The sequence below is a fragment of the Camellia sinensis genome, chromosome 10, assembly GCF_055761805.1.
Source record: "Camellia sinensis isolate YWXY chromosome 10, ASM5576180v1, whole genome shotgun sequence".
NCBI classification, from domain to species: Eukaryota; Viridiplantae; Streptophyta; class Magnoliopsida; order Ericales; family Theaceae; genus Camellia; species Camellia sinensis.
The window spans coordinates 78,072,164-78,144,252 of NC_138970.1; the positions used below are offsets into that span (position 1 = coordinate 78,072,164).

Below are 72,089 nucleotides of genomic sequence, written 5' to 3' on the forward strand. Positions count from 1 at the left end.
GTTTTTAAAAAGAAAATCAATTAAAAAAAATAGTAAAACCCAAAAACTTAATTAGTGTGTTTGATTTCAGTTTTTTGAATTTAGTTTTTTGAAAATTGAGTTTTTATTTTTTGAGTTTTTTTAGTAAATATTTTTAAAATTTTAATCATTTTTTTAAAACTTTTTTAGATGCACCTTACTTAGATGTAACTAAAAGGTAAAATATTTGTAAAAAAAATATTTTAAAAAATTAATAAATACACAAAAATATGAAAAATATACTGAATTTCTTTATTTATTTTTTTTTTTGTATTTTTGGTATTTAGTGAATTTTTTAAATATGTTTTTCACGAAAATTATACTTTTAAGAGTATTTATGTTAGGTATATTTAAAAATTAAAAAAATTACTTAAAATATTTTAAAAATTTAGTAAAAACAAAAAATATGAAAAATAAGAAAGTAATATTTTCTGAAAAATATTTTTAAAAAACCCAAATCAAGCAAAGTGAATAGAATTTGAGGACGGTGCTGTAACAATGCTATGCTGTGATAGCAAAATAGTGCCGTTCAATTCAAATCCCAGTTTCCAAAGATATAAGAGGACATGAACCCAAACAAATGTACACATAAAAATTAAACGAAAATGAGAAAGTTCGAACCATCAAATACCGTTTCAATAAAATCCCGAAAACAACGATTACAAGTGGAGTTTTAGTTGCAAAAAAAAAAAAAAAAAAAAAACCACTTGAATAAGTTTTTGTATCATTTTTGTTTATAATAGATGGTGCAACCGTAATGATAATCACACAGTATATTTATTTATTATTATTTAAGATATTCAAACATCTTATTGCTACAAGTGATCAATTATGAATATAATCTTTTCATGCTTGACATTAACTGTCCACAATCACCCGCATAGTCGATATTTTTGTCTTTCCAAATATCATACAGTCTCCCAATTTTTTAGATATTTAATTTATTTAAATTTGGAAAAAAGGAAAGTGTCAATAAATTTTATTCTAATGCCTTTTCTTAGATATATATATATATATATATACATTTAAAAAAATTTCAGTTAATCCAACAGTGCACACTTCTATGGAAGTTTCGTCATGTTTGGACGATGATAATTAAAATAAAATAAAAAATAGTAATTGACACCCAAAAAAATAAAATAAATAAAAATAAACTTTTTTGAAGTGAATTGACATTTGAACAACATGGAACAATTGCCTTATCATTATTGTAATTTTTGACTTTTCAAAAGTATTGGGACTAGACCAAATTATTGTTCACTCATTTTAATGATTTTGGAATTTGAATTTTGAATGTCTTGGTATGTGAAAGAATTGGATTTAGAACGATATTGGACATTGAATTTGCATAATTTGGTTGGTTCACAGTTCCCCTTCAATTTTATTTATGTATAATTTGTTTGCTGTAGTTACATATATCTACTATCTACTACTATTATAAAAGTGTGAAAAATTTATCATATTTTCTACTTTTTTAGGTTTTATTTTTATCTTTTCTTCCACCTTCAGAAGAATAAAGCATAGGCATTTCTCCCTATGGTTAGAAGTTTTTGAACGGTAACTATCTTGGTTTCTGAAAAAGACCTTCCTTCATAAGAAAGAAAAGGTATGCTATCTTTGGGATTTGATGCTACACCACTGCTCAATACCTTAGTGCATCGACTCTATTACATAAGGTGATTCCTAACTTTCCTTAGTGCTTTCCAAGACAGAACTTTTACTTGTTCAAATAGCAATTAAGGTGAAGCAGGAAAAGGAGGGAAAGGGATACTCAATTTAAAGAGAGTAAATAGAATTTCATACTTGGTCTCATAAAGACATATAGAATTTTGTGGAAAGCTGTATTCGATGAAAGTCGTATGTACGGCTTTGAGGGAGATCTTTCATATCTTTCGAGATCCACCCTACAATATGGGGTAAAAAAGCCAAAATAAGTGATTTTAGCCCTTATAAAAAGAAAACGGATTCTTGAATGTCTTCCACGCTCATGTCACGTCGAGGTACTGCACAAGAAAAAACTGCAAAATCTGATCCAATTTATTGCAATTGATTAGTTAATATGTTGGTTAACCGTATTCTGAAACACAAAAAAAAAAATAAAAAATAAAACATTGGCTTATCAAATTATCTATTGAGCCATGAAAATGATTCAAAAAAAGACAAACAAATCCACTATCTATTTTACATCAAGCAATACATGGAGTAACTCCTGACATAGTAGTAAAAGCAAGACGTGTAGGTGGATCGACTCATCAAGTTCCCACTGAAATAGGATCCACACAAGGAAAAGCACTTGCCATTTGTTGGTTATTAGTGGCATCCCGAAAACTTCCAGATTGAAATATGGTTTTCAAATTAAGTTCCGAATTAGTGGATGCTACCAAAGGAAGTGGCGAGGTCATACGCAAAAAGGAAGAGATTCATAAAAGATCAAACAATTCCATTGAATTGAGTATGATTGTATGTGTGATAGCATCTACTATACCAGGAATATCAATGAACCTGATTATTGCAATTGCTCAGGATATCCTTTTTTAGCTTCTAGGGTCTATTTCTTAGTTCAAGATCTCTCTTACTATCTGGAATCAAAGAATTAATGGATTTGTTCCATCCAAAATGGCAATGGGTATCCGTTTTTTGCATGACAAAACTTTTACTTGTTCAAATAACAATTAAGGTGAAGTAGGGTCAAGAACAATGAATCTCGTTATGATAAGCAAATCCATTTTGCAAGTTCGTTATTACGAGTAATTCCTACAAAGGATCGGACTAATGACATATTGAATTCTCGATGTAGATGCTACATAGTTGGTTATCATCCTTTAGAGACTACGAGTATAATAGGAGCATCCATTAACAAAAGGATCACCGAAATTTGATCATCTCATGGCTATTAAGAACGAATCAAATCAGATAGTTCTATTTTCTCAATCTCTCTGACTTGCTCCTACGGAACCAAGGTCGAAAAGAAAGAGTCTTACACCACTCAATGGTATTACCTAAACAGTACAAACCCACAATCAATTTGAGTGGGTGATTATGTTAAAACCACTAATAGTGGATTGAGTATCCTCAATTCGTCTCTTTTTTTTTCTTTTTCTTTTTTTTTTCTTTTTTTTTTGAGTTGATTCATTATTCTGAATTATCATAACATCTTAATTCTTTGTTATCCACTTTGTTTCGAATTTCATAATCAAACAGGCGATCACATAGTTTTTTAGTCAACTATGTTTGGCAACCTAATGGTTTTACAAACAGAGAAAAACATAACAGTCCACTCTATTTCGTAGACAAACTATCCACTTTCTAGGTTAGGCTTTATACAAGTAGCAGCCTTTTTGTTTTGTTTTGTATATATATATATTTTTTTTTTCTATTCTTTGTTCATATATGCATAAAGAAAACAAAATAAATCTATTTATGATAAACAGATCCATTTTACCATTCGAAAAGACGAAAAAAATAGAGTCTTTGTCTAAAGAAATGCGTTGAGAAAGGGCAGACGTATAGAACCTTTCAACGAGATAGTGCCTTTTCAACTCTCTCAAAATGGAATCTATTCCAAACATATATGCCATTGTTCCTTACTTTGACAGGGTACAAATATCTAAATTTGATATTTTTAGATATTTTTTCAGACTTATTGCTGATACTAATTCGTTTGGGATTTCTTGGAAAAAATCGTCGTGTCTTCCTCCGATTTCTTATAAAAGATATTCAGTCCCTCAAAATAGAATTTAAAGAGGGTATTTATGCTCGTCGTGTTCTTTTTATAGAAATCTGAGACTAGGGGGCCATTCCCTTGACTCATACTGATGAGAATTTTACTGTAAGGGAAATTCAACCTTCAAACAATTTTTAGTTTATCAAAACATTAGGCAGTAAGTACAACATTAAAAAACTTTTATCTCAAATCTATTATATTTTCTAAAAGATATGAAGAGTCCTATATAAACTAATTATCTCTTTATTTTTAGAGTTGAACACTCAAAAATAATATATCTACTTCCAAGAGTCCTATATATATATATATATACAAACAAACCATCTCCCTTCTAATAAAAAAAAATAAAAAAATTGTCTCTGTATTTTTTACACTGATGATGATTGAAGAATAAAAAATAATTACTCATTTTTATTTTCTGTGTCGGTTTCTATATTTATATAGATAATATTTACAGTTGTCCATCATGGATCATATTATTATGAATAATTTTGGTTGAATTTTAAAATTATACGCATTTGTTCAAATCTAGATAGAGGAAAGCACATGTGTTTTTAAAATAGAGATTTGTGTTGCATCTCGAAAATTAGCAAGTTACCATCATATACATTTGTTTGTTTTGTTTTGTTTTTAATTTTTTTAATCATATTTTATGAACTATAATATTTTACCTGATACTTCAATAACTAAGGTATGATATCAAAACTCTAAAGAATAATCACTTTCGTTAGTTTTATTTTTAAAATCTGTTTTTTAATTTTTAATTTTTCATATTTTTCTCAATTTTGTGATTAAAAATACTGAAATTTCTTCATATTTTAATTTGAATTATGCTTTTACATGAAAATCTAATATCTAATAATCTAAATAGAATTAAAAAGTAAAATATTGGTAAAATTTTTTATAAATTCAAACATGTACTATTTATTATTATTATTATTATTATTATTATTATTATTATTATTATTATTATTATTATTATTATTATTATTATTATTATTATTAAATCTAAAAGTAAAATTAAAAAATAAAAAGTATTAAATTAAGTAAATCTAAAAAGAAAATAGAAAAATTATAAAAAAAAAGTGTCAAATACAAAAAACATGAAAACCAAAAAATTCAAAATAAAAGTTTGAAAAAACAAATCAAACCAAACAAAACACTATAAACTTCTCTTTTGTTAAAATCTTTCCCCACTAATCTCTAATTTTATACAAATCATTCACAAATTTCTTTCAATTTTATGTGAATTTAATAATCTAATTAAAAAATGGTGCATACACACAAAAAATGTAACACTAAATATCTACATTATAACCAACTATTTAATTATGAATAATTAACTTATCATTATTACCTATTTTGTATTATTGCAACATATTACTTTTGTGATATCTTATATATGTCAATGTCAACATATATATATATATATATACACATGTAAATTTATATATGTTATTGCATTTATATATTGTCAATCTGTAATTACCATTGAATACTTTAATTTTTTAACATGTATCGCTTTAGTAATATAGTTATTTTTGCCAGGAACAAATTATGCAATTGTGTATTGTTCTCTTCTCAACTTATGTTCAATACATATATACATATATATCATACAAACAAATGTTCACAACAAACACTTTCAATAACAAACCAAGATCGTGCAAAACACTTATGTCACAACAATAATTATACTTTTTATTTTTATTTTTTTCGACAATTGTATAGCAATTGAATACTAATGACTAATATTATATTTTTCAACATGCAAGATATTTGTAGCATATGAAACGAGACTCAACAACTCCTGATGTATACAAATATTAGCGTATGTCCGTGCCTAAAGGCACGGCGTAAATAATGTTAGGATTAAAATGTAGTTATAATTTCTACGTATAATGTCAATTAATTAATTAATTTAATGCATCCTCAACATTTAATTAATCATGGGGAACATGAATATATTAGAAACACTGCCACCACACATAAACCAATTTTGTTTGAATAATTGCAGGTATCATTAAAATTTAGGAAAAATTAACCACAAAAAAAAAAACCTAAAATTTAATACTTGTAACAAAATAAACTATTGAGTTTTTAATTTTATAAATTTAAATATTAAATTTCTGATTTATTTTCAATCTAAACTATTTGCATGTTTTCAATCTAAACAATATGAGATCTTTTACGTATTTTACTAAATAATAAATAAATACCATTAACAATTCAAGCAATTTGTCGGTAGGAAGAAGTAGCCATCAGTCCTTTGCGGGGTCTGTCTTTCACATATTTTTTTTGCATTCTTATTGAAAATAATAATAATATATCAACACATTTTGCATTCCTATTGAAAAAAAAATAATAATATATCAACACAATTTGCATAGCACATAAAATAAATAAAGATATGATAGTTGCCAAGCATTTGAATGCGCAACACAATTAAGAAAACCGACCATTATCTCTTTTCTTACTCTGTTTCTTTTCAATTTCTTCACCATGTCTTCAACAGGGATGAAGAAATAGTGCATGAATTATGAGTGAAAATTTAAATTGGGTTATAGAAATAAAATAAAATGAAACAAAAATAATGACCCATGAGAGACATGCGGGTTGAAGACCAAAAAATAAAAAAGAAAATGTTGAGACCCAAACCAATGTCAACAGCCCCCACAAACCAATGTCAAGACCCTCACCTGACAACACAAAAAAGAAAAACAAATATATATCAATTTAAGGTTTAGAAACACCAACCCAAATACATAACTTAACACCAACCCATATAAATTGAAAGATGCATAAATAAAAAAATGAAAAAAGAAACAGAACACAAAAAAAGAAAGAGAAATCCAAATACATATCAGTTTAAGATTTAAAAACACAAATCTAACACAAACACATCAGTTTAAGGTTTAGAAAAATAAATACAAATCCAAATCTTAGAAACACAAACCCAAATTGATGGGTCTCTTTTGCTTTGATTGAAAAGAAACATAATGATTTTCAATGCTCTGTTCCAATGCTTTGTGTCTCTTAAGCTTTGTTTTCAACTTTTTCTGTGGTTCCATTGAATGCATACCTAATCACACAAAACCAAACAGAAATTTTAAAAACACAAACACAAATCGAAACCAAAATCTTAGAAAACACAACCTAATCAACAAAAATATATATAAAATAATAATAATAATAATAATAATAATAATAATAATAATAATAATAATAATAATAATAATAATAACACAAATCCAACACAATGAAACATTGAAAACCATTTGAAAACCATTTCATGAGGATGAATTATTATTTCAAACCCAAGGATTAGTTTGTATACCATACTACAAAATGAGTCCAAAAAAAAAAAAAAAAAAAAAAAAAGATAATTTGTCCTCTTAATTTCTAAAAGTACACAACTGATACACTAATATGGAACCAATTAAGGCCATAAATAAGTTGCCCACAGCAGAAGTTACTAAATGGGAAGACTTGCAACTTATTATGATTATACCACATGTAAACAGATACATATAATTGTTTTACATATTTGATAATACATTCCGATATGTATTAAAACTTCATAAAATGGATGCTTAAATCTATTCATTAACAGGCTCAGATTTAGTGTACATTCATACACATTTATCAAAAAAAACACCACAAAAAAAATGTCAATTCTGTCCATTTTCTCAAATAACCTATACCCCCCAATAAAAAAAAAAAAGGCTTAGGAATGTGGCAAAGCAGTTTTAAAGATTCAAATGACATAGAAATTGCATGTTAGAGCAACTCTAATGGTGTGCTTTCCCTTCATGCGAAAGACAAAATTTGGCAAAAACACTTCCAATTCATGTGCTATTTTTTGGTGCCAAATTATAACAATGCCAAAATTTGGCAAGAGCTCATCTCTCTATTCTCTAATGACAGAACCCTATTTGTCAACAAAGCCATTGTGATATAAGCTAATTGTTATTGTTGTTGTAGTTCTTTTTCAAAGCTAATGTTGAAGTGTAAGGAAAATTCACCTAAATACAACTGAACAAACATTAATTAACATGAATTTCAACAAACACCACATTTTCAACTCAAATTAGAAAGTAAAATAATTAAGTGAGAGAAAACAGTGTACATGGCAATTTATCAGTTGAAGAATTTTGATGGGTGTTTCCATCTTTGGGTTTGAAGAACCCTCCCAAATCCATCTTCCCCAACAATTTTTAGAGAGAGAGAGAGAGAAGAGAGAAGAAAATACCTAAATTTAAAGGGCAACCAACGCCGATACATAATCATACATATATATACATCAATCTCTGAAATTATATACAAACATCCATATATAATACACACAATCGTATCTAATACACACAAATTAAAGTCAGTACACCTTGTTCAAAAAAAAAAAAAAAAGTCAGTACACAAATTAGGACAAATTGTTTTAAACTAAGATCAGAAGAAAAAAATTGTCTTAAAATGGCTTATTCACACAAATTATCTTAATAAAACATCAAAAAAAATAATAACAAATGCGAGCTAGAACCAATATTGTCTAAAACAGAATATAAATACAGACGAAGCCCATTACTTCTGCTATTTCAAAGAATCTGAATTTATAAACTCCAAACTGTCAAAACTAAGTTAAAAAACTGACACTATGAAAATCATATTCTTAATTCAATCCAAATCTCCATACCAACTGTCAGAAATATATGTTTTCTTCTAACTGGGCTTAACAAAACTAACAAAATCATGTAAATTAATGATACAGAAAGAAGGAAGAAAAAAAAAAAAGCTGTTCACGATTTAAAGAAACAAAAGAAACCATAATCAACAATATGACATGGTAATCTATAGCGACCCCGGTCTTTTTCCATTTGATTATTGTATCCGGACTTCGGTTCCATTTATTCTGTCATTGTATAATTGTTGTTGTCGTCCTCTATTTTCTCATTTGGAGTTATAGGATGTGTTGGGCAGGTTTGTTTCAGGTTGGTTGGGTTCGTAAACCAAGTGTTGCTGTCCAGTTTTTGGGTTGGTCGCTCGAGCCAGGGCTTGGTCGCTCGAGCGAGGGTTGTATTTTGTGTCTTCTGGCTCGATCCAGCTTTGCTTCGCTCGAGCGAGCGACTGCGTCTGGTATAGACCTGAGGGCAGGGCTTATTCGCTCGAGCGAGATTTTCTTCGCTCGAGCGAGCGAGGTGTATGTTTTCGAGTTCCTTGCTCGAGCGAGCATTCTGTCGCTCGAGCGTGCTCCAGGGTTGCAGACCTGAAGCATTGCATTCTTGGCTCGAGCGAGCTTTTCTTCGCTCGAGTGAGGTTTTCGTGTGTCTGGTCGCTCGAGCGATCAAGTCTTCGCTCGAGCGAGCCTGTTCAGTTTATATACGCAGCAGCGGGTTTTGATCAGTCTTTTTCATCTTCTTTTTGATTCCAAACCCTAGGTCCGACTTCTCTCTCTCCCTACTCACCTTCTCTCTTAGGTTTGATCTATTTAGAGTGTGTTTCTACCCTAGTTGCTTTATTAAAAAGATAGAGTGAGTCGAGGGCTTCCATTTAATCTGAACATTTGGCGATTTGGAACACATTGGTTTTTGGGTATTCATCTCTGTCTTCTCCATTTGGGTTATTTTCTTCGAGGTAGGGATTTCCTACTCCATCTTATAAGTTTTGTTCTAAGTTTTGGTATTTTGATATGTTGGGGGTACTTTGGTAATTTTGGGAAAAACCCTAGTTGTATTAATAAATTAATTTGTATAATTAATTTAAGGGAATTGGGGAATTTGGTTAAATTCATGAAATTGAGAAATTCATTGATGAAATGGTGTAGTTGGATAATTTAAATCACTCACCTATTGAATTGTTGATATATTTATTTCCAGTCTAGAAATAAACTGTTTTGGGCTATCGGTGGAGGATAGTCGTGATTGTTGTAGACATTGCATATGGATTAGGAATAACTGAAACTAATCACATTGGTTAAGTCATTAATTTTGACTATTGAAATAATACTGAAAATACGTGTATTGATTGAGCATTGCATTTGCATATTGTGTGGGAGGAGATAGGGGATGTACTCCACGGTTTAGGGGAAGATAGGGGATGGACCTCTAAACTGGATTTTTGTTTGGGAGGAGATAGGGGATGGACTCCATTAGCATCACTTTTATGTGTGCTTATTTATATTGAAGTGTTTTTATTGATACAGCACTAAAATGTGTATCAAACTGGAAGTATGAAGTGTTTTGATTTGAGCCTGAGTCTCATCTGTTTGTTGACATTGGAAGAATGTGAATATGATATATATAGTTCTCTGTTGTAATTTTGGCCAGGTTCTGAGCCATATTGATAAAGTTGGAAAGTAAAACGTGTCTTAGGCAATAGTGTCATGAGACTGTAAAATGATGTAATTGATTATCTTGGTTAACCATCTATTGAGTGCTATTTCTTTAATCAATGCTTATATTTGGTTTAGTATATTACTACTAGGCTGTGGCTCACCCTTTATGGGAACATCATTTTCAAGTCCAGGTGATAAGCTACCTCCAAGGACTTAGCTTGGAAGGACTCGGATTTTGAAGATTATATTTCAGTTATTTGTTTTTCATTGTTAGTACATGTAAACACTCAAGCCTAGGGCTTTATTTGTATTTGAGTTAGAACTCATACTATTGTGTCCAAGTGTTGGCTTGGAAAGATGTAAGCCTGTAGGGCATTTAATTTGATGTTACATGTAATGTTTTTATTTGGCAAAACTCTGATGAATGAATTAATAAAGTGTCTTCTTTAAATAATGCATGTCAATGATATATATAATGGGTTTATTTTGAGGGCGTGACAACTTGGTATCAGAGCGTACCGGGTTTGAATACTTTGGGTACATGGGAAGTGATTAGTATCACATTGGGTTCGTCTCGTTTGATAGAGACTTAGTGTAATGTTATATGCTTATGTGATAACATGTTTATGTGATTATGTGGGTATGGAATGTAGTTTCTAGGATGTTGATTGGACCCTTGAGTTTCTAGTAGTCTTGTTGGAAAGGCACTTGATCACTGTTGCTTCCAACCGGAACTATAGTAACGCATTGGGACTATCATTATCCGGGAATGAAATTCGTAGGTGCTTATGTGATTATGTGCTTATGTGGAATGAATTATTGTTGTCCAATGCATTAGGACGCGAGTGTTTAGCTTCGGCACATTTATTAATGTGCTAACGTCTTTGTTTCCTTTATTAGGATGTCAGGACGAGAACGAGGACGCGGTAGGCGTGGTACGCCGGGTAGGCAGGAGGTGCCTGTGCCAGAGGAGATTCTAGCAGTTCAGGAGGGAATTGGCCAGGCCAATGTGGCCGAGCCAGTAGGCCAGCAGGCTATGGGCGCTCTAGCCCGAGAGATAGCAGGGGCATTCAGGGAGTCTGTAGGCATTCTCAGAGCTGAGAATCAAGCTCGGGATGTTGCTGCAGATGCAGGACCTTCCTTTCTGAAGAGGGAGTTCTTCCGGTCTAATCCAGATGAATTTGTGGGTGATCCTAAAGAGCCGCTTAAGGCAGATGATTGGCTCGAACAGACAACGAAGACGTTTGAGATGCTTGGCATCGAAGACGAGGGGTTTAAAGTGACCTTGGCATCTTTTCAGTTGAAGGGGGATGCGGGTCAGTGGTGGAAGTTCACTAAGGGTCATATAGGAGGTACATGGGAGGCTTTTGTGAATGCTTTCCAGGAAAAGTTCTTATCTCCAGCAGTTAGGGAGAAGCTGAGAGACCAGTTTTGTCAGCTTAAGCAGTCGAGTTCTTCTGTGGCCGAGTTTGAGGCTGCATTTACTAGCTTGTCCAGGTTTGCACCTGAGTTGGTGGCGTCTGAGGAACGCCGTTGTATCGAGTTTGAGAAGAAGTTGAGGCGTGGCCTCAAGCTGAGAGTTGGGGGAACTATGATTCGGGATTATGGGCGTATGGTTGATGCTGCAGCCCACATGGAAATCATGATGCAGGAGGAGGAGGAAGGACAGAAGGGCTCCAAGAGGAGTCAGGATGGTCAGAGTGATGGTAGGAGACAGAAGGGTTTTAATCCTCAGCAGTCTCAGGGTAGCTTTTCTAGATCGACTTTTCCTGTGCCGAGTGCTAGTTCGGGGAAAGGCAGTCAAGGAGACATTACCTGTTTCAAGTGTGGCCAGCTGGGTCACAAGTCTCCAATTTGTCCTCAGAGGGGAGGAGTGCAGAGAGCAGCATCATCTTCGGCTCGATCTCAGAGCCAGAGTCAGGGTAGAGGCCAGCCACTCTCGTGTTATCAGTGTGGTCAACCAGGGCATATGAAGAGGTATTGCCCGCAGTTGGGTGGCACATCTGGTGTATCTGGTTTGAGGCCGATTCAGGTTCAACAGCCAGCTCAGTCGGGTCAGGCCTCGAGGGCCAATCAGGGGGCTTCATCGTCCCAGTCGGTGCAGCAATCTTATGCTCCTAGGGGTGAGCAGGTTGATCAAAGGTCGTCTGGGCGCGTGTACGCTGTTACCGCGCAGGATCTTGTGCCGGCACCATTAGTTGTGAGAGGTACCTTTTTGTTTTGCAACTCGGTTGCTAGTGTTTTGATTGATACGGGTGCATCTCATTCCTTTGTGTCTGCTGCATTTGAATCTGTTTTGGAGTTGGAGTTAGCACAGTTAGCATCTCCTATTTGTGTAGTGTCACCTCTTGGGGGTGAATTGATTTTGAAACAAGGTGTTAGGGGTTGTGATATAGAGGTTGATTATCATAGAATCTCATTTTCCTTTGTAGTTATGCCTGTGAGGGGTTTCGATGTTATTTTGGGTATGGACTGGTTATCGTCATACCGGGCAGTTATTGATTTCTACCGCCAGAGAGTCACTTGTTGTACCGTGAGCGGGGAGTGTTTCCATTTTCTGGGGGACCGAGTTGGTAGTGTTTTGCCACCGGGGTATGATTCGCGAGGGCGGAGTGAGCTTAGTGGTCTACTTCCTAGCTTTTTGAGTAGTGAGTGTGATGAGACCCAGATTGTGTTACCACGGGTGGTTTGTGAGTTCTCGGACGTCTTTCTCGAGGATCTTGTAGGTTTGCCACCGCATCGGAAGATTGAGTTCTCTATTGACCTAGTGCCCGGCACGGCGCCGATTTCTATGGCACCTTATCGTTTTGCCCCAGCCGAGTTACTTGAGTTGAAGATTCAGCTCCAGGAGTTGCTAGATAAGGGTTTTATACGTCCTAGTGTTTCGCCATGGGGAGCACCGGCCCTCTTTGTTAAAAAGAAAGGTGGTGCTTTGAGACTTTGTATAGATTACCGGAAATTGAATCGGGCTACGGTTAAGAATAAGTACCCTATGCCTCGTATAGATGATCTGTTCGATCAGTTGAAGGGTTCCCGTTGTTTCTCGAAGATAGACTTGAGATCGGGTTATCATCAGTTAAGAGTCAGGGAGGAGGATATTCCGAAGACGACATTCCGTACGCGGTATGGCCACTATGAGTTTCTGGTGATGCCATTTGGGCTCACCAATGCACCGGCAGTTTTTATGGATTTGATGAACCGGATATTCCGGGAATTTTTAGATCGTTTTGTAGTCGTCTTCGTGGACAACATTCTTATCTATTCACCTTCTGAGGAGAAGCACAAGGAACACTTGAGAGTGGGGCTTGAGTTACTTAGAGCCCATAAGCTTTATGCTAAGTTTGGGAAGTGTGAGTTCTGGCTAGAAGAGGTCAAGTTCTTAGGCCATGTAGTTTATGGGGAAGGAGTGTCTGTTGATACATCCAAGACTGAGGCGGTGCAAGATTGGGCACAACCTAAGAGTGTGTTTGAGATCCGCAGTTTTCTGGGGTTAGCTGGGTATTATCGTCGGTTTGTGAAAGATTTCTCCAGATTAGCTTCGCCTTTGACTAGATTGACTCGGAAGGGAGTCAAATTTGTATGGAGTGAGACTTGTGAAAAGTCGTTCCAGGAATTGAAAGTTAGACTGACCACCGCTCCGGTATTGATTATTCCAGAGAGAGGGTTGGGTTATGCAGTCTATTGTGACGCCTCACGAGAGGGTCTGGGTTGTGTGTTAATGCAAGAAGGGAAAGTAGTTTCTTATGGCTCACGTCAGTTGAAAATTCACGAGCAGAATTACCCTACGCATGATCTAGAGTTAGCAGCTGTGATATTTGCCTTGAAGATTTGGAGGCATTATCTTTATGGTGAGAGATTCGAGATATTCTCGGATCATAAGAGTCTGAAATATTTGTTTACACAGAAAGACTTGAACTTGAGGCAGAGGAGGTGGATGGAGTTCATAGAGGATTATGACTTTGAGTTGCAGTATCATCCGGGAAAGGCCAATGTGGTGGCCGATGCCCTTAGCAGGAAACCTGTTGGTGACATAGCTAGTATAGCCATTCGAGAATGGGAGATGTTGGGTGCACTTGGGGAGTTTAATTTACTTCTGGGCGAATCCGTTGAGGCTGCGGCCTTGTTTTCTGTTGTTATACAGCCTACACTCGTGACTCGAGTGTTAGAGGCTCAGAGGGGTGACTTTGAGGTAGAAACCCTCCGTGAGAAGATTTCCGGTGGGAAGGTTGAGAAGGGTTTGACGGTGTATCCCGACCTGAGTGTGAGATACCGAGACCGTCTGTTTGTGCCGGAGTCTTGTCGAGAGGAGGTACTCCGAGAGTTTCATCATTCACGCCTTGCGGTGCATCCGGGAGGCACTAAGATGTATCGGGATTTGGGTCGCCAGTTCTGGTGGCGGGGTATGAAGAGAGATGTGGCAACTTTCGTATCTAAGTGCCTTACTTGTCAGCAAGTGAAGGCCGAACATCAGAGGCCAGCGGGTTTGTTGCAACCCTTGCCTATTGCCGAGTGGAAGTGGGAACACGTCACTATGGACTTCGTTGTGGGTCTTCCGAGGACTCAGCGGGGTAGTGATGCTATTTGGGTGGTTGTAGACCGATTGACTAAGTCGGCGCACTTCATTCCTATGCACGTGAGAGATTTGGTAGATCATCTTGCCGACTTGTACATTCGGGACATAGTGAGGTTGCACGGGGTCCCAGTGACTATAGTCTCAGATAGAGATCCTCGTTTTACTGCCAGGTTGTGGCAGAGTTTGCAGAGTGCCTTAGGCACTAAGTTGACCTTTAGCACGGCTTATCATCCACAGACTGACGGGCAGTCCGAGCGTACTATTCAGATCCTTGAGGATATGCTTCGGGGTTGTGTTCTAGACTTTAGTGGGTCGTGGGAGAGGGACTTTCCGTTGGTGGAGTTTGCCTACAACAACAGTTTCCAGTCTAGTATCGGTATGGCACCGTTTGAGGCCTTGTATGGCCGACCGTGTAGATCTCCTATTTGTTGGGCCGAGGTGGGTGATGCACCTCTGTTGGGTCCGGAGTTGGTGAGGGAAACGACGGAGAAAGTTGAGCTTATCCGTAAGAGACTTGTTACAGCACAGAGTCGTCAGAAATCTTATGCCGACCGTAGGAGGAGACCTTTGGTGTTTGAGGTGGGTGATCATGTCTTTCTGAAGATATCACCTAGACGTGGTTTGATGAGGTTTGGGAAGAGCGGGAAGTTGTCCCCTCGGTTCATTGGTCCGTTTGAGATCCTTGAGAGGATTGGCGAGGCTGCTTATCGTTTAGCTTTGCCGCCGCAGTTGTCCGGAGTACATGGCGTGTTTCATGTGAGTATGCTTCGGAAGTATGAGCCGGATCCATCACATGTGTTGGATTGGACTGATTTAGTGGTTGACGAGGATGTCTCGTATGAGGAGAGACCGGTTCGGGTCTTGGATAGGCGGGATCAAGTGTTGCGAGGCAAAACCATCCCTTTGGTCAAAGTTTTGTGGAAACATCACGGAGTGGAGGAAGCCACTTGGGAACATGAGTTGGAAGTCCGCGAAAAATACCCGGACATGTTTATCGATTTGTAATCTTGTATTTAGATTTTGTAATATTATTGAACTTAAGAGCTTTACATATGTCTTAAGTTGTAAAACATTGAGTATGTTTTGGTAAATGGGTGTATCTTGAAACTTGTTTCATTATAGAAGCTTAGTGTAACATTGCATATGTTGATTACATTGTTGAATGTGTTGTATATATCATGCAAATGAATCTGATATGGAATTGCTAACATTGAAAGGAATAATGCATAATAGTGATGCAGGCTAAAATATATGTTGTTTTATATATATTGTGAGATGCCTCTTGATAAAGAGATGAGGTGACCAGTATTGGGTCAAGTTGTTTATTATTGTTATATAATATATTTGGGAATTGAGAAAAACTTGTTTCTTTTTATAAACTTATGCTTAATTTCGGGGACGAAATTCTTTTAAGGGGGGGAGGTTATAGCGACCCCGGTCTTTTTCCATTTGATTATTGTATCCGGACTTAGGTTCCGTTTATTCTGTCATTGTATAATTGTTGTTGTCGTCCTCTATTTTCTCATTTGGAGTTATAGGATGTGTTGGGCAGGTTTGTTTCAGGTTGGTTGGGTTCGTAAACCAAGTGTTGCTCTCCAGTTTTTGGGTTGGTCGCTCGAGCTAGGGCTTGGTCGCTCGAGTGAGGGTTGTATTTTGTGTCTTCTGGCTCGATCCAGCTTTGCTTCGCTCGAGCGAGCGACTGCGTCTGGTATAGACCTGAGGGCAAGGCTTATTCGCTCGAGCGAGATTTTCTTCGCTCGAGCGAGCGAGGTGTATGTTTTCGAGTTCCTTGCTCGAGCAAGCATTCTGTCGCTCGAGCGTGCTCCAGGGTTGCAGACTTGAAGCATTGCATTCTTGGCTCGAGCGAGCTTTTCTTCGCTTGAGCGAGGTTTTCGTGTGTCTGGTCGCTCGAGCGATCAAGTCTTCGCTCGAGCGAGCCTGTTCAGTTTATATACGCAGCAGCGGGTTTTGATCAGTCTTTTTCATCTTCTTTTTGATTCCAAACCCTAGGTCCGACTTCTCTCTCTCCCTACTCACCTTCTCTCTTAGGTTTGATCTATTTAGAGTGTGTTTCTACCCTAGTTGCTTTATTAAAAAGATAGAGTGAGTCGAGGGCTTCCATTTAATCTGAACATTTGGCGATTTGGAGCACATTGGTTTTTGGGTATTCATCTCTGTCTTCTCCATTTGGGTTATTTTCTTCGAGGTAGGGATTTCCTACTCCATCTTATAAGTTTTGTTCTAAGTTTTGGTATTTTGATATGTTGGGGGTACTTTGGTAATTTTGGGAAAAACCCTAGTTGTATTAATAAATTAATTTGTATAATTAATTTAAGGGAATTGGGGAATTTGGTTAAATTCATGAAATTGAGAAATTCATTGATTAAATGGTGTAGTTGGATAATTTAAATCACTCACCTATTGAATTGTTGATATATTTATTTCCAGTCTAGAAATAACTGTTTTGGGCTATCGGTGGAGGATAGTCGTGATTGTTGTAGACATTGCATATGGATTAGGAATAACTGAAACTAATCACATTGGTTAAGTCATTAATTTTGACTATTGAAATAATACTGAAAATACGTGTATTGATTGAGCATTGCATTTGTATATTGTGTGGGAGGAGATAGAGGATGTACTCCACGGTTTAGGGGAAGATAAGGGATGGACCTCTAAACCGAATTTTTGTTTGGGAGGAGATAGGGGATGGACTCCATTAGCATCACTTTTATGTGTGCTTATTTATATTGAAGTGTTTTTATTGATACAGCACTAAAATGTGTATCAAACTGAACGTATGAAGTGTTTTGATTTGAGCCTGAGTCATATTGATAAAGTTGGAAAGTAAAACGTGTCTTAGACAATAATGTCATGAGACTGTAAAATGATGTAATTGATTATCTTGGTTAACCATCTATTGAGTGCTATTTCTTTAATCAATGCTTATATTTGGTTTAGTATATTACTACTGGGCTGTGGCTTACCCTTTATGGGAACATCATTTTCAGGTCCAGGTGATAAGCTACCTCCAAGGACTTAGCTTGGAAGGACTCGGATTTTGAAGATTATATTTCAGTTATTTGTTTTTCATTGTTAGTACATGTAAACACTCAAGCCTAGGGCTTTATTTGTATTTGAGTTAGAACTCATACTATTGTGTCCAAGTGTTGGCTTGGAAAGATGTAAGCCTGTAGGGCATTTAGTTTGATGTTACATGTAATGTTTTTATTTGGCAAAACTTTGATGAATGAATTAATAAAGTGTCTTCTTTAAATAATGCATGTCAATGATATATATATAATGGGTTTATTTTGAGGGCGTGACATAATCTATATAACAAAAGAAACAAAATCTGATTCAAACATAAATTCAAATAAAGAGATAATTAATTTACATGCTTGATTTTGGTGTAGTTCAGAATGTTGTGTGATTACTATATACAGCATGCAATTATTGTCTCTACAATATGCCTGTCATGTATGTTTTTATCTGTTTGAGCAACAAATTTTAAAATTATGCATGCCTGCATTTTGTATCTTCCCAAAACCATAAACTCACATTATTTGTATCTACAATTATTGTCTCTACAATATGGTGTCATGTTTTTATCTGGGTCATTAGCATAGAAAGATGTTAAATTCTTTTTTCCTATTCCCTGATTGCTCTATTTGTATCTTCTGAATGCTCTATTTGTCTCTACAATAATTAGTGAACTCACATTATTTATTCTGCACCATCAGCACATAATGATGTTAAAGTATAGCGACCCTGGTCTTGTCTCATTTGATTATTGTATCCGGACTTAGGTTCTGTAGCTACTGCTATTGTATTATGATTGTTACCATCCTTTAATTTCCTATTTCTGAGTTAGGGGATGCATTGGGCAGGTTTGTAGCAGGTTGGTTGAGCTTGGGAGCAAAGGGTTGCTGCCCAGAATTTTGATCCTTCGCTCGAGCGAGCAGTTCTTCGCTCGATCGAGCTCTTTGTTTTAGTCCGTCGCTCGAGCCAGGGTTTATTCGCTCGAGCGAGGATGGCGTTTTGTAGTAAGACCTGTGAGCAGGGGTTTTTGGCTCGAGCGAGATTTTATTCGCTCGAACGAGCAAGTTTGTTCTTCGCTCGAGCGAGAGTTCCTTCGCTCGAGCGTGTGTCTGGTTACAGACCTAAGGGTTTGAGTTCTTCGATCGAGCGAGATTTCCTTCGCTCGAGCGAGCTTCTGGGTTGTTGGCTCGAGCAAGGCTTCTTTGGCTCGAGCGTATCTTTTCTGTGTCTTGTCGCTCGAGCGACCAAGTCTTCGCTCGAGCGAGCCTGTCCAGTTTATATACGCAGCAGCGGGTTTTGATCAGTCTTTTTGATATTCTTTTGATTCCAAACCCTAGGTCCGACTTCTCTCTCTCCCTACTCACCTTCTCTCTTAGATTTGATCCACTTAGGGTGTGTTTCTATCCTAGATCCTTCATTAAAAAGAGTGTGTGAGTCAAGGGCTTCGTTTTAATCTGAATTATTGGTAGTTTGGAGCACTTTGAAGTTTGGGTCTTCATCTCCATCTTCTCTTTTGGGGCTATTTCTTCGAGGTAGGGATTTCCTACTCCATTCTATAAGTTTTGTTCTAAGTTTTGGTATTTTGATATGTTGGGGATACTTTGGTAATTTTGGGAAAAACCCTAGTGGTATTAATAAGTTAATTTGTATAATTAATTAAAGGAAATTGGGGAAATATGGTTAAATTCATGGAATTGAGAAATTCATTGATTAAGAGGTGTAGTTGGATAATTTGAATCACTCACCCATTGAATTGTTGATACATTTATTTTCAGTCTAGAAATAACTGTTTTGGGCTGTCGGTGGAGGATAGCTGTGATTGTTGTAGACACTGCATGTGGATTAGGGATAACTGAAACTAATCATTGATTAAGTCATCAATTTTGACTGTTAAATTAATACAGACTTTATGTGTATTGATTGCGTGTTGTATATGTTATGTGTTTACATACATTGTTTTGTGTGGGAGGAGATAGGGGATGTACTCCACGGTTTAGGGGAAGATAGGGGATGGACCTCTAAACCGGATTTTGTTTGGGAGGAGATAGGGGATGGACTCCATTAGCATCACTTTTATGTGTGCTTATTTATATAGAAGTGTTTTTATTGATACAGCACTAAAATGTGTATCAATCTGGAAGTATGAAGTGTTTTGATTTGAGCTTGAGTCTCATTTGTTTGTTGATATTGGAAGAATGTGAATATGATATATATATATATATATATATATAATTCACTGTTGTAAGTTTGGCCAGGTTCTGAGCCATATTGATAAAGTTGGCCAGTAAAACGTGTCTTAGACAATAGAGTCATGAGACTGTAAAATGAAGTAATTGATTATCTTGGTTAACCATCTATTGAATGCTATTGCTTTATTCAATGCTTATATTTGGTTTAGTATATTTCTGCTGGGCTGTGGCTCACCCTTTATGGGAACATCACTTTCAGGTTCAGGTGATAAGCTACCTCCAAGGACTTAGCTTGGAAGGACTTGGATTCTGAAGACTATTTTTAGTTGTTTTGCTTTTATTTGTTAGTACATGTAAACACTCAAGCCTAGGGCTTTATTTGTAATTGAGTTAGAACTCATAATTTTGTGTCCAAGTGTTGGCTTGGAAAGATGTAAGCCTGTAGGGCATTTAATTTGATGTTACATGTAATGCTTTTGTTTAATAAGACTCTGATGAATATTATAATGAATTATTAAAGTATTTTTCTTAAAATAATGCATGTCAATGATATATGTGATGGGTTAATTTTTAGGGCGTTACAACTTGGTATCAGAGCGTACCAGGTTTGAATATTTTGGGTACGTGGGAAGTGATTAGTATCACAATGGGTTCGTCTCGTTTGATAGAGACTTAGTGTAATGTTATATGCTTATGTGATAACATGTTTATGTGATTATGTGGGTATGGAATGTAGTTTCTGGGATGTTGATTGGACCCTTGAGTTTCTTGTAGTCTTGTTGGAAAGGCACTTGATCACTGCTGCTTCCAACCGGAACTATACTAATGCATTGGGACTATCATTATCCGGGAATGAAATTCGTAGGTGCTTATGTGATTATGTGCTTACGTGGAATGAATTATTGTTGTCCAATGCATTAGGACGCGAGTGTTTAGCTTCGGCACATTTATTAATGTGCTAACGTTTTTGTTTCCTTTATTAGGATGTCAGGACGAGGACGAGGACGAGGACGCGGTAGGCGTGGTAGGCCGGGTAGGCAGGAGGTGCCTGTGCCAGAGGAGCTTCCGGCAGTACAGGAGGGAATTGGCCAGGCCAATGTGGCCGAGCCAGTAGGCCAGCAGGCTATGGGCGCTCTAGCCCGAGAGATAGCAGGGGCATTCAGGGGGTCAGTAGGCATTCTCAGAGCTGAGAACCAAGCTCGGGATGTTGCTGCAGATGCAGGACCTTCCTTTCTAAGAAGGGAGTTCTTCCGGTCTAATCCGGATGAATTTATGGGTGATCCTAAAGAGCCGCTTAAGGCAGATGAATGGCTCGAACAGACAACGAAGACGTTTGAGATGCATGGCATCGAAGACGAGGGGTTGAAAGTGACCTTGGCATCTTTCCAGCTGAAGGGGGATGCGGGTCAGTGGTGGAAGTTCACTAAGGGTCGTATAGGAGGTACATGGGAGGCATTTGTGAATGCTTTCCAGGAGAAGTTCTTATCTCCCGTAGTCAGGGAGAAGCTGAGAGACCAGTTTTGTCAGCTTAAGCAGGCGAGTTCTTCTGTGGCCGAGTTTGAGGCTACATTCACTAGTTTGTCCAGATTTGCACCTGAGCTGGTGGCGTCTGAGGAACGCCGTTGCATTGAGTTTGAAAAGAAGTTGAGGCGTGGCCTCAAGCTGAGAGTTGGGGGAACTATGATTCGGGATTATGGGCGTTTGGTTGATGCTGCAGCCGACATGGAAATCATGATGCAGGAGGAGGAGGAAGGACAGAAGGGCTCCAAGAGGAGTCAGGATGGTCAGAGTGATGGTAGGAGACAGAAGGGTTTTAATCCTCAGCAGTCTCAGGGTAGTTTTTCTAGATCGACTTTTCCTGTGCCGAGTGCTAGTTCGGGGAAAGGTAGTCAGGGTGACATTACCTGTTTCAAGTGTGGCCAGCTGGGTCACAAGTCTCCAGTTTGTCCCCAAAGGGGAGGAGTGCAGAGAGCAGCATCATCTTCGGCTCGATCTCAGAGCCAGAGTCAGGGTAGAGGCCAGCCACTCTCGTGTTATCAGTGTGGTCAGCCAGGGCATATGAAGAGGTATTGCCCGCAGTTGTGTGGCACACCTGGTGCATCTGGTTTGAGGCAGATTCAGGGTCAGCAGCCAGCTCAGTCGGGTCAGGCCTCGAGGGCCAATCAGGGGGCTTCATCGTCCCAGTCGGTGCTGCAGTCTTATGCTCCTCGGGGTGAGCAGGTTGATCAGAGGACGTCTGGGTGCGTGTATGCTGTTACCGCGCAGGATCTTGTGCCGGCACCATTAGTTGTGAGAGGTACCTTCTTGTTTTGCAACTCGGTTGCTAATGTTTTGATTGATACAGGTGCATCTCATTCCTTTGTGTCTGCTGCATTTGCATCTGTTTTGGAGTTGGAGTTAGCACAGTTAGCATCTCCTATTTGTGTAGTGTCACCTCTTGGGGGTGAATTGATCTTGAAACAAGGTGTTAGGGGTTGTGATATAGAGGTTGATTATCATAGAATCCCATTTTCCTTTGTAGTTATGCCTATGAGGGGTTTCGATGTTATTTTGGGTATGGACTGGTTATCGTCATTCCGGGCAGTTATTGATTGCTACCGCCAGAGGGTCACTTGTTGTACCGTGAGCGGAGAGTATTTTCATTTTCTGGGGGACCGGGTTGGTGATGTGTTGCCACCGGGGTATGTTCCGCGAGGACGGAGTGAGCTTAGTGGTCTACTTGCTAACCTTTCGATTAGTGAGGATGATGAGACTCAGATTGTGTTGCCACGGGTGGTTTGTGAGTACTCGGATGTCTTTCCCGAGGATCTTGTTGGATTGCCACCGCATCGGGAGATTGAGTTCTCTATTGACCTAGTGCCCGGCACGGCGCCGATTTCTATGGCACCTTATCGTTTTGCCCCAGCCGAGTTAGTTGAGTTGAAGATTCAACTTCAGGAGTTACTCGACAAGGGTTTTATACGTCCTAGTGTTTCGCCGTGGGGAGCACCGACCCTCTTTGTTAAAAAGAAAGGTGGTGCTTTGAGACTTTGTATAGATTACCGGAAGTTGAATCGAGCTACGGTTAAGAATAAGTACCCTATGCCTCGTATAGATGATCTGTTCGATCAGTTGAAGGGTTCCCGTTGTTTCTCAAAGATAGACTTGAGATCGGGTTATCATCAGTTAAGAGTCAGGGAGGAGGATATTCCGAAAATGGCATTCCGTACGCGGTATGGCCACTATGAGTTTCTGGTGATGCCATTTGGGTTCACCAATGCACCGGCAGTTTTTATGGATTTGATGAACCGGATATTCCGGGAATTTTTAGATCGTTTTGTAGTCGTATTCGTGGACGACATCCTTATCTATTCACCTTCTGAGGAGAAGCACAAGGAACACTTGAGAGTGGTGCTTGAGTTACTTAGAGCCCATAAGCTTTATGCTAAGTTTGGGAAGTGTGAGTTCTGGCTAGAAGAGGTCAAGTTCTTAGGCCATGTAGTTTCTGGGGAAGGAGTGTCTATTGATACATCCAAGACTGAGGCAATGCAGGATTGGGCACAGCCTAAGAGTGTGTTTGAGATCCGCAGTTTTCTGGGGTTAGCGGGGTATTATCGCCGGTTTGTGAAAGATTTCTCCAGATTAGCTTCGCCTTTAACTAGGTTGACTCGGAAGGGAGTCAAATTTGTATGGAGTGAGACTTGTGAAAAGTCATTCCAGGAGTTGAAAGTTAGACTGACCACCGCTCCAGTTTTGATTATTCCAGAGAGAGGGTTGGGTTATGCAGTCTATTGTGACGCCTCACGAGAGGGTCTGGGTTGTGTATTAATGCAAGAAGGGAAAGTAGTTGCCTATGGCTCACGTCAGTTGAAAATTCACGAGCAGAATTACCCTACGCATGATCTAGAGTTAGCAACTGTGATTTTTGCCTTGAAGATTTGGAGGCATTATCTTTATGGTGAGAGATTTGAGGTATTCTCGGATCATAAGAGTCTGAAATATTTGTTTACACAAAAAGACTTGACCTTGAGGCAGAGGAAGTGGATGGAGTTCATAGAGGATTATGACTTTGAGTTGCATTATCATCCAAGAAAGGCCAATGTGGTGGCCGATGCCCTTAGCAGAAAACCTGTTGGTGACATAGCTAGTATAGCCATCCGAGAATGGGAGATGTTGGGTGCACTTGGGGAGTTTGATTTACTTCTGGGCGAATCCGTTGAGGCTGCGGCCTTGTTTTCGGTTGTTACACAACTGACACTTGTGACTCGAGTGTTAGAGGCTCAGAGTGGTGACCTTGAGGTAGAATCTCTTCGTGAGAAGATTTCTGGTGGGAAGGTTGAGAAGGGTTTGACGGTGTATTCCGACCTGAGTGTGAGATACCGAGACCGTTTGTTTGTGACGGAGTCTTGCCGAGAGGAGGTACTCCGAAAGTTCCATCATTCACGCCTTGCGGTGCATCCGGGAGGTACTAAGATGTATCGGGATTTAGGTCGCCAATTCTGGTGGCGGGGTATGAAGAGAGATGTGGCAGCTTTTGTATCTAAGTGCCTTACTTGTCAGCAAGTGAAGGCCGAACATCAGAGGCCGGCGGGTTTGTTGCAACCCTTGCCTATTGCCGAGTGGAAGTGGGAACATCTTACTATGGACTTCGTTGTGGGTCTTCCGAGGACTCAGCGGAGTAGTGATGCTATTTGGGTAGTTGTGGACCGGTTGACTAAGTCGGCGCATTTTATTCCTATGCATGTTAGAGATTCAGTCGATCATCTGGCTGATTTATATATTCAGGACATAGTGAGGTTACACGGGGTTCCAGTGACGATCGTCTCAGATAGAGATCCTCGTTTTACTGCCAGGTTGTGGCAGAGTTTGCAGAGTGCATTAGGCACTAAGTTGACCTTTAGCACGGCTTATCATCCTCAGACTGACGAGCAGTCCGAGCGTACTATTCAGATCCTTGAGGATATGCTTCGGGGTTGTGTTCTAGACTTTAGTGGGTCGTGGGAGAGGCACTTGCCGTTAGTGGAGTTTGCCTACAACAACAGTTTCCAGTCTAGTATCGGTATGGCACCGTTTGAGGCCTTGTATGGCCGACCGTGTAGATCTCCTGTTTGTTGGGCTGAGGTGGGTGATGCACCTCTGTTGGGCCCGGAGTTGGTGAGGGAAACGACGGAGAAAGTTGAGCTTATCCGTAAGAGGCTTGTTACAGCACAGAGTCGTCAGAAATCTTATGCCGACCGTAGTAGGAGACCTTTGGTGTTTGAGGTAGGTGATCATGTCTTTCTGAAGATATCACCTAGGCGGGGTTTGATGAGGTTTGGGAAGAGCGGGAAGTTGTCCCCTCGGTTCATTGGTCCGTTTGAGATCCTTGAGAGGATTGGCGAGGCTGCTTATCGTTTAGCTTTGCCACCGCAGTTGTCCGGAGTACATGACGTGTTTCATGTGAGTATGCTTCGGAAGTATGAGCCGGATCCATCACATGTGTTGGATTGGACCGATTTAGTGGTTGATGAGGATGTCTCATATGAGGAGAGACCGATTCGAGTCTTGGATAGGCGGGATCAAGTTTTGCGGGGCAAAACCATCCCTTTGGTCAAAGTTTTGTGGAAACATCACGGAATGGAGGAAGCCACTTGGGAACGTGAATTGGAAGTCCGCGAGAAATATCCGGACATGTTTGTTGATTTATAATCTTATAATTAGATTCTATTATATTGTTGAACTTAAGAGCTTTACATATGTCTTAAGTTGTAAAACATTGAGTATGTTTTGGTAAAAGGATGTATCTTGAAGCTTACTTCATTATAGAAGTTTAGTGTAACATTGTATATGTTGATTATATTGTTGAATGTGTTGTGTATATCATGCAATTGAATATGATGTGGGAATTATTAGCATTGAAAGGAATAATGCATAATAGTGATGCAGGTTGAAATATATGTTGTTTTATATATATTGTGAGTTGCCTCTTGATAAAGAGATGAATTGACCAGTATTGGGTCAAGTTGTTTATTATTGTTATATAATATCTTAGGGAGTTGAGAAAAACTTTTTTTTTACAAACTTATGCTTAATTTCGGGGACGAAATTCTTTTAAGGGGGGGGGGGGGTTATAGCGACCCTGGTCTTGTCTCATTTGATTATTGTATCCGGACTTAGGTTCCGTAGCTACTGCTATTGTATTATGATTGTTACCGTCCTTTAATTTCCTACTTCTGAGTTAGGGGATGCATTGGCAGGTTTGTAGCAGGTTGGTTGAGCTTGGGAGCAAAGGGTTGCTGCCCAGAATTTTGATCCTTCGCTCGAGCGAGCAGTTCTTCGCTCGATCGAGCTCTTTGTTTTGGTCCGTCGCTCGAGCCAGGGTTGATTCGCTCGAGCGAGGATGGCGTTTTGTAGTAAGACATGTGAGCAGGGGTTTTTGGCTCGAGCGAGATTTTATTCGCTCGAGCGAGCAAGTTTGTTCTTCGCTCGAGCGAGAGTTCCTTCGCTCGAGCGTGTGTCTGGTTACAGACCTAAGGGTTTGAGTTCTTCGATCTAGCGAGATTTCCTTCGCTCGAGCGAGCTTCTGGGTTGTTGGCTCGAGCAAGGCTTCTTTGGCTCGAGCGTATCTTTTCTGTGTCTTGTCGCTCGAGCGACCAAGTCTTCGCTCGAGCGAGCCTGTCCAGTTTATATACGCAGCAGCGGGTTTTGATCAGTCTTTTTGATATTCTTTTGATTCCAAACCCTAGGTCCGACTTCTCTCTCTCCCTACTCACCTTCTCTCTTAGATTTGATCCACTTAGGGTGTGTTTCTATCCTAGATCCTTCATTAAAAAGAGTGTGTGAGTCAAGGGCTTCGTTTTAATCTGAATTATTGGTAGTTTGGAGCACTTTGAAGTTTGGGTCTTCATCTCCATCTTCTCTTTTGGGGCTATTTCTTCGAGGTAGGGATTTCCTACTCCATTCTATAAGTTTTGTTCTAAGTTTTGGTATTTTGATATGTTGGGGATACTTTGGTAATTTTGGGAAAAACCCTAGTGGTATTAATAAGTTAATTTGTATAATTAATTAAAGGAAATTGGGGAAATATGGTTAAATTCATGGAATTGAGAAATTCATTGATTAAGAGGTGTAGTTGGATAATTTGAATTACTCACCCATTGAATTGTTGATACATTTATTTTCAGTCTAGAAATAACTGTTTTGGGCTATCGGTGGAGGATAGCTGTGATTGTTGTAGACACTGCATGTGGATTAGGGATAACTGAAACTAATCATTGATTAAGTCATCAATTTTGACTGTTAAATTAATACAGACTTTATGTGTATTGATTGCGTGTTGTATATGTTATGTGTTTACATACATTGTTTTGTGTGGGAGGAGATAGGGGATGTACTCCACGGTTTAGGGGAAGATAGGGGATGGACCTCTAAACCGGATTTTGTTTGGGAGGAGATAGGGGATGGACTCCATTAGCATCACTTTTATGTGTGCTTATTTATATAGAAGTGTTTTTATTGATACATCACTAAAATGTGTATCAATCTGGAAGTATGAAGTGTTTTGATTTGAGCTTGAGTCTCATTTGTTTGTTGATATTGGAAGAATGTGAATATGATATATATATATATATATATAATTCACTGTTGTAAGTTTGGCCAGGTTCTGAGCCATATTGATAAAGTTGGCCAGTAAAACGTGTCTTAGACAATAGAGTCATGAGACTGTAAAATGAAGTAATTGATTATCTTGGTTAACCATCTATTGAATGCTATTGCTTTATTCAATGCTTATATTTGGTTTAGTATATTTCTGCTGGGCTGTGGCTCACCCTTTATGGGAACATCACTTTCAGGTTCAGGTGATAAGCTACCTCCAAGGACTTAGCTTGGAAGGACTTGGATTCTGAAGACTATTTTTAGTTGTTTTGCTTTTATTTGTTAGTACATGTAAACACTCAAGCCTAGGGCTTTATTTGTAATTGAGTTAGAACTCATACTTTTGTGTCCAAGTGTTGGCTTGGAAAGATGTAAGCCTGTAGGGCATTTAATTTGATGTTACATGTAATGCTTTTGTCTAATAAGACTCTGATGAATATTATAATGAATTATTAAAGTGTTTTTCTTAAAATAATGCATGTCAATGATAGATGTGATGGGTTAATTTTTAGGGCGTTACATAAAGTTTCTTTTTCTTGATGTATAGGAACTGTCTAAATCCCAAAATTAAAGGAGCAATCATTTTTCATGATCAAGGTCCCGAATTATTTGATTATAGCATCCGCCTCAACCACACATGGGCTTTCTCTGGATTTCCTGATGTTAAAACTATCATGGACATAGATTGTCCTTACCTCAATGACCTGGAATTGGGTGTTGATACTATATCAATTATGCTGTACAGCTTCAGTGGATTTTTGACCGTATGATCTCAATTTTCCCTTTTCACAATTTGCTTCCTTCTGAAATATTAACAGAGTAGTCTCTTCTTTTTTTAAAATTTTTCTCATGTATAACTCGTGATCTTTGATCTCAAAATAAAAATATTAAAAAAAATGAATATTAGGTTAATCCCATAATAAAAATCAGTCTACCTCGTTAAAACCTTACCTCCTCTCCAATGTACTGAAAAGTTACTATTGACATTAGTCCACTTTATTATAAAAATATTTGTGGATTTTGTAAAATAAAAGTATTTATACATGTGATTTGATTAATTTAATCATATTAGAGACAGATTTAGTGTACTTGATTGTGTACCCATAAAAAACAAAAAACGAAAAATTTAATTAAAAAACTCAACGCCACCATCACATCATTCACAATAACATCTTTGTATAAAGAAAACTCATCAATTAAACATTTATGTATGCAAATGTAAAATAAATAAAGAGATTGAAAAAAGAGCCAAACCTTTTAGAGGAACATCCAAAACAGCACCAGCAAGTAGATCTTTGGGAGAAGCAAGGCCATTGAGCTTGAGCAGGGTATCCTCTGTAGTATTGAACCGCTTGAGCAGGTTTTTTAAATTTTGCTCATGTATAACTCATGATCTTTGATCTCAAAATAAAAAAAATTTAAAAAAAATGAATATTATGTTAATCCCATAATAAAAATCAGTCTACCTCGTTAAAACCTTACCTCCTCTCCAATGTACTGAAAAGTTACTATTGACATTAATCCACTTTATTATAAAAATATTTGTGAATTTTGTCAAATAAAAGTATTTATACATGTGATTTGATTAATTTAATCATATTAGAGACAGATTTAGTGCAATTGATAGTATACCCATAAAAAACAAAAACAAAAAATTTAATTAAAAAACTCAACGCCACCATCACATCATTCACAATAACATCTTTGTATAAAGAAAACTCATCAATTAAACATTTATGTATGCAAATGTAAAATAAATAAAGAGATTGAAAAAAGAGCCAAACCTTTGAGAGGAACATCCAAAACAGCACCAGCAAGTAGATCTTTCGGAGAAGCAAGGCCATTGAGCTTGAGTAGGGTATCCTCTGTAGTATTGAACTGCTTGAGCAGGTTTTTTAAATTTTGCTCATGTATAACTCATGATCTTTGATCTCAAAACAAAAAAAAAATAAAAAAAAATGAATATTAGGTTAATCCCATAATAAAAATCAGTCTACCTCGTTAAAACCTTACCTCCTCTCCAATGTACTGAAAAATTACTATTGACATTAATCCACTTTATTATAAAAATATTTGTGGATTTTGTCAAATAAAAGTATTTATGCATGTGATTTGATTAATTTAATCATATTAGAGACAGATTTAGTGCAATTGGTTGTATACCCATAAAAAACAAAAAACGAAAATTTAATTAAAAATTTGAAGTTGGGACAATAATATGCTGCTTCTGAATGATCAATTTGCATGCTAAGAGAACCAAGACCAGGTTTTAACATTAGCATCCACGACTTTATCCTACCGGCAAATGAAACTTACTATCCAGAACAAATAGCTGCATTATGTGAAATTGAGAGAGAAAGAGCAAACAAAATGATAGGAAAAAAAAATCAAATTGACAAAAGTAACATAGAAACATAATTTCTTTTCCTAACAAAGCTCTGCCAATAATTAGTTCATTAAAAGAAACTTGAATGCCCATACCACCTGGGAAAAAATAACACTTGAAAAAAAATTACAAAAATATATAAACCAAATCACACCTGGAAAAAAATAATTAACTATTTATTATCCATGCCAACAACACTTCAAATGTATAAACTTGGCTTATCAGTGTCGTCTTTATGAAGGATTGCAGAAACTTGGCTTAAGGTTGGTCTAGAATTTTCTAAACTTGTACAACAGAGTTCACTATCTTCTATGCTTGGCCATTTCTTGTGTGCAATCGTCTGAGTTTATGTAACTTACATTAAGTTACACCTAGAAAGGGTTAAATGAGTCTCTCCTCATTGTGCAGGTGTTGAGAGCTGCTTCACGCCCAAAATTCTTAATTTTGGGCAATGTATTGTGGAGGTGATGTCGAGATTCTGAAATATGTTGTCTTTATTATTTTTTATTTTGGGTAAATTTTAGAATGAATATGTTTACATTTAAAAGTTAAAGTGTCGCTAGTGGGATAGTGTTTAATCTCAGAAGTAATGCCTTTAGATTTTAGAAAGAGAAATTGGTAGAATTATTGGATATATCTCACCAAAGATCAGGCCTCTCTTCACATAATCTCCATTTAATTGAGCTTATATCCTGCTTGGAAGTGAGACTCTGTTAATTTTTATATGGTGACAAACAATATAAGAACTTTATGCAATGTACGTTTCCAGAAGAAATATCGTGATCACAATCATTTGTATGATATACCTCTTGGCTATCTCATGAATGTGGGTATTTTTAGTTGAATTTGTATTGCACTTTTCAATGGAGGCTGTTGGTTTTATTTTATAATATATCAAGAAAATGAGGCTTTTAGTTATGTGAAATTACATCAGGAAGTGCTAAATCAAGCACATATCAAAGGTAATTCCTGATTTAGTGACAATTCACCGCTAAATTGTGAGTGCACTTGTTTCTAACTACTAAATTCTTCCTATCTGTCATGAGAATGATCATAAGCACTGGGTAAGTCATATTGTTACATGTTCAGCAGCTATGCATCTTTGCATTGACATCTTTCTTGTTATTAATTTTGGGCACTTCTCCAACTAATTGCAGTAATATTTTTTAAAAAAAAAAATTTGAGGAAAAAATTTCAAATAGTCACTAAAATTTGTCTAATGATTATGCTACTAATAAACTTATGTATTATTTTTAGTTATGCTCAAAACTAATCAATGCAAGATTTTTCAAAAGCCAAGTAGAACTCAAATGCCAAAAGCTGTTATTATCATCTTCAGAGACATTTCCTCATGAGACCTACAAAAGGTTCTATCAAATTAATAACCAAAATCAAGCATTGAAATCTTCCCCTAATAATCAATTAACAATCTACTTCACAAAAAAGCATTGAAATCATCCCCTGATAAGCAATAATATGTATGAAAATATAACGGCTTTATCAAAGCTATTATACATTTCAAAAGAGGCAAAAAAACTTTATGATGTACAAATTCAGATAACCACTGCATTCAGGTAACCACTGCATGATATACAAAAAATGAACTTTATTATGGAAAAAGAGGCAAAGAAACACAGAAAGCCACACAAGAACATACTTCTCATCCTTGAGACTCAAACAACTTTTCATCCTTCATCATTTGGAACATACTTCAACCAAACAGGAAAACCCCTAAAAACAAAAATGCAAAATAAAATCAAACATTAAAAAAAAAAAAACTTGAATCTAAAAAATCCATTCTCAAAACTCATCAAATATATATAGATTAAAACTTTAAAATGCACAGGAATGGCCCTAATCACCATAACACAGCGAAATATGGTAGGAAACCCACACTTTTATACTTAAAAAAAAAAAAATAGAGTACATTACCAGAAGAAAAAGATCATATATCAATGCTTTCTGAACCAACTTTATGAATCGAACCAAGTTATACTAAAACCCACAACAAAAAAATGATGAAGGGGAATGAGGGAGAGAGAGAGAGAGAGAGAGAGAGGGCAAAATGAGCAAAATGCAAGTAAAAAACAGAGTACAGGAATAAAGCCCTAAAGTGATGAAGGGGGATGAGAGAGTGGGAGATGAAGGGATTAAGGTTATGGCTGGGAGAGAGGGAGGAGGACAGGAATAAAGGGTTCCGGTTTGGGTCTCCAGCGAGGGAGATGAGAGGTGGTCGGTGGTCGTCGGTGTCGCGACGACGGTGGTCATCGCAAGAGAAGAGAGAGATGAGAAGAAGTATTCAAGAAGAAGAACAGAGAGGGAGTGGGAGGGGGAGAGAGAGAGAGAGAGAGAGGGAAGGCAGACATGGGTAGGTGGGAAGGCAACAACGATCCTTTTAGGGAGAGAAGTCTTTTGGGCGGGAGATCCATTGATCTGAACCGTTGATATAAAGTTGGAATTAATCTCAGCCATTGAATTAAAATGTATCTCACATACATTTTATACATTTTCAAAAACACTTCTCCCTTATTATATAGATATTACATATTGATATTAATAAATTCTTATATCAATAATATGCAAATAATATACAATAGTGGGTTCAATGAATTTGTATTATGAGATAAACATTAAATAAAATTGTATAATTGTGCAATTAATTTCATACATTTGATTGTATTACAGGTACAAATATATTATAGAAAATTGAAGTGGGAAGTTGATAGAAAAAGATTTTTTTAATACTATATATTTAAAGGACCTGTTTATTGTTTGTTGTTTAAAATAAAATTGCGATCTGAACAATCTAATTATAAATTAATATTTATATTCATAAAATTTCTCATTTATAGTTTAAATTATTCAACTGAGCATGCATTCATTTCTTAATTAGTTATATTTTGGATATAGATCAATTTACTCATACAAGTCTCCATACTTTATACACATATCACATACCAATTTAAGAAACACGTATAATTACTATATTAACAGGTGATGAAAAATTGCGTGCTACGTGCGACGGACGTGTCCAATCACTAGTGTATGTATATGTTTGGTATCTACATGTTGTATTTTTTCTGTATTATATGGTTACTACAAATTAAAGTGACATTTGTTTCAAGTGCTTCTGTTTGAACATTACATTAGTTTGCCTTTAAAATTTATTTTCACATAAAAGCTAATTTGAAACAAATAAAAGTATAATAAAACACAATTTCCACACAAATTTTTACCTCATTTTTTTTTTCTCTCTTTCTTTCTTTCTTTTAACTAATCAAGTACACCTCGACTTAAATTTCAATATTTTAGGAGATGTAAACTCTCTTTTTTTCAACTACACCTCGACTTGTAATGGTTGTTTTTAGGATTTTAATAAAATGGTATTTGGGAGTTCTGACTTTTTCTTTTTTATTTCTTTATGCATATTGAAAAATCTTAGAAATCCCTTAGATATTGATTTGAAATTATGTATCAATTTTAAGCAGTAAATAACAATCATAATCAAATAATCAAGACAAATCAACACAACAATTTTAACGTGGAAAAACAACAACTGGAGCGCTTCCAATTGTGATAAAAAAATCACGGGCAAAAATTACAAAATAATCATAAAGGAATTACACAAGTGTACTCTCAATTACCTAGCGAATCCACACCCGAATCGAACCGACCCCTATGTGCCTTTTCCAGCTCCGTCTTCACCTTAGAATTGTCTTGCCCAATGTTGAATCCACAACACCGATGCCGAATCCACGACAATGAGCCACTCCAAAATCCACCAAAGCTTCAGGGTCAAATACTACAGAATCTACCGAAGAACAACTCTCACTCTTTTTTAATAAACCAAGCTAAACAAACCCTTTGATATAATTCACTCATTTCATTATTAAATTTTCATAGATATCAAAGGAAACAAGTAAAGAAGTTCTAGATGAAAACCCTAATACCCAAGAACAAGATCTAGAAATCGTACCCTAAAATCTGATTGAACCGCACCTTTTATAGCAAATTGTTCCGCGACCTCCGCTCGAGTGCAAGAATGGCCACTCGAGCGGACTGACGCTCACTTCTTGCCCTCGAACGCAAAAACACAACTTGCAGTACTTTTGCAAACAGTTCAAACTTCTAGAACCAAAGATTCTCCGCTCGAGTGCACAAAATGGCCGATCGAGTGGCCAAGCAACTTGGACTGCATTTTTGTTTTTTGCTTCAGGGGTGCTGTCCCTCGAGCCCGCCAGGACGCTGCGCCAGACCTACCAAGGGGCGTTGCCCCCTAGACCCCCACGAGCTGACCGGACAGTTCAATCTCCGACATAGTTAGCGAAGTAGCAAACATGAAATAATTAAGATTACAAACTCCTCTACATAGATACAATTCAAGTTAGATTCGCATCTAAAATTCATAGCCTCATTGAAATAAAAAATCGAATACAATTACAATTAAAAAAAAATTATCAAATAAAATTACCAAAAATAAAAACCTACCACATACACTTGTTCATGTACTGTTATACCTTTGAAAATTTGTTTGTAGAATGCAAAGAACAGGGGAGTAAGGACTTAACAGCGCCATTTTGATGTGACAGCACCATCCCCAAGTTGGTGTCGCAAAATCCAAATGAGATGGGCAACATGCAAGCATCCACATATTTTTTTCCTACAAGTCCAATGCTGACATAAGCTCTTACGTTACTAACATTAAGACCGAGCATAAAATGGTAGGCGAGATTAGCAAGTGATAAAAATGTTAGGTACGATCATTTTAACAATTAAAAGTCAAATTGAGACACCCATTTCAATATGTTTAAAACAATCAAATAATTGTCCCAAACATAGACACTCATCAGTATAAATCCAAAATAGCCAATCCAACCACCAATCCCGGCTGCAATGGCATTTTACAAGCATCAGCTTCACTTCGTTTTAGTACCTCTAATGGCCCCAGGCCACTTCATTCCCATGATTGACATGGCCAAATTATTGGCACAACACGGTGTGAACGTCACTGTCGTCACCACTCCTATCATTGCCTCCAGATTCAACCCAATCATCAACCGTGCCATCGAATCTGGACTCCCCCTCCGCCTTCTCCCACTCCGGTTCCCCTCCGTAGAGGCCGGCCTACCAGAGGGGTGCGAAACTGTAGACAATGTTCGTTCTGTAGTCCTAATGAAGAATTTCTATGACGCAATCGACATGTTGCAAGAACCGTTCGAGCAATTGATTGAAGAGCTCAAGCCATGTCCATGTTGCATAATAGCCGATAAACATATTGCATGGGCAGCCGACACCGCTCGCAAGTTTCAGATTCCGAGAATTATTTTTGACGGAATGAGTTGCCTCACTCTTTTATGCTCACACAATTTACAAATTTCCAAAGTTCATGAGAGTCTATCCGAGTCAGAGCCATTCGACCTTCCTGGCTTGCCTGACAGAATTGAGGTAACTAAAGCTCTGCTGCGTATGTTATTCAATGTGGGTTCATCAGTACAACAAAAATTCATGGAACGAGCACGAGCTGCCGAAGTCGGAGCATATGGGGTGGTGATTAACAGTTTCGAAGAGCTAGAACCGAGATACGTCGATGAGATTCGAAAGGCAAAAGGAGACAAAGTTTGGTGCATTGGGCCGCTATCACTGTGCAACAAAGATAACTTGGACAAGGCTCAGAGAGGAAACAAGGCTGCCATCGATGAAAACAAGTGTTTGATGTGGCTCGATGAACAAGAGCCAGGCTCTGTGGTTTATGTGTGCCTTGGTAGCTTGGGTCGCCTCACACCTCCTCAGTTAATCGAGCTTGCTTTAGGATTGGAAGGGACGAAACGCCCGTTTGTGTGGGTTATAAGAGGCGGAGGAAATGAGGGAGAGATAGAGAAGTGGGTGGAAGAAGATGGATTTGAGGAAAGAACGAAAGGGAGAGGGCTTCTGATCCGAGGCTGGGCACCGCAATTACTCATATTGTCGCACTGGGCTGTGGGGGCATTTTTGACACACTGCGGGTGGAACTCTACACTGGAAGGGGTGTGTGCTGGTGTGCCGCTGATAACTTGGCCGATGTTTGCCGAGCAATTTTTGAATGAGAAGTTGGTTGTTCAAATTTTGGAGATTGGAGTGAGCGTTGGGGTTGAGAAGGTTGGGAACATATTTGGGGAAGATAAGTGTAAGAAGTTGGTAGAGAGAGAGACAGTTGAGGAAGTTGTGGAGAAAGTAATGGATGAAGGAATTGAAGGAGAAGAGAGAAGGAAAAGGGCAAAAGTACTTGGGGAAATGGCAAAGAGGGTAATAGAAGGGGGTTCTTCCTACTTAAATATGAAATTGTTAATTGAAGATGTCATGAAACAAGTTAACCACAAGGAATCAATGCAAGAACATAGTGGCTCATAAAAAAGGTCAGATTCTCTCCATACCATGAAAATTGTCACCAAAACACAATTAAGTGGGCATCTCACTAAAAAAACAAAAAATAAAAAACAAAAAAACAAAAATAAAAACAAAAAACAAAACAAAATTAAAAAACTTGGTGACACTTTTCCAGACAACATTTTCATTCTTACTAATTTTTCTCTAACAAAATTTAAGTTGGTGGCTAAGAGAAGACCATAAATTGACCCTTTTTGTTGTCTAGTACACATAGTTTAAGGGAATATGCTATTTTTATTTTATTTATTTATTTATTTATTTTTCATGTTTTTTAAAACTTATTTTTATCAATGCAAGTCCCACTGTCTAGTATTTATAAGTAAACAATAGAATCAAAATGAAATTATATAGCATTTGCTTCCCTTACAAAATAACATATTCCCAGTACTTTATTTATTTATTTATTTTTTGGAACTCAAATCTATTTGAAGATCAGTAAGTGTAAAAGAGTGTTATTAATAAATTTTTAATTTAAAGGGTTAAATATAATGGTTGAATTTTTTTAATGGTTTTGTTGTAATAATTTTGTTACATTTTTTTTTATCATAGCAGGACCCATGATAAGCCCTATAAGTTCGGAAAGCACCCTCTAGTTCAGTGTAGTACAACGGAGAGTTGTATGTTGTGTTTGGAAAGTATGAATCGCTCCTGAAATGAAATATATTGATTCTCTTCTAATTGGTTCAACCATAGCTACGAAGATTTACTTCACGAGCGAGGTCTTTGGTTCAAGTCCTGGATGGCTCAACTAAGCCAAGGAAGAATAGAAGAAGCATCTAACTCCTTTATGTGGGTTCTACTTGGCTCGAGAGAAGCCCAACCCTTTTTATTTTATAACCATAATGCATGGGTTGAAAGAGGGTAACTATTTGGTACTCTTAAAGGATCATGTAGCATTGTTTATGAGGTTGTACAAACCAATCTTGCTGTTGTAATGTTCTCAATTTCGTAAGACCTGATTTGTCAAATCTAAACCATATTCACCATTAATTCTCATTAATCAGTGGAATTATACATGTGGATAAATTAACTCAACATGGATCAATAGTTGCTCTCATAATAAATCTCCATTTCATTGTATTTCATTGAAATGTTTCATCTCAAGATTTACAAAATATGATTACATGATGTTATACATTCACAACTCTAAAATTTCAATCTATAACATGTAATGTATAAGATCTAAAAATAAATGATATTCAATTATATGCCCGAAATGCTTACAAATTCCAAGGGCCTTGCCCAATTACAACAAATGAGGGTTTTAACCCAAATACATATAAGCCCTTAGCTTTTACACAAAAGAAACAAAATGACCTTCAAGCTCCAAAATCCTCCACGTCTTCATCTCGGCGAAGGCATGCCATCAACATCTGATAATGGTTTCCACATAGGGATGAGCATATAATCCAATAGAGCTAATCTTAACAAAGCGCATGTGTGTTGATATTATCATGATCATGAAATACAATGATGTGTCATGCTCAAAATAGATATTTTGTTTTCTAAAAGATCATTCCATGCACTTTCCAAAATTATAAACGATTCAACAATTTTTATTTTATCAAAACATTGAGCAGTAAGTAAGTACAACACTGGAAATCTCTAAGTACGTGTCTGCTAGTAGTTTAAAGCACTACCAAATACCTTACTTTACCGGCTATTAATCAGAAGGAAATTAGAACCTACTCTGCTCTTGTTTTAGGACTTTCACTATGGACCTCAAGCCAACTTAATTCTCAAATCATATCTACATACCTAACCGTATTTACCAAAGTATTACCCCATTTGTCAACATTTTTCAAAGGTTCTAAAAAACCAATTGTAATGCATTTCTCAAAACGCAATAGGAAGTAAAATCAAGAAATCATGAGTATGCCAATGCTATGCATGCTTTTCCAAATGTTTCAATTTTTCTAGTTTCCATATCAATTCTACAACAAGTCAATGCAATCCTCTACCAATTGCCAAAACAGTTATCTATATCAAAATATTTCAATAAGGCAATATTTAAAGAATGATTCACAATCCTGAACGCTTTCAAAATAGAACATGATTTCCAAAAATCTCATCATTCACCAATATATCAAATATTCATAATTTTTCAAGAATTCCATAAATTTTCTCAATACACAATCACATTTTCAATTTTTACATTTTCTAGGGTTTGAAATTTTTTGTAGATTTCCCATTTAACGCATAAATTTCTCCAATTCCCATGTCACATAACAACAATAGATAAAACAATTAAAACTTTTGATAGACATTTGAGTTTTTCCCCATTTTATGCATTAATACCAATATTTATAAAACCCTAATCTTTCAAACAACTCTAACTATCAAAATATCACACAATCTTGCGAAAATACATATACTAAGTTAAGAAAATCCCTACCTCGAAGATTAAGAAGGAGAAGGAAGAATTCAGAATTTTCGACCTCGTCAGATCAATGATTGCTTTGGTCAAAATGACAACGCGCTCTTCACTTTGGTCTGAAGAACTAGGGTGAGATTGTCATTTGGTTTGGTTTAGATCAATAATTTGTAAGAGTTTGAGAGTCTTTTTAGAGAGAATGGAGAGAAAAAATGAGTTTAGAGAGAGTGAGTGAAGAGAAACGAGTGAAAAAAAGAGAGAAAGATAGGGAGAGAGAGAGAGAGAGAGAGAGAGAGAGAGAGAGAGAGATTTGAATAAAAAAGGACATAAAAATCAAAGTCTTAACATGTGTATCCACACAAGTGATGCGTCTAATCTACGCAAGCGGTTCAATGCAGGGAAAAAGTAAGAACCCCTCCAATTTTCGTATGAGCAGTTTTCCACCCAAAACACTCCCAAATCCCTGACTACTTCCGCACAAGTGGAATCTAAAATCAGTACGAGCGGTTTCACCTGGGAACCAGGCACTTCTAAATTTGATTACAAACTACGATTTTTCATTCTTACACTCAAGATTTTGAAAATCTAGCTCAATTAAGGAATATGAAACACAACTTTGATAATGATCACTAAGGCGTCACTCAATGCATACGGTTTTTAAGAACAAGAATAATAAGTCCGAATGAGCGGTTCAAATCAAGTTTAAGATCCGGGACATCATAGCTGTGATCTTATGAGATGTGATGACTCACCTTTGTTAGGTAGTTAATAGATAAAGAATGACCTACTTAGTGTTAGATGCGATTTCTTATTTGTGGAGAACATCACATGGTTTTCTCAAACTATCAAATAAGGTTGAGGATATATTACAAAGAGGAAAATATATTGAGTGTAACATAATCGGATCCTAAATGCTATATATTTGGCCCATTAAAATATATTTTATTAGTCCGTTAATTTGTATTATTCTTTAGTTTCATGTGATTTTGTGTGTTTGTACAAAAATCAGTATAAATAATACATTTTAGCTAGTTTATATTACATAATAAAATAAATTTAATAATAAAAAAATAAAAAGAAGAAAGAAGTGGTGAAGGTGGGAGGCTAACCACCCCACCCATTAATTATATATCTATATAATAAAGCATGACTATTTTTGAAAATGTCTTACACACGTTTGTCCTACTAGGACATTTGAACGATTAGGATTCATTTCTACTTGAGGATAGATGGTAGAGATGATAACCTTCTTTCTCACTCTGCATCAACTTCCCGTCCAATAGCCATACTTAAAAAATAGACCTAAAACGTTGCAACCACCCATCCTTATCTGTCTCATCTCACTTCAAAACACACCTGCCTACTCTCTACAGAAGAGAGACCCACCCATCCACTCTCTATAGAAGGGAGATCCACGCTCATCGAACTCTCTTTATAATCTCTCTCTCTCTCTCTCTCTCTATCACTCTCTCTTCGCCTTACTTCCCACCGGTACATCTCTCTCTGATAGCTTGATGGTGCCACTGTTTCGATGCCGTCACTCCTAGATCTAGATCCACTACCACTTCCCGTTGTGAGATCTATAGCTCTCACACATTCCTCCTCTGCTACAGCATACAAACAACCGATGATTTCACCACCACCGCTTTAGAGAATCTTCTGCTGAATAGAGATCTGTATACTAGCAGTTGTTCAAGTTCATCGGTGATGGTGGTGGACTGATCTTCACTGTATTTATGCGTTTCTCTCAAAGCGACGGAGTTTTGCACTGTCGTATATGGCGGAGGAGCCTAGATCGACTTCACTCTTCATCACCTCAATGATGTGAAGCCACACAGAGAGTTCAAGACGACAAGGAAGTCTCGGTCGGAGCTTATTCCTCTTCCCTTTATATCATTCAATTTATTGATCAAATAGATGACCAAATGTATTGATTATACAGTTTTCTCCCTTTGAGAGAGACTCTCTTTCTCTCTAGTTGTCTTGTGGACTTGGGGATGATTCACTCTCTTCACAGCATTTGCAGTTTGATCCAAATAAAAGGTGTAGACACCCCATTTTTGACGGCCCTTACGACTTGGACGCCATCGTATGCACACCCCATAATGAGTTTATTTTCTTGTCAAGTCCTTGAAGTCCTCAACGAAATCCTTTCAAACCCTGCACCCTTGTTGCCTTAGTTTTGGACCAAGCCTTGGTTCTTCAAGCCTGCAACCCTTGGTGGCCTGTCGACCACCATTTTGAGCTGCCGGCCATCACTTTTTGGCTGCCGGCCACTAATGTGGCTTGCCGGCCACTAGTCTCTTTTGCAGATATTTTGTGACAGTTGTGCCAGCTGTTTGCACAGATGCATGCATCTGCCCCTACGTGTAGAGCTGGATATTCTTGAGGAAGGCTCATGGTTTTCTATATATAGGAGGCCTCCTTTCGTGTTTTAAAGGTTAAAATTTTTAGAACAAACATTTTCCTCTCTCTCAACAATTCTTTCTCTCTCTAGAAGATTGCTACACTTTTGCCTACAAATCCTTAACCTTTGCCTATAGACCCTTAACCAAGCCTTCTCATCTTTGAGCTAAGGCACTTTTGAGCTTGGTTTGAGCTCTTGAAAGGTGTGTTATCTTGGTTTTGTTGCTTGAATTGCTTCTTCTCTTCAAAAGGTATAAGGCTTTGCCTATTTGCGTGCTTTCTCTACTCTTTTTCTTGCTATTTTCCAACTATTTTTGGGCTATAAAATTTTTGTATTTTGGGGCTAAAACTTGGGTCCTAAGGCCATTAAAGGTTGAAGGGGTGGTTCACCCTTCTTTGTACCTTGTTTTGGAGGGTTTTACCCTTGTGTTTCCCACCCTTTTGCTATCTTTTTCTGAGCTTTTAAACACTAATTTTTAGAGCTTTTTTAGTGACCAAAATCATGTTTTGAAGTCCAAATTTGGAGGGGTTAGCCTCTCCTTCTTGTGTCTTGCTTACTAGCCTAGTTTGTGCTATGTTTTCTTGCTTACTAGCCTAGTTTGTGCTATGTTTTAACTTATTAATCTAGCTATTTTTAACTTAATTCTAGCATGTTTTAGGACTTATTTTAACCTGTTTAGGACTATTTTTGGTTGATAGTTGCATTTAAGCTTTGTTTTGCATGCTTATAGTATAATTGTCCTTATGAGATTGGTGTTCTAGGCCTTCGACACCATCTTATTTGGTTTGATAGCATTTATTTATGCTTTTCTCACTTATTTTCAGCACTTAATCATCTCTGCAACCTCCCTCCTTTCTTGATTTTTGTTTTGCTTTGAAAGTGGTTCAAACAACTTGTTCATTTAAAGCATGAGATTGAGATGTTATGCTTAATGGTTTAATTCCTTAGGGGGTTCATTACCAATGGTATGATGTCTGTTTCATGCCTAAAACAACTTATGGTTTGAGCCTTCTTTCCATTTAGAGGACTCAAACTCGCCATTGGACTTAATGGATTAAAGAATGGATGGTAATTTAAAATGGAGTAATTAAAACTTGGAATTAAAAGTGAGCAAGATAATAATTGATTTTGTGTTCAATCAGACGTTAATTGATCACATGGATGCTTGAAGCATTTCATACTCATTAGTGATGAAATGATTCAAGTCTCTAAGGTCACCATTTCCTTTGATCTTTCATGAAAGGGAGGAGGTTTGAGTATTATTTTGTTGCATTTATTGAAATTGCACACTTTGGTTCGCAAGCCATCGTGCAATGAAATTGCTTGAGTTGGTGGTTTGTGGACTAAGTTCGTTACTCCTTTGATTTGTTCATGAAAATAAGGGTGAACTGTGCAAAAAAAAAAAAAAAAACCCTTGAAAATACCCTGTGCATCCTCTGTTTGTTCTCTATTGTAGCAAGATGAACTGGACAGTAGTGGCCGGCAGGCCACCTTTGATGGCCGACCGACTATCACTGGTGGCTGACAGCCTTCACCGCTGGCCGGCCGGCCACTGATGCAAAATCTAGCAGTATGTTTTTTGAGTAGAGCAGAGCCATTCTAGAAATGGAAAAAGGTGTTGGTGTTCTATTGTGCAACAGAGGCTCCCCAAAAAAAAAATAGTGGCTTTCTAAGTGGAAATGGAGCACGTGCATGAGCATTCTTTGCATACCGAGCATGTTTAAGTTTCAATACTTAGCTTAGCTATTTGTTGTAATTAATTAGTTGTACCTAGTTAATTTCGTAAAGTGTTGTAATTAATTAGTTAGTTAACTAGTTGTTCGATTTCATTTTTGTAATTAGTTTAGTTAACTAGAATAGTTAATTCATTTGTTGTAATAATTAGTTAAGTAGTTTAGCTAATTTCATTTTTTTTTGTAATAATTAGCTTAGCTTAATTAGCTTAGCTAGTTAGTTTATCCGGACTCTCCTTTGTGAGAGCGCAATGTTGTAATAATGTGTATATCTTCCAATCCCATGTCTTTCTTCCTTTTCTTTACCTGCTTATGATGGTTAGTTTAGGGACATCATATTTTGTTTAGCATGCTTCATGCTTGCATCCGCTTGTATTGCATGCACCGAGGCTCGGTTCATTATTCTAACTGCATTGTTAGTTTAAATACTTATTTGAATACATGCTTAGAACGCATGCTATCAAATCGTTTCATATGCCATGTTTAGGTAGCCGAGCCTATTTAGATCGCATATCGCACGTGTTGCATTAGTCATATTGCATAGTTAGGAATCATGCATTTTTTCTAAACTCTTATTTATCTTGGCTTGGAGTATTAGGTGAGCCTTTACTCGCTTTAGCATATTGCATGTATGTTGATGTTGCCATATTTAGCATGCTTACCATGAGGCTAAGTGTTTAAGTGCTATAGTTGCTTGAATGCCTCTAGATGACAGCTTTTTGCTTGAATTGGAATAATTTGAGTAATGTTCATATGTGATCACTTTTTGAAGTGGTACATATTTGAAACAATTTTCAAAACAAACATGACTCGAAATGTTCTAATTCTTGCAATTTAGTCTATACTTGTGTGTGTGCGCATGACATAGTAATTCTAACCTAATAAATCGGAACAAGAGCATATAATGTAAATAAAGTTCATATCATGATTAGTAGAGGCTGATCTTTGCTCGGGCGAACGGGAGTGCTCAAATTCATTCATGACCTTCCCCTTTCGTACTTAAGTTCCCGAGCTGAGACAATCTTGGTGATGACGAACACGTGGCCTTTGGCACGAGTCATCGGTTTCCTAAATTTTTTCAAAAATATTTAGGTGGTGACTCTATATCTGGCAAATCAGTCCATTTTTGGCAATTTGATTCAAAATCAAATTTTCAAAAGATTTGCCGAATTTGGACTCTTTGGTAATTATCTATTTCACATTGCACTTGTGAAATCAAATTCAGAACCGCGGGAGTCCGATACTGTAAAGGTTATTTCAACTTCCAAAAGGGGGGCGCGAAAAAGTCGAGCTACAAGAGAAGAAAGTTCAAAGTTTCTGGAGAGAGGAGTAGGGTAGATGTATCTCATAAGTGAGAGAGAATGAGTGCTGGAAGATGGAAGAGAGAGAATGAGTGGGGAATTGATGGACAACCCATGTGGGTTCTGTGTTTCTAACCCTTAAATTGATGTGTTTAGGTGTTTTTTGAATAGATAGGAAAAATTTTAAACAGATAGTCAATGAAAGTCAACAGAAAAAAAAATTAACAGAAAAATTAAGAGGTAAAATTAGAAAAAAAAAATGTCCTTCAAAACAAACAAAAGGACTTCTCATCAAACTATTTAACAAATAGTAGACTTTTCACCAATAAAAAATATCCACTAGACCTGACGACTTATACACTCCTTAGATTGGATTTATCACCAATTTACTATATTTACTATTTTTGGTTCTGATTTGATTTTGATAAATTGTATAACTTCAAGATCTTTTTGTACAATAAATGTTTTATTTAAATCATAATATACAATTGTGTTTCACTACTGTATATTAAGATTGTTAGATGAATCATACCTAGTAAGACGAGTCGTGTATCAACCATAGTTTGGTGTAGTTTAGTGGTGCTGATTCGTGCCAAGCGAAGATGATTCGTGGCCTTCGGGTTTTAATATATAAATTCACTTTGTAGCATTCCATACTTTCTGGTATAATAGAATTATATTTGACTATTTAATTATCGTGATTGAGAACTTTCTTAGTTGATATTTGAGCCTTGGTTAAAGTATTACCATAATGGTTAGGCAAGATTGGATCAAAAACTCTGAATTCGAATAGTTATTATTGAGAAGTCTTCATTTCTTTTTTACCATTTTCTCTCTTCATACTTTGAAACTTGATGTGAGGCTAGAACCACTGGAAATTTTACTTTTGGGGCTTCAATTTGGACACAAGAATGACCTTAAACGGAGTCCGGACAAGAAAGTTATGCCCCGTTTGAAGTTTGCGAATCTGTGCTATGTACATAGTTATCCCGAGCGCAAGTTTCACCGCTTGAGCAGTCCATAGACCCTTCTAGCTCAATTTTTCAAAATTTTCTGAGATATTGCAAGCCTTAGTTCACCGTTCGAGCGCACTTTTGACCACTCAAGCGATTTATTTGGAATTAGATCTTTAAAACTCATTTTTTTGGTCAAATCTCTTCTCTTTTCACCCTCTCATGTCTCTCTCTTTCCTCTATTTTTGAGCTTTTAAGCTCTTTAACCTTGATTTCATTTATTTTTAAACATCTTTGACCCCTATTTCCATATACCAAGACGTAGAGCTCATTAAGGGCTTCCATTTAATCTAAGCAAATCATTGTTTCGTCGCTGACAATTTTTGGGTTGTCTCCTCTTCACTTCAAGAGGTGGGGATTTCTTTGCTCCTTTCAATACCTCGTTAAAGATAAATATGTAGTGGTTTTTATTGCATTTAAAAAACATGTTTGTTAACGGATTTTTCCAAAAGCATGAAATGGGGTTTAGGGTTTGAGTTTTAGGAGTTGAAATTGTATGTTTTTTTTGTTCTTTTGGTGAATTCCCAGTAATTTTGTAGACAATTGCATGGTGGCTCGAGCAACCGATTGTGCACTCAAATGACTACCCTTTATTCCTAGTACTTGGCTCAAGCGACCGTCGAGCGTAAAAATTGAGCATCCAGTACTTTTGCAGGCTGTACAGACCACTCGAGGCACCAAAGCTCTGTTTGAGCGAACTGTCTTGTTTTTCAAAATTTTACTAAGTGTTTTTAAAGTACAGTTTTTCATCCTTTTTGCATCCTAGGCATTCCCAGGCCATATTTAAGCTACAATAATGAGGATAAGAGTAGAAACATAAGCTAAGGTAAAAGAATGATAAATTAAACACCTTTGAGACATGTGTCTAATGCGTATTTGTCACGTGTTTGTGTATGTCACGTGTTATCGCCAGCCTGATCAGTCCGTTCTATTCAAGTGATTTCTTCTCCTACTACTAGAGTTATCTGTGAGTAACGACTCTATAAAGTTATGTTTGAATTTAAGTATTTTTTGAACAATGTGATATGATCTATTGTTTGAAATGATATTTGTGAATCATGAATGATTGTCCAGTTTTCTTAAATGTAATTGTGGCATCCTTAGCATCAAGTGTTCATGTGGCCCTCGCCTAGGGGTAACAATACTGTAGCCAATACACATGTGGCCCTTGTTCGGAAAAAACAATACCATGGCCTATGTTTATGTGGCCCTTTCCTAGGGTTAACAATATTGCAACCTTTGTTCACGTGGCCCTTGCCTGAGGGTAACAATACCATGGAGATATGTGCACAAAGATGTTAACCTTTATGGTCGGCAGTACCGACTATGCATGTGGGTCTTTATGACCAATCTAATCTGTTAGCTAATGGATGTACCACATATAACTGTTTATAAAATCTGTATAAGTATGTGAATCTGAATCTTTTTCTAATATGAACTCTGATTTTTTACTCTGTTTTGGACATCATTCATAAACCCTATAATTTGTTGTTATTCACTAGGCTCCAGCTTACTATATTATTTATGTATGTAGGTAATTAGGCGCGGGACCAAGCTTAAGTTGGTAACCTGGAATTCTGTTTTGTCAAGCCAGCCAACGTGCCTTTCGAGGAGGTTCCCAAATTAAAAAGTGGTCAAGTTTGGTGAACCATGTTCAAGACTTTTGTTTTCTTTTGTTTTGTCTGAACAAGCTTCTGTACTGCCTGTGTATTTGGCTAAGACCCATTTTGGTTTATCTGTATATAAGATGGCGTCATATATGTAAATCAAGTTTAAATTTTCCATCCTATATATGTCTGCACCGCTTTATGGACATTGTATTTTGATATTTGCTTTCGCTAGCCCCTTTAATTTTGTTAATTTGTTTCAGAGGCCTTCGGTAATCCTAGGATTATTGATCGATTACGATACTAAACCTATATAGGTGGGTTTGGGTCGTGACAATCGTTTTGGCTGGATTCCTACTGAAGGGAGACATCAATTATTGGTGGAAGTATGTGAGGACTTTTGTGGGCACCACTTAGGTTGCTTTCACTTAGGCCTTTTTGGCTAAGTATTTTCCTCCTTCCGTTCAAGAAAGATTGAGGAAAAATTTTGTTGAGTTGCGCCGAAATACTCTTTTGGCATAGTTTGAGGTGAGGTTCGCTCCAAAGTTGGTCGCAACAAAGGAGCATCGCTATCTTAAGTTTGAGGGCAGGTTCTATGATGATATTAGGGGAAAGCTTGTCAAGGTTGTATATAGAGATTATTACATACTTGTAAATGCAGTGGCTCAAGTGGAAGCTACTATTCTTGAGGTTGGTCAGGATGGGGAGGAAAAGGCCATATCAGCAATTATGACTATTCAATGAAGTGGTAGACCTAGAAAGAATTGGAGACGAACGAGATCTCAGGTACATGTGCAATTGTCGCCTTAATCTATTTTTGTTTCTGCGGACTCGTCCTTTGAGAGGTCCATTCATACTCAGGCTTCTTCGAATCAATCGCGGAATAGAGGACCACCTACTTGTTCTAAGTGTGGTTAGTCAGGCAATATTCGGGTTTGTTGACCTCTACATGGGTATAACTAGTTTCAGTAGTCCAAGCGGGGACGATGGTGATGTTATCATGTGAAGGAGTGTATTGTTTTGTAATGTAAGGTGATATAATTTTATTTAGGGCTTTAGGCCTACAGATGTTGCATATGTCTGTATATGTGTTGTTGTGAACCTAAATGGTATGAGTATGTAATTAATCTTGAACTTGCTTTTATTGTGTTGAAAAGTGTTGTAAGGGTTGGAAATCCTAGTTTTATATGTTGTATTATTTTCCTAAATTAAGCATATGTTGGCTTGTGATGTCTTAGATTGATTTGGAGTTGTTGAGAAGCAAATGTTTGTTTATTTTTTTGACTAGTCTTGAATGTAGTGAGGATGGAGTGTATGGTTTTAAGTGTGATTGTTTTGGGAGGATGTGATTCCTTAGGGTTCTGTGAGATGGGTAAGAGTCGCCTGGTGGATTGTGAAAGTGTTTGGGAAAAGGTCATTGTCGGAATCGCCAGAAATGGAGGAGTTGTAGATTTTGTGACACGGCGTCTTGTTGTGGACCTTGGTGATGATGTGCCACTTGTCTTCTTTCTGCCACTTGAATTCCAATGATTTGGTGAGGTCGTCTTCTAAGGAGTACTGTGCACTGAACCCACAGTCGACGGATGTGAAGGTTGAGGACACGTGGCGTTTGAAGGAGAAGCTGTGGGGTTTTAAAGGGGGGGGCAAGGCTGGTGGCGGGATGTCAACGAGGATAGGGTTTAGGGAGAGTAGGAGGAATGAAGGGACAAGATTTTTTGGAAAGTTGGAAGGGTTTTTGAAGCAATAGAATTGGAAGGATGAGATAACTCGGGAGAACCAAAGCTTGAAAGCTTTCGCCATTGTTTTTGTCTCTCTTTGTTGTCTGAGAAAAGTGGTTGCTTATATATATGGTGTAGCTATTACAATATGTAAATATAGGCAAGGAAGCGTGGTGAACAAGAAAGAAAAATATTATATTGAATATTCAATATTATTGCATATCTTTATACAATACAATGAAAGTGGTTTGAATACAATGAATAAAAATATTATATATATAGGGAAGGAAGAGTGGTGAACAAAAAATGAAATATTATATTCAATATTCAATATTACTATGTACTTTTATATTGAATATTCAATATTATTGTGTATCTTCATACAATGCAATGAAAGAAAATATTGTATATATATACTCAAGGAAGAGCAGTGAAGAAGAAACGATAATATCATATTAAATATTAATATCGTTGTGCATCTTTACATTTAGTATTCATTATTATTGTGTATCTTCATATATAATATTCAATATTATTATGTATCTTTATACAATACAATCAAGGTGGTTTCAATACAATGAAGAAAAATATTATATATATAGGCTAGGAAGAGTGGAGAACAAAAAATGTAAATATTATACTGAATATTCAATATTATTGTGTATCTTTATACAATACAATGAAGGTGGTTTCAATACAATGAAGAAAAATATTATATATATATAGGCCAGGAAGAGTGGTGAACAAAAAATGAAAATATTATACTAAATATTCAATATTATTGTGTATCTTTATAAAATAAAATAAACATTGTTTCAATACCATGAAGGAAATAATATATATATATATATATATATATGGAAGAGTGGTGAACAAGAAATGAAAATATTATATTGAATAATCAATATTATTGTGTATCTTTATATTGAATATTTAATATTATTGTATATCTTCACATAGAATATTCAATATTATTAGGTATCTTTATATAATATAATGAAGGTGGTTTCAATATAATGAAGGAAAATATTATATTTATATATATAGGCAAGGAAGAGTAGTGAACAAAAAATGAAAATATTAATGTGTATTTTTATATAATACAATGAATGTGGTTTCAATACAATAAATGAAAATATTATATATATATATATATATATATATATATCTATATAATATGGGAGAAAGGTTTTTGAAAATATCCAAAATGTATCAGAGATACATTTGGTTTTAACAGTCAAGATGAATCCTAAGTACATATACATTTAGATCAATGGTCTATATACATTTAGTTCCTGCCCGTTTGAGCTCTTCTCTCCCTCTCTCCCACGTCTCCAAACACGTTCTCTTCAACTCCCTCTCTCCTACGTTCTCTGTCACATTGTCTCTCACATTCTCACAAAATAGCCCACTGCTGCTCATCACCACAGCCATTGAAGAGGAAGACCGAATTCAGTAAAAACCCAACCATTCGATACCCACACTCCCTCTTCGCTACGCTACTCCTCTTTCCGTTAGAACCCTTCAAACTCAGCTCCCTTCGCTATCCATGCTACTGACACTGCTCTCACAAGGTATGATTGAGCCTTTTCACTTGATTTCTGCCTCTCCCCTTCTCTCTCTGTTTTTCTTTTTGACTAATTTCCTTTACTGCAATTTGGCTTGCTGCAGTTCAAACCCCGTTGTTGTTATCGACACGCTACCAACGCTGCTCTCGGATGGTCAGATTGAGTCTCTTCACTCGATGTGTGCCTCTCTCCTTCTCTCTCTGTTTTTGTTTTTAACTAATTTCCCTTGCTGCAATTTGGCTTGCTGCAGTTCTGACCCCACTGTCGTCTTCAAGAATAAAGGTATTTTACCCCAATTTCGCTTCAAGTTATATACATTGGGTTTGATTGGTTTGATTTATTTTGTACCCTTCTCTCTCTATTCTTTTCCTTCATTTCATGAATACATAGTAAGGAGATCGTAATTACAGCCTTCACAATTGTATATTAAAGTTTTGTTTATTAATTATTTGAATTTTGAAGTTTGTTTTTAGAATTTACATGTTTTGTATTGAATTTTAAGTATGTGATTGATTTAAAGCAATTTCAATTTTTTTTTTTTTTTTTTTTTTTTTTTTTTTTTTTTTGTGTGTGTGTATATAATTTACGGTTTCCTGGTTATGATTCCATGCCAAAATTGTTTTTTGTGTTTGTTTTTAAGTACCATGTTTTCATGAATTAGTCAATACATGGATTTCAGATTTGTGGGTATTTATAGATGTTATAAATATGGTTAGATTTCTTAAGTTTACTGCTAATCGTTATACAGAATCTGTTGGTTTCAGATTCTAAGAATTTTTTAAACTGAAATGGAGTACTTGGGTTTTTTAACTACTTTCATGTTGTTGCTCTGTAAAATATTCTCACTCATTATGAAAGACGTGAATATCACGAAGAGCTTAACATTCTCTATGATTTCAAGAGGAGGATGCATAGGATTAGTATCCAGAGTTTAAAGTGTATTTCTTTGGCTGAGTGGATGAGATAAAGGCTGAAATGGAGTACTTGGGTTTTTAAACTACTTTCATGTTGTTGCTCTGTAAAATATTCTCACTCTCTCTATGGGAGCTTGCATTTTAAGATTAGTATCTAGAGTTTGGTAATGAGGTGCGATGTTGAAGAGGATGAAAGAGTAGAGAAAAAATGTTGATTTTTGTAGCACCTAATTTTTTTGCTTTGTTGAAGAGAATGAAAGAGTAGAGAAAAAATTTAAAGCTGAATTTTGATGGTTGTTGCAACTGTTGAATAAGACGTTTTACCAAAGGTCCTTCACCATCTTGTTTTGTTTCAAAACAAAAACAGGAAAAATTGAATCTCATAACAATAGCGCATTGTCCAAGTTTTGTATCAATATAAAAACCTCAAACATCAAATGTCAATTCATAATGACAGGCATTATTTATCAACCAAAAATAAAATAAAAAATCACAGAAAGGCATTTTTGTTGTTTCTGATGCATTCTAATTCTAAACATTTATGAGTTTGCTATATACTTTTGAAATACTAATATGAAGTTTTTCTATATTGATTGGGTTTTTTTTGTGTTTTTCTATTGTTTTTTCTTTCCTTCTTTGGGAGTGAGGATTGGTAAGCTGTGATAAATTTTGTTTTTGTTGTGGCAAGGGGTTGGTTTGATATTTTGCTTATGGTCATGTATTACTTAACAAACATTCCAATTTTATTTAGAATTTTCAGAAGTATTCAGAATTTTCAATTCAAGCTTGGAAGCAAAACGAATCTAAATGTGTGATTTGGGTTTTTGGACAAAGTAAATGGGGTTTTTGGGGCTATATTGATTTGTAAATCATGGGAAAATTAAGTTAGTTAGTATAGTGATCCCGGTCTTTCCCCATTTTGTCGTTGTATCCGAACTTAGTTCTGTAGACACCCCATTTTTTACCGTCCTCAAGACTTGGACATCACCATTGGAACACTTGGTGATTACCCTTGTTTGTGTTCGTTTGGAGTTCCCGAAGGTCTCGGCTACGCGCCTTGTCTCAAGATCTCCGAACTCGACTGTTTAGTGTTTGGTTTTGCACCAAACACTTGTGTTTTGCCTTGGAGGGGCAGGGAATGCCTTGTGAGGCATTCCCACACATCACCGGCCATGGCCAGAAGCCACCGGCTGGTGTTTTGTTTCCATCGAAAATGTGTATTGCCGGTCGGCATTCTTTATTGCCGGTCGGCAGTCCATTTTGTCAAAATGGCAATTTTGAGCAGCCGACTACTGTTCATCTGCTTTTGCAGATATTTTAATACAGCTGTATGGCATTTTGTTCCCCTCCATACACGTGTATGGAGGGATGGCCTTCTTGTTAGCTTACCTTGTAAGCTTTGCAAGATTGGCTCCTCTATAAGAGGAGCCCTCCTCTCTTGGCTTTAGGTTAGACATTTTAGAGAGAAAAGTTGTGTGAGAGCTCTGGTTTTAGGTTTAGGGTTCCATACATATTCTATATCTATACCTCTCTCTCATTTGGCCTTTGTGTGTGTATAAGTGTGTTTGTGTCTTACTATTGCACACAAACACATAGTGTTACACCTTTGTTTGATTTTTGAAGCGCCAGAGGTTTGTTCTTGAAGCTTTGGAGCTGTTTTGAACTCAAGGAAGGGGCTGGTCCACCATTTGTGAAGAGGGTCTTCAAGCGTAATAATCTTACTCCTTTATTCCCCATTTTTGCATACTATTTTTTCCTATCTTAGAACTATTTTTGAGCTTAGTGTATAATATAAAAAAGTTCTATTTTTAGGCCCTCTAAATAGTTTGTTTAGGGTGTTTTGTTGTTTGAGGTTGTTTGACCCCTCTTAAGCCTTGTAAGGCTCCATTTTGTGCTATTTTGTGTAAGCTCCGTGACTTTGGTGTTTGGGCCTCCTCACCACTGAAATCTTGAGGGATTTCAGTGGTAAGGATGGTGCCTTGAAGTCCCAAGAAGGAGAGGGTCACCCCCTCTCCTTGTTGTCCTTGAAAAGGACCATTTTTGGCCTCTTGAGGGAGCACCTAGCTAAGCTTCATGTTAACCATGCCTTAGCTGATTTTTGTGCTTAATATGCCACTGCTTTTTGTTGGTTTTGGTACACCATGCATGCTTAGCATACCTACCTTGTAATGCCATGTTTAGGCCTTAACATGCCTTAGGTTGTAAACCATTGTTCAAGCATGTTTTAGGTCTAGCTTTGTAAAGCTTTTATAGTGATCCCAAGCTTACCCTTGTTGTACAGTGATCCGGACATGTGTCCGTGAATGTTGGTAGTTGTTTATTTTCTAGTTTGCATCCTCTTTACTTTGTATATTGAGCTATAAGATGCGTTGGGCAGGTTTGTTACAGGTTGGTTGCGTTTGGGAGCCTAGTGTTGCTGCCCAGATTTTTGGTCCTTCGCTCGAGCGAGGAGTTTGTCGCTCGAGCGAGAGTTGTGTTGCACTGGTTCTGGACTTGAGAGCTGTCTTTCTTGGCTCGAGCGAGCTTTTCGTGGCTCGAGCGGTCTGGGTTTTTCTTGGCTCGAGCGAGAGTTTTCTGTGTCTGGTCGCTCGAGCGACCAATCCTTCGCTCGAGCGAGAGTGTTTTATATCAGCGCACAGCAGCGTCTAAAACATCACTTTTTCACTTCTTTTCTTTGAGCAAACCCTTAATCCGACACTCTCTCTCTCTAAACTTGCACTCTCTCTAAGGTTTGGTCTCCCTAGGGTGTGAATCTAGCCTAGGGCCTTTGTTAAAAAGGTAGAGGGTGTTAAGAGCTTCGATTTAATCTGAAAAAGTTTAGATTTGGAGCAAGTTGATCTTGGAGTCTTCATCTCTTTTTGGCTGAAACTTCAAGGTAGGGATATCCTACTCCTCTCTATGGGTTTTGTCTTTAAATTTTGATATTTTGAGATGTTGGGCTTGGTTTGGTAATTTTGTGAAAGTTTGGGGCTTTTGTGTAATTTTACAAAGTTTGGGGTTTTATTCATAATAAACCTAGATGCATGTTTGGCATAGAAAAATGGAATGATTGTTGAATCATTGATGAAAATGGGACCTAAGGGTTGAAATAGTAATTATGTAAAATGGCCTAATTACATTGTTTAATTAATTGGGATAATTAATTGGTGAGAAATGAGGAAATGAAATGTTGATTGAATATCCATTTGTGCATTTATTTTCTGTTTTAGAAATAACTGCTTTGGGCTATCGGTGGAGGATAGTCGAGATTGTTGTAGACAATGCATGATGATTAGGTAAACGGAAACTAATCAATGGAATGTGTCATGGAACTTGACGGTTGATAGAATACATTAATTGTGTGTATTGTGTGATTGTATATAGAACCAATGTGTTTATATACGTTATGTGTAGAGGAGGAGATAGGGGATGCACTCCGCGGTTTAGGGGAAGATAGGGGATGTACCTCTAAACCGGATAGGTATTGGGAGGAGATAGGGGATGAACTCCGTAGACACAGCTCATATGCTTGTCTAGAGAAGTGAAGATAGAGCTCATATGCTTATCTTTGTGAAGTGTGAATACAGCTTATATGCTTATCTGTGGATATTGTTGTTATACATATCTGTTGAGAATGTGGATATAGTTTTTATGCTTATCTGAATGTGAGATATAGTTTTTATACATATCTGTGGAAATGATGATAGAGCTAGTATGCTTATCTGTTGTTAAAGGGAAAATGAAAAGTAATTGGGACTTGTAAGTCGTTGACATAAATATGTTATTTATGTGATTGTATCAGTGTTGACCAACTATCAATTGCTAATGTTTTAGTCATTGTCCATGGTTGGTTTAGTGCATTTCTACTGGGCTGTGGCTCACCCTATATGGGAATATCATTTTCAGGTGCAGGAAGCATGCCACCTCCAAGGACATAGCTTGGGAGGCTAGAGGCAGACATAGTGTAGTTGTTTTACTTTTGATGTATTACATGTAACTTCAAGCCAAGGGCTTAATGTGTAAACGAGTTAGTACTCTTTTGTTGTAACCAAGTGTTAACTTGGAAAGCTGTAAGCCCGTAGGGCATTTTGTTTTGATGATAACATGTAATACTTATGTAATGAAACTCAATGAAATAAAGGAATGTGGTTAGTTTATATGTAAATGCATGTCGTATCTGACGGGTTTAATGTTATTATTTTGAGGGCGTTACAACTTGGTATCAGAGCGTACCGGGTTCGAATACTTTGGGTACGTGGGAAGTGATTAGGATCACAATGGGTTTGTCTCGCTTGATAGAAACTTAGATGTAGTATCATATGCTATGTGCTTAATTGATAACATGCTTATGTGACTATGTGGGTATGGGATTTAATTTCTAGGATGTTGATTGGATCCTTGAGTTTCTGGGAGTCTTGTTGGAAAAGCACTTGATCAATGCTATTTCTAACCGGAACTCTAGTAACGCCTTGGGACTATCATTATCCGGAAATGAAATTCGTAAGTGCTTATGTGTTTATGTGCTTATGTGGAGTGAATTATTGTTGTCCATTGCATTAGGACACGAGTGTTTAGCTTCGGCACATTTATTAATGTGCTAATGGCTTTGTTTCTTTTATTAGGATGTCAGGACGAGGACGAGGACGCGGTGGGCGTGGTAGGCCGGGTAGGCAGGAGGTGCCTGTGCCAGAAGAGATTCCGGTAGTTCAGGAGGGAGTTGGGCAGGCCAATGTGGCCGAGCCAGTGGGTCAGCAGGCTATGGGTGCCTTGGCCAGAGAGATAGCAGGAGCTTTGGGTATTCTTAGAGCTGGGAATCAGGCAGCTGAGACAGGGCCTTCCTTCTTGAAGAGGGAGTTCTTCCGGTGTAATCCGGACGAGTTTATCGGGGATCCTAAAGAGCCGCTTAAGGCAGATGAATGGCTCGAACAGACAACGAAGACGTTTGAGATGCTTGGCATCGAGGACGGAGCACTGAAAGTGACCTTGGCATCCTTCCAACTGAAGGGAGATGCGGGTCAATGGTGGAAGTACGAGAAAGCTCGTGTTGGTGGTACTTGGGAGGCGTTTGTGAATGCTTTTCAGGAGAGGTTTTTATCAGCAGCAGCTAGGGAGAAGCTGAGGGATCAGTTTAGCCGGCTTAATCAGCAGGGCTTGTCAGTGGCCGAGTTTGAGGCTACTTTTACCAGTCTGTCTAGGTTTGCACCTGAACTGGTGGCGTCTGAGGAACGCCGTTGCTATGAGTTTGAGCGGAAGTTGAGGCGGGGCCTCAAGTTGAGAATTGGTGGGTCTTATATTCGAGAGTATAGACACCTAGTGGACGCTGCAGCTCATATGGAGCTTATGATGCAGGAGGAGGATGAGGGTCAGAGAGGCTCCAAGAGGAGCCAGGATAGTCAGGGTGATGGCAGGAGACAGAAGGGTTATAACCCTCAGCAGTCTCAGGGTGCAGTCTCTAGATCGACCTTTCCTGTGCCGAGTGTAGGCTCGGGGAGAGGCAGTCAGGGGGAATTCACTTGTTACAAGTGTGGCCAGCTGGGTCACAAGGTTTCTGTTTGCCCGCAGAAGGGTGGGGGTCAGAAAGCTGCTTCTTCTTCAGCTAGACCGCAGAGTCAGAGTTTGGGCAGGGGGCAGCTCTTGACTTGTTATCAGTGTGGACAACCTGGGCACCTGAAGAGGTTTTGCCCGCAGTTGAGTGCCACTTCGGGAGCGTCTGGTTCTAGGCAAACGCAGGGTTTTCAGCCAGCTCAGTCTGTGCAGGCCTCGAGGGCCAATCCGGGAGCTTCGTCATCCCAGTCTGTGCAGCAGTCTTTTGCTCCGAGAGGTGAGCAGGTAGACCAGGGGCCTACGGGGCGCGTGTATGCTGTTACCGCGCAGGATTTAGTACCAGCTCCATCAGTAGTGAGAGGTACTTTTCTGTTTTGCAACTCGGTTGCTAGTGTGTTGATAGACACGGGTGCATCTCATTCTTTTGTATCTGCTGCATTTGCATCGGTTTTGGAATTGGAGTTAGCACAGTTAGCATCTCCTATTTGTGTGGTATCGCCTTTGGGTGGTGAGTTGATCCTGAAACAGTGTGTTAGAGGATGTGATATAGAGGTCGCCGATTATAGGCTTCCTTTTCCGTTTGTTGTCATGCCCATGAAGGGTTTTGATGTTATTTTGGGTATGGACTGGTTATCGTCATACCGGGCTGTTATTGATTGCTACCGCCAGAGGGTCACGTTATGTACCTTGAGCGGGGAGTGGTTCCATTTCTTGGGAGACCGGGTTGGTAGTGTTTTGCCACCGGGGTATGATTCGCGAGGGCGAAGTGAGCTTAGTGGTCTACTTGCTAGCTTTGAGAGTGGTGAGAGTGGTGAGACCCAGCTTGTATTGCCGAGGGTGGTTTGTGAGTATTCGGATGTCTTTCCCGAAGATCTTGTTAGTTTGCCACCTCACTGAGAGATAGAGTTCTCTATTGATTTAGTGCCTGGTACGGCGCCGATTTCTATGGCACCTTACCGTTTTGCTCCAGCAGAGTTGGTTGAGTTGAAAGTTCAGCTCCAGGAATTGCTAGATAAGGGTTTTGTTCGCCCTAGTGTTTCACCGTGAGGAGCACCGGCACTCTTTGTTAAAAAGAAAGATGGTGCCTTGAGATTGTGTATAGACTACCGGAAGTTGAATCGGGCTACGGTTAAGAATAAGTACCCTATGCCCCGTATAGATGATTTGTTTGACTAGTTGAAGGGTTCCCGTTGTTTCTCTAAGATAGACTTGAGATCGGGTTACCATCAGTTGAGGGTCAGGGAGGAAGATATTCCTAAGACGGCATTCCGTACGCGGTATGGCCATTACGAGTTTCTGGTGATGCCATTCGGGCTTACCAATGCACCGGCAGTCTTTATGGACATGATGAACCGGATTTTCCGGGAGTTCTTAGACCGATTTGTGGTTGTCTTCGTGGACGACATCCTTATCTATTCGTCTTCTGAGGAGGAGCATGAGGCACACTTGAGAGTGGTACTTGAGTTACTTAGAGCCCATAGGCTGTATGCCAAGTTTGGGAAGTGTGAGTTCTGGCTGGGGGAAGTCAAATTCTTAGGCCACGTGGTATCCGGGGAAGGGGTGTCTGTTGATACATCCAAGGTTGAGGCAGTGCAAGATTGGGCACAGCCTAAGAGTGTGTTTGAGATCCGCAGTTTTCTGGGATTAGCTGGGTATTACCGTCGGTTTGTGAAAGATTTCTCCAGGTTAGCGTCACCGTTGACTAGACTGACTCAGAAGGGAGTCAAGTTTGTGCGGAGTGAGACTTGTGAAAAGTCGTTCCAAGAGCTGAAAGTTAGATTGACCACCGCTCCGGTGTTGATTATTCCGGAGAGAGGGTTGGGTTATGCGGTTTATTGTGATGCCTCACGAGAGGGTTTGGGTTGTGTGTTGATGCAAGAGGGGAAAGTGGTAGCTTATGGCTCACGTCAGTTGAAAATACACGAGAAGAATTACCCCACACACGACCTAGAGTTAGCAGCTGTGATCTTTGCCTTGAAAATCTGGAGGCACTACCTTTATGGTGAGAGGTTCGAGGTATTCTCGGATCATAAGAGTTTGAAGTATCTGTTTACCCAGAGAGACTTGAATTTGAGGCAGAGGAGATGGATGGAGTTCATCGAGGATTATGATTTTGAGTTACATTATCATCCGGGAAAGGCCAATGTTGTGGCCGATGCCCTTAGTAGGAAATCCATTAGTGATGTAGCTTGTATAGCCATCCGGGAATGGGAGATGTTGGGAACACTTGGCGAGTTTGATTTGCTACTGGGCGAATCTGTCGAGGCTGCGGCCTTGTTTTCTGTTGTTGCGCAGCCTACACTTGTGATTAGAGTGTTAGAGGCACAGAGAGGTGACCTTGAGGTAGAATCCCTCCGAGAGAAGATCTCCAGTGGGAAAGTTGAGAAGGGTTTGACGGTGTATCCCGACCTGAGTGTGAGATACCGAAACCGTTTGTTTGTACCGGAGTCTTGCCGAGAGGAAGTACTCCGAGAGTTTCACCATTCGCGCCTTGCGGTGCATCCGGGAGGTACTAAGATGTATCAGGATTTGGGTCGCCAGTTTTGGTGGCGGGGTATGAAGAGAGATGTGGCTGTTTTCGTATCGAAGTGCCTTACTTGCCAGCAAGTGAAGGCCGAGCATCAGAGGCCAGCGGGTTTGTTGCAACCCTTGCCTATTGCCGAGTGGAAGTGGGAGCATGTCACTATGGACTTCGTTGTAGGTCTTCCGAGGACTCAGCGGGGTAGTGATGCTATTTGGGTGGTTGTAGACCGGTTGACTAAATCGGCGCACTTTATTCCTATGCGCGTGAGAGATTCGGTAGATCATCTTGCCGACCTGTATATTCGGGACGTAGTGAGATTGCACGGGGTCCCAGTGACGATCGTCTCAGATAGAGATCCTCGTTTTACTGCTAGGTTGTGGCAGAGTTTGCAGAGTGCCTTGGGCACTAAGTTGACCTTTAGTACGGCTTATCATCCTCAGACTGACGGGCAGTCCGAGCGTACTATTCAGATCCTCGAGGATATGCTTCGGGGTTGTGTCCTGGATTTCAGTGGGACGTGGGAGAGGCACTTGCCATTGGTAGAGTTTGCCTACAACAACAGTTTTCAGTCTAGCATCGGTATGGCACCGTTTGAGGCCTTGTATGGCCGACCGTGTAGGTCTCCAGTTTGCTGGGCCGAGGTGGGTGATGCACCTTTGTTGGGTCCGGAGTTGGTTAGGGAGACGACGGAGAAAGTTGAGCTTATCCGTAGGAGGCTTGTTACAGCCCAGAGTCGACAAAAGAGTTATGCCGACCGTAGGGGGAGGCCTTTGGCGTTTGAGGTAGGTGATCATGTCTTTCTGAAGATATCACCTAGACGAGGCCTGATGAGGTTTGGGAAGAGTGGGAAGTTATCCCCTCGGTTTATTGGTCCTTTTGAGATCCTTGAGAGGATAGGTGAGGTTGCTTATCGGTTAGCCTTACCGCCGCAGTTGTCCGGAGTGCATGACGTGTTTCATGTGAGTATGCTTCGGAAGTATGAACCAGATCCATCACATGTGCTGGATTGGAGCGATTTAGAGGTAGATAAGGATGCCTCGTATGAGGAGAGACCGGGTCGGGTCTTGGATAGGCGGGATCAGGTCCTGCGTGGCAAGACCATTCCTTTGGTGAAAGTCTTGTGGAAACATCACGGAGTGGAGGAAGCCACTTGGGAACGTGAGCTGGAAGTCCGTGAGAAATATCCGGACTTGTTTGTTGATATGTGATCTTGTATTTAACTTTTACATTATGTTGAACTTAAGAGCTTTTATATATGACCTAAGTTGTGAAACATTGAGAATGTTTTGATTATTGGAAACATGTTTTGGAACTTGCCTCATATGGTAGTTGGATGTAACACTATATATGTTGAATATATTGTTGACATTGGAAAGTTAGTGCATAATGTTGGTGCATGTTAATAATACATATGTTGTTTACATATTGTGATATGTCTCTTGTTAAAGGGATGGGATGACCGGTAATGGGTCGAATTGTTGAATGTTCAAGTGTAACATTGTTTAAAATGAAGAAAAACTTGTTTTTGAAAACTTATGCTTAATTTCGGGGACGAAATTCTTTAAGGGGGGGAGGTTATAGTGATCCCAGGCTTACCCTTGTTGTACAGTGATCCGGACATGTGTCCGTGAATGTTGGTAGTTGTTTATTTTCTAGTTTGCATCCTCTTTACTTTGTATATTGAGCTATAAGATGCGTTGGGCAGGTTTGTTACAGGTTGGTTGCGTTTGGGAGCCTAGTGTTGCTGCCCAGATTTTTGGTCCTTCGCTCGAGCGAGGAGTTTGTCGCTCGAGCGAGAGTTGTGTTGCACTGGTTCTGGACCTGAGAGCTGTCTTTCTTGGCTCGAGCGAGCTTTTCGTGGCTCGAGCGGTCTGGGTTTTTCTTGGCTCGAGCGAGAGTTTTCTGTGTCTGGTCGCTCGAGCGACCAATCCTTCGCTCGAGCGAGAGTGTTTTATATCAGCGCACAGCAGCGTCTAAAACATCACTTTTTCACTTCTTTTCTTTGAGCAAACCCTTAATCCGACACTCTCTCTCTCTAAACTTGCACTCTCTCTAAGGTTTGGTCTCCCTAGGGTGTGAATCTAGCCTAGGGCCTTTGTTAAAAAGGTAGAGGGTGTTAAGAGCTTCGATTTAATCTGAAAAAGTTTAGATTTGGAGCAAGTTGATCTTGGAGTCTTCATCTCTTTTTGGCTGAAACTTCAAGGTAGGGATATCCTACTCCTCTCTATGGGTTTTGTCTTTAAATTTTGGTATTTTGAGATGTTGGGCTTGGTTTGGTAATTTTGTGAAAGTTTGGGGCTTTTGTGTAATTTTACAAAGTTTGGGGTTTTATTCATAATAAACCTAGATGCATGTTTGGCATAGAAAAATGGAATGATTGTTGAATCATTGATGAAAATGGGACCTAAGGGTTGAAATAGTAATTATGGAAAATGGCCTAATTACATTGTTTAATTAATTGGGATAATTAATTGGTGAGAAATGAGGAAATGAAATGTTGATTGAATATCCATTTGTGCATTTATTTTCTGTTTTAGAAATAACTGCTTTGGGCTATCGGTGGAGGATAGTCGAGATTGTTGTAGACAATGCATGATGATTAGGTAAACGGAAACTAATCAATGGAATGTGTCATGGAACTTGACGGTTGATAGAATACATTAATTGTGTGTATTGTGTGATTGTATATAGAACCAATGTGTTTATATACGTTATGTGTAGAGGAGGAGATAGGGGATGCACTCCGCGGTTTAGGGGAAGATAGGGGATGTACCTCTAAACCGGATAGGTATTGGGAGGAGATAGGGGATGAACTCCGTAGACACAGCTCATATGCTTGTCTAGAGAAGTGAAGATAGAGCTCATATGCTTATTTTTGTGAAGTGTGGATACAGCTTATATGCTTATCTGTGGATATTGTTGTTATACATATCTGTTGAGAATGTGGATATAGTTTTTATGCTTATCTGAATGTGAGATATAGTTTTTATACATATCTGTGGAAATGATGATAGAGCTAGTATGCTTATCTGTTGTTAAAGGGAAAATGAAAAGTAATTGGGACTTGTAAGTCGTTGACATAAATATGTTATTTATGTGATTGTATCAGTGTTGACCAACTATCAATTGCTAATGTTTTAGTCATTGTCCATGGTTGGTTTAGTGCATTTCTACTGGGCTGTGGCTCACCCTATATGGGAATATCATTTTCAGGTGCAGGAAGCATGCCACCTCCAAGGACATAGCTTGGGAGGCTAGAGGCGGACATAGTGTAGTTGTTTTACTTTTGATGTATTACATGTAACTTCAAGCCAAGGGCTTAATGTGTAAACGAGTTAGTACTCTTTTGTTGTAACCAAGTGTTAACTTGGAAAGCTGTAAGCCTGTAGGGCATTTTGTTTTGATGATAACATGTAATACTTATGTAATGAAACTCAATGAAATAAAGGAATGTGGTTAGTTTATATGTAAATGTATGTCGTATCTGACGGGTTTAATGTTATTATTTTGAGGGCGTTACAGCTTTTATGCTTACTTTTCCATGCTAAAGGTCTATCCTTAGTCATTTTGGTCGGCCTTGATGTGTTTGGTATAGCCCCTTTGCATTCCGGCTTGTTGGCCTTAAGTGTACGAGTGTGTAGCATGCATTACTTGATTTGTTTTTAATGATTTGGAACCGTTTATAGCATCATTTCAGTCCCCTTAGCATGCTTGTATGCTTGCCTTGGATGCCTCTTTGATGACTTATGAGCCTGTGTGGTATGCTCGTTGAAAGTGCATTTGTGCGTACTTTTGAATTCAAGCCATTTAGATGCTATCTAAGTGGTCTTTTTGGCTTTGTTTTATGTGCTAAAACTCTGTTTTCGGTCATTAAATTCATGCCATGTTTGGTCTTTCTAAGTGTAGTTCAATACTTCATTAGCTTGCCTTGAATGTTTGGTCCATTTGTTGCATGTTTAGCCTATCTTGTTTGCTTGGTTTGACACCATCTTAACATGATTCCAGAGCTTACATTGCATGTCATTAGTCCATGCTTAGCCTCTTTTAAATGTGCTCGAAAGTTGCCTTTGTTTGCTTAAGTATAAGCCCATTAACATGTGCATGTGTGCAAGTGTGTTTGGTCCCATTTCTTAAGTTTTTGGCCACTGTTTTAGGCCTAGTTAGAGTTGCCTAATTTCGTTTAAGTCCATCTCTTTGTTTGTTGCATGCTCTCCTTGTATGTTGTAGCATATTGGTGAGTTGTTGCATGTTTGAAATCACATGATTGAATGAAGTCACATGTTGGCTTACATGCTTGAATGCCTACATTAGCCTTGCACACATGTTAGTTGCATTGCTCTATGCCTTGCATTTCTTGCATGCTCATTTGCATTGCCATATTGCATGCCTAGTTAACATGCTTAGGTTGCATCGCATTGGCATGCATTCTTGGCCTCTTGACTACCCATGATAGAGGTTAAGTCCCCCATTGGTTTGATTATGTGCATTACATTTCATTTGACATGAAAATGCATAACTTGATCTCTTGGGCCATCACGCATTGAAATGCGCGATTGGTGGTCCAAGGACTAAGGACCATGTCCCTTTGAGTCATACACATGATAAGGGATAGGATTGGTGCATACATTGCCTGAATTGCATTGCCATACTCTGCCTTGTCCTCTGCTGCTGTCAACTGCAGGTTCTGAAGGCATTCTATGCCGACCGGCAGTTTTCAGTGCCGACCGGTAATTCATTGGTGGATATTCTACTCAACCGGTGGTGTCTCTCAATGTCCAGAGAAGCAATTCTGAGACTTTGGCAGTCTTCAGAGGAGTGTAGCAGGGAAAACAGAGGCAGCTTATGTATGGCAGTGCACTTCCGAGCAGGACCGAGCACGCGCGCATCGAACCCTCTTCCCGAGGCCCCTGTTATTGCTTTTCTTATGCTTAGTTAATTTGTTAATTAATTAGGTGATTTGTAATAATTAATTAGCTTGTAAGTTAATTATCTGTAATATTTATTTGGTCCCTCCGAGCGAGGGTGAATCTGTAATAAGTGTGGGTGCGTGTGTGTGCATGTCTTCAAATCCCCACTCCTTTCTACCCTTTTATTTACCCGCTTATGATGGTAGACTAGGGCATGTTTAAATTAGCATACCTTATGCTATGCATGCGTGCATTCATACATTTGTCTTGCATGCACCAGGCTCGGCGTATCGTTCTAACTGCATTTGTATTCCAATCCCAAATTGAATACGTGTTAGTTGTAGCATTTCACATGCCATTGTAGATTAGCCGAGCCTATCTTAGATGCATTTTGCATGTGTTGCATTAGCCATCTTAACATGAACTAGGATCATGCATGTGATTACTAACTGGTTTCTGTTTTGGATTGGAGTACTAGGTAAGCATTTATGCTTTAGCATACCGCATGTGTGTGAGTATTGCCATGATAGTATGATTACCATGTGGCTAGATGTTTATGTGATAAACTGTTTGGATGCCTGTGGGTGAAGGTTAGATTGTCTGAGTTGGAATGGCTCATTGAAATCCGTGTCTTAGCCTACTTGCGAGTAGCAAATTCCAAAACATTTTTCCAAAACAAACGGATATGCAATACTTATTTCCAAATTAGGCAATCTAGTCTATACTTGTTTGCCGTGCGCATAACATAGTAATGCTAGGCTAATAATTGGTTTAAGAACACATAACGTTTTCAAAACGGATATCACGGTTAGTAGAGGCCGATCTTCGGATCGGGCGAGAGGGGGTGCTCATAGCTGACCTTCCCCAATCGTACCCAACCTCCCAAGCCAAGACAACTTTGGTGATGACGGACACGTGGCCTTTGGCACCGAGTTAGGGTTTCCTAAATTCCCAAATTTTAAAATATTTAGGTGGCGACTCTGTATCTGGTAAAGCAGTCCATGTTTGGCACTTCTTTTCAAAAAATCTGTTTCTCAAAACGATTTGCCGGATTTGGACTCTTTGGTTCAGATTAAGAACCATGACACAAAATCGAGTCCGAACTGTAGCAAGGGCCCCACGCGGGCGCGTCTACAGTTTCTGGCGACTCTGTTGGGGATTTTAGAGAGCTTGACTCGAACTCGTTATATCCTATTTTGATTCCATTTATGTGTCTCTTTGCATTGCATGTGCATTGGTGCGCCTAGGACACAGTGTTTGCCATCTGCCATTCCTGAACGGTTTGCCGGAGGCTTGTCTTGTCAAGGCATAACCAAAAGGCTGACCGGTTATGGGCTCTGACAGTATGGGAACACAAACCCCGGTTTTACTGGGGCACCCTTTTTGACCATTCGACCTAGTGCATATTCGGATCCATAGTGACCATTCCAAGTTAGGACAGGTTGCTTACCCGATTATAGGTTGTTTGAAGCTGCTGCGTGCGTAGTGAAACCCTAGCTCCTGACAAAATAGGACAGGGAAACCCTACCCTAACATAGGGGTGTTTTGGCTCTCTTTACTTGCTATGTGCTTTTAGAGTGTATCCCTACAGGGAAAGTACATGTCAGTTTGCAAATTTGAGTATCAAGCCCGAGGGCACCAGTATCAGTGTTGTTGAGAAATCAGTTATCTGCGGGTATCAGGTTTAGTTTTTGGGGACAGTGATTTCTGGGGAACAGTGATCAGCAGTAGAGTACAGTTGTTCAGCTACACCCGTGTTTGATCCATTTGGGCTGAAATGCTGCTTGTTGTCTCTTTCAGTTCGGACAGCTGGTACAGAATAGCTAGTGTTCCCCCTTGCTGAGGCAGGACTTATGATGACGCAGAATTCGGAAGAGATCATGGTTATGACAGCTGCATTAGATCACGGGATCACTCTGCAAAGTGAGACCAATATTGATATGTCACATCCACCCAGGTCGCTTGTTGCGCACCCGGTCTGGGCCCCCCAACTATACCAGGCTCACGAGCCTACTACATTTGAACTAATGGGGATGATAGGTGATCTCCAGAGGTCTGTGGCGGATCTTGCCTACGGAATGTCAGCTTCACCTCCAGCCGCACCATATGCCCGGAGTTTTGTACCCCAGGAGCCCCCGCTGTTGGGGCGAATTGTGATTGAACTTAGCCAACCGGAGATGGCCTCCAGCTATGGTAATGACATATCAACATCAAACCAAACCTCGATCAGGCTGAGGCCAGAGGCAAGAACAAAGTGAAGGCAGATGCTGATCCTAGTGAACAACTGCTGTGGGCAGTCAAGGCTTTGAAAGCCGGGGGGATGAATAAGCAACAGATATCCGCAGTTATGGCGAAAACTATGGAGGATGTTTTCCCCACTCCACTTGAGGGCAGTTCAAGTCAGTTAGAAAATTGGGATAGACCCCGTCATGCCAGAACAGTTTCTCCTATTCCCGCCCCTGCACCTGGGAAAGATCAAAAAGCCAAGGCAGTGCCCGCCGACCCTTTTGCTTGTGTGGCTAGTAAGAACGCTCAGACTTCAAAGTACCTGCCCCGAGGGCGCAGGACCTTTCATGCTCTCTACATGCCTCTATCTAAGGCACTTCAGATCCTTGCCGAGAGGGGACACCTTAAACCCTTGGAGCCTCGGCCTCTCCCGAAGAATCTCCCTGCTACGCATGATGCTGCTCAGTACTGCGCGTACCACCAGCAGACAGGCCATGCTACCGACAATTGTTTCCGCCTCCGTCATGAGGTGCAAGATTTGATTGACAACGAGGTTATCCTCTCGCCCACCTCAGCCAAGTCCGTTACCACCCAGTTATTGGATTTTGACGACACAGATACTGCAAGTATGTAATCGGAAAGTGAGCCACCTGCGAGCGGCATTTGGTATATTTTGGATGCGGCGTCTGGTATGCATTTTTGAGCATCTGTGGACGCTAGCTTTGTAAATTCTGGCTTGGGTATCGAGTCAGTCTTTTGTTTTGAGTCTGTCTCTTTGTTTTGAGTCAGTGTTTTTGTTTAAGGGTCCGTCTTGTTGTAGCGAGTCAGTCCCCTTTGTATAGAATACCAGGTGATTCCGAGGTTTTTACCTCGAACACCGTTCTGTCTTGTAATTACCCGTTTTTGTTTTTGAGTCTGTTTCTGCCGAGAGGCCAGTTACACCAACAAATCTGAATGAAATAGCTGTGGCTATCTCATTTTCATGCTTGCTTCCAGTGTAAGTTAGTTGTGCCAGAAGACCTGAATGGGCTGACAGTACATCTCGCCTGCTCTCTTGCGCGCCAAACTCATTGCATTAACCTAAGTTTTTCAAAAACCTCTTTTGAACACTGCGGTGATAAAAACGAAGAGGAAGGAATTCCTCTGGTTTTGCAAAACTTTGATCAACTTGAGAGAAAGAGAAGCATGCTAAGCCCTTAATGAATGAAATCATGCTTGTCGGCGTGAGTATTGAGAAGGACCCTGGCTTGATCCAGATTGGTTCCACACTATCTTCGGCGCGAGCGATTTGTCGCTTTCTTAAAAACTTTCAAAAACAAATGTTTTACGCGGCCCTGTGAAGACCTGTGTGGGATCGCTCTTGAGATTGTGCAGCCTAGGATCGCTCTCAGCCTCAAGATTCGACCTGTTTGTCTTGAACCTTGAACCCATTCAGAAAGTTCAACGGTCAAACGCCATGTGAGGTCTGTATGGCCAGATCAGAAGCAGCCCTCGAACAAGAGGCACCAAAGTCAAATCAAAACGAGTAGATCTCACCAGAAGAAGCTCGTGGAGCACCCATGATGGATTCTCCTATAAATCATTGCAACAGCCGTCCTCCAAGATACAGAGAGGCTTCAACTTCAAAAACCATTTGGCATGAACTTGTTACACTTTTACCCTTTGAGAGGCTTGCTGGGCCGAAAACCCGGAAGGGCTACCCAGGCAAAAGTTAGAGCAAGAGAAAAATAAAAAAAAAGCAAAAAAATAATACAATAAAGAAAAGAAAAGATGCGAAAAAGAAAAGAAAAAGAAATGAACAAAAAAGGAAAATGAAAAGAAGCTCGCAAGGTCAAAAACCCGCATCGGGCGCCTTGGCAAAAGTTAGAGCCTGAAAAGTGAAGGTTAAAATACCTGAGTGCACCTTAACCAGAACTACGTAAGGCTTGATTCCCATGTTTGGGATACGTAGGCAACTTCATCGTGAAGTCCAGCCCCCAACGCTTTCATAGCGTCTCAGTCCATACAATGGTTTCAATTTCATCCCAAAGTCCAGTCGCCAACGCCTCCAAGGTGACTGTGTCCATATATTTGTTATAACCGTCTTCGTCATCTCTGTGTCCAAGAGTTCAACCACCACCAATGAAGACTCTTTGCGGACTGCTGCGGCACCATCCAAACAAGGGGCAACTTTCCGTTGCAACGAGTGGTCATGAGCTGCCATTCAAACCAGGGGCAACTTTCCGTTGCCATCCCCCTTTTTAAGCCAGGGGCAATTTTCCATTGCTTCCGATCCGAGGTGGCGCATCCCAAAGAGTAAGTTCCATGCTCGTTGAGCATTGACTGTTTGTAAAATAGTTTTTGAAATTTTTTTACTAAGGTTGACTATTTCCTCGAAAACTGTTCCATTTTCCAAACTGGACCATTTTCTTGGACCCAAAAAGGGAAATTTTCAGTGCTTACAGCCTGACTTGCATGGCTTTCAAATCAAAAGTCGAATGAGTATGTTAATTCGACTCTCATCTTGATCAAAACTGTTTTAGTAGAAAATCAAAACAAAAAATGGTCAAAATGATGAACTAGGGGCACAGTTGAGTCAGGTGTTCTGTCTTTCCCCCGTCGTCAACATACTTGCCAGGAGGGCACTCTACCCACCAGAAGAAATAGCTGTGAGCTAACGGCATTAGGCATGAACCCGCAACTTCCTATTCATTCATTAATCACCTTGGGAAGGGATGGAAAATGAGAGAATAAAGAATAGAGAGGTGTAAGTTGAGAGGAAAAGTGAGCCAAAGGGTTTTGAGAGAAAAACCGAGCTTGAGTGCCAGAGTGATGTGAGAATCGCAAATGAGAAAATGGTGGGAAACAATACCCAGAGAAACTGGCTCCTCGTGATCTGAGGTCCCCCGTCTTCGTTAAGCACGTCAGTATGTCGTGTCTTTTTGTTTTGTCGGTCTCGCCTTTTGTTTTCAGTCTTTCCCGAGCGTATCTCGTTGTGTTTAGGTCGGGTACCTTTGTTGAGTCCTTTTCCGCTGTATCCAGTTGTAGGCTCGATACCCCAGTTAAGAAAACCCCTTTTCCGAAAGTTAATCGTTTATACTCGGAATGCCGTGCCATTCTCTACATTTGGGGCGAACCAAAAGAAGGAAGGGAAGATTTGGGGCATCCGAGCATGTTTCAACCCTAGCCGGTTTCACTTTTGAAGGCCGTCTTGTCAGATTGGGCTGTTTTGTTTAAAGCTTACCGTGTACAAAATAAACCAAGTGTTGGGTTATTGACTGTATGCAGATTAATTCTTAGCAAAGTATGGGTCGTGTGTTCAGGTTAAGCAGTGGTTTGTATGGGTTGCTTTGCCGTTACTTGGTTTGGTTACCTTGTTATTACAATGCAAGTGTTCAACATTCAGACCACGGGTCAATTCCATTCATATTAAGGTGTAACATGATGTGATGCAATGCAATACATGAGATACGTAAATGTAATACTTTTTAAGCAAAAAAATCTGTTCATTTCATTATCTTTTTCAAGTACACAGCTTTGAAAACAAAAGTCTGCCTGTGGCAGTACAGGGTAATCTAACTACCAGCAAAAAGAAGAAGAAGAAAAAGTACAGAAAAAAGAAGAAGAAGAAAAGCAGCAATCTGGATCATCATCAGTAGTCTTGGGCCCGGGGATCTGTCCTCACCCTCTTACTGGATGAAGGTCCAGGGGCATCGTCATCAGCATCGCCATCTGAGCCCGAGTCTAAGTCGTCTCTAACCTCCTCAGATGACCCGGCCTCTGCCTCTGCCTCGGACTCATCATCGTTATCATCATCATCATCAGGGGTCGGCGCCCGAGAACTACTCCCGACATGAGTACGCCCTCCCCTGGTACGGGGACGTACAGTGTCTCCACGCCCTCCTCGAGCAGGAATAGAAGGCCCAGCCGGAGCACCACCCACCGGAGGGATCTGGAAGGGAGGCTGAAAATCACAAAGGGCAAATACATCAGAATACAGTGTATGCAGTGTATCAGATGCTGTGAGATCAGTGCGTCAGGTGTGGTGTCGTGCATCAGATTACGCGAATTAACTTATGAATGGTTTGAGGCCATTGTCAGAAGAACATACCGGAATACTGTAGAGGGCCAGGAGGTCAAAGGTCCGCTGCAGCATCCCCATCATGGAGGCATTCAACTCCACGGACTGTCGGGTGTACTCGGAGGATGCCTGCAAGAGTATAAGATACATCAGTGTTCTGCGGAATATCAAATGAACTGAAATAAAATGCCAATGCAAGATGCAAAATGAAGTAACACACACTGGAGGCAAGTCGGGGATACCGGCTAACTCATGATCAGCCGGGGAAGGAGCAAAGGGGATCTGGTAAGTCGCTCCATCCTGCCCTCTATATGACAGTACAGTGGGCAGGGCATGCCAGCCAGCCCCTTGTCCCCCCCCGAGCTCCGCTCCTGCCATGCACTCGAGCTCTCCTCGATGCTCCTACTCCAGCCCTCGCTCCCGCTCCAGCTGCTGGTGCCGCTGGCCACTCCCCCTCAGCTCGGCGACCACCGCTCAAGGGTCGCATAATGTTGGTCCGGACGTACTCTGTGTAGTCGCCCTCGCCTCTGTGATGCTCTGCTCCCCAGCCGACGGTGTAGTCCCTCATCTCCTGGGCAGCGAACCTCTCTGTGTCTCTGATGTGGGCAGGAGGTGGACCCGGCACTATCTGCTCCGGTAAACCTAGGGTCTGATGCAAGAAACGCTCGCCCAGGTACCAAGCCCGACAGACCGGGCCCTCCAACAGAATCCGACAACGGGCAGTCTCCCCTGCGCCCTCATAGTGATCCCTTACCACGGCCGGCAACGGAGCCCAGGGCTGCCAGGTGATCTGAAAATGAAATGCAGTTTATTATCTACCGTTATTGAAAACATACGGTGCAAAGTAAAGCCAAAAAAATAAACTCTAAAGTTGAACATACCTCCGCGGCGGTGATGGTGTCGAAGTATCGGCGGAAGAAAGTAAGAGACTCCTGTGGTCTCCGCACGCATCGCACGTCAAAATGATGAGAGAAGGGGACGCCGAGTGGGATCTCCTCATCGGGTACTGGGGCAAGCCTGGGAAAGTAGGCATACACCCACAACTGCAGAATGGATATTAGTATGACTATCAGATAAGACAAATTACAGAATAAAGCAGAAATAGCAGAACCGCGTGTTGTGCAGTGTATTGTGCAGAGTGCGCAATGTGGGCAGTGTGCAGTCAGTGTAAAGCAAAGTATATGTGTGCCGGGTGTGCAGTGTACAGCCAGTGTGGGGCAGTGTACAGTATATGTGCAGTGTACAGAATACAGAAAGCAGAAGGCAGAAATGTAAAAAGGGAAGAAGACGTACCTCCCAGGCTCGCCAGTAGCCACCAAGGAGCTGTCCGCTGAGGCGGGAAGAAGAGCTCATATAAGCATACAATGTGGCCAGAACGGCGCCACCCCAATCATAATGGCGGATCTGCCTGACGTCCGCCAGCGCGTTCAATAGGCATAAGGGCACGGTGTTCACCCGATTGGCGAAGAGAGTCGTCCCGAAGAGGAACATGATGAAGCCCCGCGCATACTGGTCCACCTCCTCTGGGGACATCTGCGCCTCCTCTGCCAAGGCCGGCTGGATCCGGAAGTGGCTCTCAAACCACGAGTACCTAATGAACCCCACTCGAGCGAGGGGAGGCTGAGTGCCAAGCAGGTACAACTGGGCAGCGTCCCACTCATCCATATCCGTGTCGAAGGGGATCGGATCACCCCCTACCCCAATGCCAGTAAGCATCGAGAAGTCGTAAGGGGTCATCGTCATGTCCCCTGCGACGGAGAAGTGGAAGGAGTTGGTGGTATCCCACCACCTCTCCGCTAAAGCAGTAAGCAAAGGCCTGCAGGTAGTCAGTCGAGAGAGCCCCCTACAGAAGATGCCAAAACCGGCCTCGTCGACGATGTCACGAACCGCATCTGGCAGCTCGAGATACCAGTCCCG

General features: G+C 39.2%; 1 protein-coding gene and 1 long non-coding RNA gene across 4 annotated transcripts; one reads left to right on the plus strand and one right to left on the minus strand.

Moving 5' to 3' along the window:
• Positions 1-6,199: 6,199 nt before the first annotated feature.
• On the minus strand, positions 6,200-34,943 carry LOC145801178 (uncharacterized). Of its 2 annotated transcripts, XR_014342231.1 has the most exons (7): positions 34,808-34,943; positions 33,519-34,534; positions 31,532-31,605; positions 29,273-29,412; positions 28,743-28,882; positions 6,699-6,824; positions 6,200-6,441 (listed from the first exon to the last, which is right to left on the minus strand). It is a non-coding gene; the product is annotated as an uncharacterized LOC145801178 (long non-coding RNA). The 2 variants fall into 2 exon arrangements; XR_014342230.1 differs by lacking the exons at positions 6,200-6,441; positions 6,699-6,824; positions 28,743-28,882; positions 29,273-29,412; positions 31,532-31,605 and having other exon boundaries at positions 33,417-34,534.
• Positions 34,620-37,297, plus strand: LOC114306892 (UDP-glycosyltransferase 73C4). 2 transcript variants are annotated; one of them, XM_028252209.2, is made up of 2 exons: positions 34,620-36,266; positions 36,847-37,297. In XM_028252209.2, the coding sequence occupies exon 1, from the start codon at positions 34,768-34,770 to the stop codon at positions 36,259-36,261; it is 1,494 nt and encodes a 497-aa protein (XP_028108010.2). In that variant the 5' UTR covers positions 34,620-34,767; the 3' UTR covers positions 36,262-36,266; positions 36,847-37,297. The 2 variants fall into 2 exon arrangements, with proteins under 2 accessions (XP_028108010.2, XP_028108009.2); XM_028252208.2 differs by having other exon boundaries at positions 36,850-37,297.
• The last annotated feature ends 34,792 nt before the right edge of the window (positions 37,298-72,089 follow it).

Bases quoted from the DNA above. Each gene is read 5' to 3' on its own strand.
- LOC114306892 (XM_028252209.2), top strand. From the start codon at position 34,768: ATGGCATTTTACAAGCATCAGCTTCACTTCGTTTTAGTACCTCTAATG.